The sequence below is a fragment of the Heteronotia binoei genome, chromosome 3, assembly GCF_032191835.1.
Source record: "Heteronotia binoei isolate CCM8104 ecotype False Entrance Well chromosome 3, APGP_CSIRO_Hbin_v1, whole genome shotgun sequence".
Taxonomy (NCBI): domain Eukaryota; kingdom Metazoa; phylum Chordata; class Lepidosauria; order Squamata; family Gekkonidae; genus Heteronotia; species Heteronotia binoei.
The window spans coordinates 115,269,139-115,341,227 of NC_083225.1; positions in this window are offsets into that span (position 1 = coordinate 115,269,139).

The window sequence follows — 72,089 nt, forward strand, 5'->3', positions numbered from 1 at the left end:
GGTGGGCTCGTTGGCCCAGGGGGAAGGGGTGAGAGGAAGCCCAAATTGAGCAGAACAAACTCAGGGCATTCTTGCAAGTGTTGGATCGCTTCTTGATGGTCTAGATAACAGTCCCACCAAGTGATCCATCACTACAAGGCCCGAAGTGACTCTGGGACAGAACCTGTTCTGACCCAGAGAGACTCCCAGCAGTCCAGTGTTTGAGCTCTGTGACTCTTCCGGCGCTCCGTGATCCTGAAGGAACACAGGGAACGGAGAGGGGAAGAAGTTGCAGACGCTCAAAGCATCAGGAACCTGGCGCAGCCACTGTTCTGACCCATTGGGACGCCTGAGCGTGCAGCCCTTACCCACATAACTGTGGAAGGGACTCAGGCTGTGCATGGGCACCCGAACCGAGGAGCTTAGGAAAGGCCACCTCCCCCGGGCACCCTAGGTCCGCCAGCTACCTTTTAGATTAAAAAGGCAACGCGGGCGAAGAGCAATCTTGGAGCCAATACACCTAAACTATGGTCCATTCACAAGCCACTATTCCCACAAGGAGCGGACCGAACCCAGGTCCATATATTTGATAAATGTTTTATAATATCCTATTCCCAACATGCCTTAGGCTTAGTTCATCTGCATAAACACACCATGCGCATGCACTAACCCAAAGTGCAGGATTGGAGACATCTGGGACTTAGAGTTCTAACCCCCCATGGGGTAATGAATTATTGCTATTAAGATTTGTCTATCTTTTACCAGAGAAGGTTGGGCCGCCGAAGCAGCCCGAGGGTTAAAAGAGGGCAGGCACTGACACTTGCCCTCCGGAGCGCGGAGCTCCAGCTAAAAGTTCCGCCCACCTAAGGGTCTCAGGGGGCCAGAACAGACTCTGCACCAGGTGCCATACTTGCAGGGGCACCCTGAGTTTGTAAAGGCGCACACGAGACCAGGCAGAATGCTCGAACTCGGCCCCCACCGGGAACGCCAAACACACCGAAGCACCTTCAAGTCACGGTGACTCTGACTTTCCCCCACTAGAAAGGAGTGCCCAATAATAGGAATACCGCTGAAATAAAACCTCAAACCTTTTGGGGTGATCTTGAGAAAAGGGGGGTGCCCCACAATGGCCCCAGGGACCCATTTCAAGGCAAAAGAGTATTTGCATATGTGCCTCCCACTTGGTGTGCTTAATGAACTGAATATCCTCCTTGCCTGACGCCTCTGTAAACCGCCCTATCTGCCAGTAGAAGGCAGTGCTCAGCGGAAGACATGACGTGGCAGTCTACCCGTTGTCATCTCCCGGGCGGGAGAAAGGACGGAAAATGGGGATTTTGGCCGACCAGCCATGTTTATATGTATGTTTGCAAGATGTTATGAATCTATTTTTGACCACAAGAAGGGTGCCCACCCTTTTCGGGTGGGCTGGGCTCAAAAATTAGAGCAGGCTTTTGGAGAAATTGCGAGGCCGAACCAAGGAGTATGGAGTTGGAGGGAGCGAGAATCGAGTTAGCCCTTTTACGAGCTATCTCATCAAGCTTTCCCAAGAAGCATCTCCCTGGCGGAAGGCCTCTCCTGGTGGTGTAGGCTCGGAGAAGCCCACCCAAAGGAGTAACCGGCCGCGCTCAAAGCCCTCCTCACCATGGTTTCCATCGCATGGTCAGGTTAGCGTGAGGGACGGGAAGAAGAAGAAAAAACCCCCCACACTGCTTTGCTCAGGGTCATTTGCATCTCCCACACCCACCAATAGACCACTGGCACCACATTAAGGGCACGACCCCACAGGAAGTGGGAACCTCCAGGCAACGCAGAACCCTCCCCTGCCAATCCAAACTTTGATTGACAGACAGAGACCCTTAGGTTGAGTGTCAATGGGAACCTAAGTTTTCCTTATGTGTTTGTTTTTGCTTATGTTCTATCTTTTACCAAGTAAAGGGGGAGTCCCCCCCTCCCAGTCAGGGAGGGACTCCAATAGGCCCTAAAAGAGAACCACGCTTAAGCGGGTTCTCCGGAGCCCAAACGGGCTCCCGATTAAAATATGGGAAGCGATCCCTGGGTCTACTTCCCCGAACCTACACACCAGGAGAGGCCTTTCCGTGGCCACACTCCCCGGTTCGGGTTGTAGACCCATGGGTCCGCACGTCCATCGTATGCCGCTCCCCTATGCCAAACCTACAGGGCATGGGAGCGGACTCACTTTAAGATTGAAGAGAGCAGTCCGGAGCCAAACGAGAAAAGGGCTGCAAAAGTATAAGGAATTATGACTGTGTATTAGTATTTTGCCTGGAAAGTTTATTATTGTGCTAGAACTGTATAAACTTGGACAAAAGTCTGTAAAAACCTCTCCCAGAACCCTTTGTCCATGACATTTACATAAATATACAGGAAACTCCTTCTGACAGGGTCTCCCCAGACCATGTGAACAGGCCCCCGACCGGATCCGAGCAGGATCGGAGGCCCCCGTGTTGGGCATGCTCCATGGGTGACTTGACTTCACTATGGGCAGCCTGGATACAAAGGGGGTGGGGGTGGGATATCCGCCGCAGACTCCTCGGCGCCGCCAGCCTCCTCCCCTCCAGAAGGAGACTACAGACAAGCCAAATGAGAAGGGAGACCTCCCCTTTCCCCAGCGTGGAAGTTATCGAGGGGGGGGAGAAGAAGACCGAAGACCAAAAAGGTCAGACAGATGAATTATGTATTAGCATAGTGATAGGATTTGTGTTTTATTATATGTATGAAATGTAACCCAGTGATTTTAAATGACTTGCCTTGGGAATCTGCGTATAATATAAAATGCTTATTGCCTGTCTAATCAATTATGGCAGCCTAGCCGGTCTAGACTGCACACATGATTTCTGCTTTTAAGTGACCTTTGATTCGAATACCTTGTATCTGGAGATTCACCATGTGTTTTTTTTTTTTTTTTTTTATGGATTTTAATAAGGCTATATTTTGCTTCTAAGTAACCTTTTAAATTTAAATACTTTGTATTATGAGATTTTATTATGTGCCTCTATGAATTTTAATACTGTTATATGAACCCTTGGTTCAGATACTGTGTATTGTGAAATTTTACTATGTGTTTTAATAGTGCTATATGAAATATTGAATATGTACAATGTATCCCAGAAGGCCTCCCTGTAAGCACGAACGCCAAGGAAGGATCTGATGGCCCATTGGCATTTTTAAATTATGTTTTTGAGTAGTTTTAGATAGTGGCTCCAACCTTTTTGCAGGTAGCCGGTATTCCATAGTAGATTTCCCATGCTTCAAGGGTTTAACGCCCTCTTAACGAAGCCCCGTTTTTCTTTATTTTTATCCGTTGCATATGCGAGACTTCGCCACTAGGCGGTGACGTCAGTCTCGAGGGGGGGAACTGTGAGGAAAAACCCCCTACTTTTCCTAATATGTGCACATCATGATCACCAACATGGTTGCCAGGGCGCCTGGAGAAGTAAGCTTGCATCCGCCTGGCCAGTGAATGCGAGTGATGCTACCCAGGAACTACATAAGACTCCAGTGTACCTATTAACAAGTATATGAGCGCTTGAGTCAGGCACAGAGTGTCTGCAGCCGCGCTCTAACTTGTCCCCGCCATCACGTGGAACCCGCCATGGCAAGGAGGAGGCTACGCCGCCACGGAGCTGTCCAGGCGAACGGTGTGAAGCGTTAAGCATGGAAACCACTGTGTTTTGCTTACACCACATGTAGCCATCTTCCTGCCTGGTTGGGCTTCATTCCTTCTATGTGGGAACCTCACGTACACACCTTGAGTCATTCCTAGCCCGCAAGCAACCCACTTAGTTTATGAATGGATTAATGGCTCCACTATTAATCCTGATTGCCCAGTGGTTTCCTAAACAACTGTCTTCACCCCGGAGAGTTGAGAAAGAGGAAGAATCTCTCCTGATACCATCAAGCCTTTTTGTCTACACCGGAATACCTAGGTGCATATCTGATTCTCTATTGTCCCTTTCCCAGTTAATCCCATCTCCTCCCAATCACCCAGTCATTCCCACATTGATACCTACGGAGCCGCCCCAGGCCCTGTCGCAACCTGGAAGTTTCCAGGATGCCCAGGATGAAGGTGATGTTCATTGGTTGAAGTACACACCCAATCAGGTGTCGCCATTGACCCACCATTGGTCCAGCCGAAGTCCAGCCTTCTTGGTCATCAGCAGAACCTCCCATTACCACTCCCAGTCACCTCCCATCCCCTCAGGACTAAGGTGACTCTATATAACCTGTGGACTAGCTACCCACAGGTGTGCCTTCTACTCAGTAAACCCCCATTCCCGCTGGGTAGTAACACCCCCGATTCCTGATCAGTTTCGGGACCTTTCCCCCATTTCCTCATTCGTCGCCATCGGAGCCTTCCATTGGAGTCTGCGAGAGGTAGTATTGCCCTGTATGTCCATTCCTTTATGTTCCCCTATCGATCTCTCTATTTTTCCTAGACCTGTATGAATGTGTGATTGATTTTGTACCTTGTGTGAACGAACTATTGTTTCAAATAAACCACAATTGATTTTATTAAATTAGAGTTCTTTATTGAGCATTGACTCTCTGATCGGTTGAGCCTCGTATACATAGATAAAAGATTCCGTTTAGGGGCTAGCTGTCTCTCACTCTAATTCCCCAACTTTATTTTGAGAGCAGTTTCCCTTACAAATTCAAGGCAGGGATAAAATACAGGGGCTTCATTTTCAAATAGCTTCTGCCCTGGTCATATACTTGTGTCTTCAATTATGTGTCTTTCTTTCTTGGTGCAAAGAAACTACATTTCCTTGGACATGTAATTTGGAGCCAATTGCAAGTGAGAGTGTGGCATGAATCACAAGCAAACTGGGAAGGTATTTAAATGCATGAGTTACACCACCACAGCAGCATTGGCAGTGTGACTTACAAAAACCATTTAAAGCATGGATATCAAATATGGGACCCACAGGACACATCTGGTCCCTACAAGGCTCCTCTCAGGCCCATGAGCAACTGGTTGTCATCTGCTTCCTTCTCTCACTCTTGCTTCTTTCTGAGTCTCAGCTTGCTTTGCCAAGCTCTCCCAATCACACAGGGCCCACAGAGCAAGAGATCTTGCTTTCCCAGGCTCCCTCAACTGCACAGCAGAGCTACTGAGCCAATCCTCTCTTCCTTCCATTGGCTGAGGCTCCTCCCCCTCCTCATCCCCTTACTTTGCCCAGTTCTCCCAATCACACAAGAGAGATACAAAGCACCTTTAAGACCAACGAAGTTTTATTAAAGGTATGAGTTTTTTGCCTTGCTACGCGCAGAGAGAGTTTGTGTGTGTGTGTGTTTTGTTGGGCTTGTTATGCCAGGACTCACCTGGATGCAACTGGTTTTGCCTCCCCTTTATCATCATACTCATGTCTTCATGATCCAGTCTTTCTCAGTAGGAAAGCATGTGAACTATTTGGATGAAGAACAACAAGCCAGTGAGGTGGATTAGGCTGAAAGTGTGTGTCCAGACCAAGTCCTTGAATTTTTCTTTCACATTTTTCTTTGATTAATTCGGGATTTTGAACTTCTTGTTGTTGTTCAGTCGCACAGTCAAGTCTGACTCTTTGCAACCCTATGGACAAAGTCACGCCAGGCCCTCCTGTCTTCCACTATCCTCCAAAGTCTGCTCAAATTCATGCTAGTCACAGCAGTAATGCTGTCCAGCCATCTCATTTTTTGCTGTTCCCTTCTTCTTTTGCCTTCTGTCTTTCCCGGAATCAGGATCTTCTCCAGTGAGTTCTCTCTTCTGATTTGGTGGCCAAAGTATTTGAGCTTCAGCTTCAGCATCTGACCTTCCAGGGAACAGCCAGGGTTGATTTCCTTTAGGACTGACTGATTTGATCTTCTTGTAGTTCAGGACTCTCGACATTCTTCTCCAGCACTACAGCTCAAAAGTAGGCAGATACTACTATACATGGCTGTCTCTCTGATTTGATCAAACTTGGCATGGAGAACAACACCTGCAATGCACCTGTTCATTTAGCAATCTTTATAAAAACTGAAGGAGAGGTTGACCTATTGTCTCATTGACTGAATTTCTCCAAACAGAAGTGCCCAAAAGAAGGATCAGAATAAATTTTAGTTTAAAAACTTGAATAAAAAGCATCTTACAACAAAGCATACAAATACAATTTTAACAAATAAAGGATAACACACAAAACAAAAAACAACACAAACTCCTGGGTTGATCCTAGATTCACTGTTAGGGATAGGCACAAACTGGCTCCCAAACTAAAGTTTGTGATTAATTTTAGCCAGTTCATGAACTGAAGTTTGTGGCAGGTCAACTGGCATGAACCTTCCATGAACCTCTTAGCCATTCCTGTCCATTTGTGAATGGATACCTTTTCAGGCAGTCTCTGTTCAAATAAAATGTTTACCAGACTTAAAAGCAACAAAGTAACTTCAGAGTAACAGAGAGTGTGTAGAATTCTCCTATTGGAAACACCAATAGGTTCCCTATGTGCTTGATGTGTGTCATTTGCATTTTTGAACCTTCACCTGATAAAAGCACTTTCCTGGGGCCATCTTCTTTGGGGAACCATAACTTGGTCTCTCTAAGTCCAATATTCACCAAATGTAATGGGCATGTATAGGAACACCGGGGGGGGGGGGGAGGGGGAGCTGTGAATAAGATGTTTCTAGCTTATATAGGATCCATTCTATACATTCTTGAATCTCCTGAACCTGCACCTGTCACTTCCCCAGAAAGCACTTTCCTGGGGCACTTTCTTTGGGGGGTTGTAACTTGGACATAAATGCAATCCTTACCAGACACAGAGGGCAGGTAGAGGGAAGTCAATCAGAGACCCCTGTGTTTGGTGTCCCTAGCACACCAGGGGGGTGTTCTACTACCTCTCAAACATCACAAACCACTTCATCTGGCAGCTAAAAGTTCATGACAGTTCATGGTTCACAAACCGGGCATGCCACAAACTGAGCTGCATTTCCACGGTTTATGCCTATCCACTAGGCAACTGACTTACAGCCCTGGGTTAAGAGGCAAACATCTTTGGCTCCTACCAAAAGGCTTGCATCATTGGTCACACCCACAATTTAGTACCAGCAAACAAGAATGAAAATAGCAGCTCAACTTGGATAACATGCAGCTGGAAAAGATGGTCTCAAACTTTCCCTCCCTGATTTCCCATTTTAAATGAACCCTTATGTAACTTTGTACATATAGAATGTATATAGGAACCACCAGCTCCACACATACCACAGATATTACTATCAGGTTCTTTTCTGTGATGAGTCACAGTGTTAATGTTTTCTGCTTCCTTCTGTTTAGATTTTTGAAGCATATTTCACTATCATTAGTATATCCTAAATATTACTAAAGAGTGTTTAAAATAATCAGTTGGTGAAATTCAAGTTTTTCTGCTGTTTGACTTTCAACTCCTTGCTCCTGAATTTTCATACTAGCTCTTCATAAATATGCCACATGATTGGGTTTCACCATAATTTCTGCTAATTAACTGATTGCATGTTTTGAATTTCCCTTGTTCCAGTCATTGTGATGCAGAATGGCATATACATTGTTTTTTTATGAAGCATTTTATGAATAAAATGTTTAAAAGCACATTACAATTTATTGTTCAGACAAAAGGCCATGAACCCAATGTACTAGGTGGATTGTTTTTGCAAAATAATCCCATGGTTTCAATTTTTGAGAGAAAAAAATGTTATTATTACAAACAGTTTTCTGCCATTAAAAATAAAACAAAAGCAGATTTGCAGTGGCACAACACAACACAAACTCCTGGGTTTATTGGAAAAATGTGAGAACAACAGTTTTTACAACATACTTGGTTTGTGGGCTAGCACATTCTTAAGAGTTATTTCAGACCAGAAAAGCATACATTCTCATTCTGTTTCCATAGGGCAGTGTTAATTTAGTAATAGCAGGGAGAGCACAATATTTCTGTTCCTCTTGCATTCCTTCAGCATTGTGTACTCTGGGTTACCACTTTCCCCTTTTATTGCAGGTCTTCACCTCCCAGCTATTCCATGCTTCAGTGAATGCCAAAGTAGCTGCAGAAGATTAAGATCAAGAGACACACACAACTTCAACAGCTTTTCTTGTAGATGTGCCAAATGCAGAATCATCAAGCTGAGCTGAACCATCAACAGCATTGCTCTTGAAACAAGGCATTGTAGCAGCCCATTTCTAGCTTGTTTGGTGCAAGGGGATATTTTTCTTTCATTAGACAGAACTTCTTGTGTGCCTAATTTAATCTTTCAAAAGGTGGGAGTTTTCAACATAAAATTCAATAGGAAGTTAAAAAATTTAAACTAAGATGTTGCTTGCTTTCACAAGAGACATTTGACAGCCCATTTCTTATTTTGATATGGCCATTTCATCACATCAGTTTCATAGGGATCAGCAAACAGCACACAAGAGTTTATTATATATTACAGATGTTTCTTCAGGGGCATAAACTAATGTGGGAGAACCAAACAGCAGCCGGTCTCTGCCTCACCCTCTAAAAAGTATATTACCACAGATGACTTACATATGAACAGCTCTGGCAGCTAGAAGAGGTTAAATAATTATGCACTTAGTATCCATCTAGGAATATGCAAACACAAACCCTCTCATTTTTGTGAGTGTCCTGAACCCTTGGGGAAAAGGAAATAGTATTATATAAAAGAGTTGTATTGAAATAAATACACTTATTAATTCATGACTAGATTGGTGCAATATGCTGTGGACTTTTTGCGATTCTACTTGAACTCTTTATGCTTATGATGTGGTGACTTGAGACCAGGTATTTGCCCATTAGTAGGAGAAGTCACAATATTTGCAATCACTCTCATTTGGTAAACATGAGAGCTTAGTGAACAAGGGTAACCGTAAAAGAATTATTCACAATAAGAAGCTGGTGACATTATCATCTGGTGACTTTACCATGTGAAATCATATCAGAAGATTGGCTTTAAAAAGGACATTGTGTTACAGTGGATTGAAACAAGGAAGATGGCTCTTCAGAGCTGAATAATTCTCCCTAGTAATAAAACACTTTAATTTTAATACTCTGGTGGACACATATTTTACTTTTTCTGTGAGAAAAACATATCCTGGGTACAAAGATTCACATACAGGAAGACAGATGGTGTCCCTGTATGTGTATCTTTGTACCCAGGACATGTCTATTAGCCCCTGCTTTGTTTATTTTTTATATCACTAAGAACATAAGAAAAGCCATGTTGGATCAGGCCAATGGCCCATCCAGTCCAACACTCTGTGTCACACAGTGGCCAATATATGTGTGTGTATACACACACACACACACATATACATACACACACACACACATATACACATACTGTGGCTAATCGCCACTGATGGACCTCTGCTCCATATTTTTATCCAATCCCCTCTTAAAGCTTGCTATGCTTGTAGCCACCACCACCACCTGCTGTGGCAGTGAATTCCACATGTTAATCACCCTTTGGGGGAAGAAGTACTTCCTTTTATCCGTTTTAACCTGACTGCTCAGCAATCTCATTGAATGCTTACTTCTATTGTGAGAAAGAGAGAAAAGGACTTCTTTCTCTACTTTCTCCATCCCGTGCATAATCTTGTAAACCTCTATCATGTCACCCCACAGTCGATGTTTCTCCAAGCTAAAAAGCCCCAAGCGTTTTAACCTTTCTTCAAAGGGAAAGTGTTCCAAACCTTTAATCATTCTAGTTGCCCTTTTCTGGATTTTCTCCAATGTTATAATATCCTTTTTGAGGTGTGGTGACCAGAATTGCACACAGTACTCCAAATGAGACCGCACCATAGATTTAAACAGGGGCATTATGATACTGGCTGATTTGTTTTCAATTCCCTACCTAATAATTCCCAGCATGGCGTTGACCTTTTTAATTGCAATCGCACACTGCCTTGACATTTTCAGTGAGTTATCTACCAGAGCCCAAGATCTCTCTCTTGGTCAGTCTCTGCCAGTTCACTCTCCATCAACTTGTATTTGCAGCTGGGATTCTTGGCCCCAATGTACATTACTTTGCACTTGGCCACATTGAACCTCATCTGCCATGTTGACGTCCACTCACCCAGCCTCAACAGATCCCTTTGCAGCACCTCACAATCCTCTCTGGTTCTCACCACCCTGAACAATTTAATGTCATCTTCAAACTTGGCCACTTCACTGCTTACTCCCTACTCCAGATCATTAATGAACAAGTTAAAGAGCATGATGAGCCCTGCGGCACCCCACTGCTTACCATCTTCCATTGCGAAGACTGCCCATTTATACTCAATCTCTGCTTCCTATTCATTAGCCAGTTTTTGATCCACAAGAGGACCTGTCCTTTTACTCCATGACTCTCGAGCTTACTAAGGAGCCTTTGATGAGGAACTTTATCAAAAGCTTTCTGGAAGTCAAGGTAAACAACATCTATTGGGTCCCCTTTGTCCACATGTTTGTTCACCCCCTCAAAGAACTGTAACAGCTTAGTGAGGCAAGATCTTCCCTTACAGAACCCATGCTGAGTCTTCCTTAATAACTTGTGTTCATCAATGTGCCTACTCATTCTGTCCTTGATAATGCTTTCTACCAACTTTCCCGGTATTGAAGTCAAACTGACTGGCCTGTAATTTCCTGGATCTCCTGTGGAACCCTTTTTAAAGATGGGGATGACATTTGCTACCTTCCAGTCCTCAGGGAACGGATGCAGATTTCAGTGAAAGATTAAATATTTTTGTCAGGAGATCCACAAGTTCAACTTTGAGTTCTTTCAGAACTCTTGGATGTATGCCATCCGGACCTGGCGACTTATTAGTTTTTAATTCGTTAATCAGTTGTAGGACCTCCTCTCTTGTTACCTCAATCTGACTCAGGTCTTTCAACACCCCTTCCAAAATTAGTGGTTCTGGAGTGGGAAAACACTTCTCATCTTCCACAGTGAAGACGGAGGCAAAAAATGCATTCAGCTTCTCAGCCATTTCCCTATCCTCCTTCAGTAATCCTTTTACCCCTTGGTCATCCAAGGGCCCCACTGCCTCCCTGGCTGGTTTCTTGCTTCTAATATATTTGAGGAATTTTTTTTTTGTTTGTCTTTATGTGTTTTGCAATATGCTCCTCATAGTCCCTTTTTGCCTGCCTGATCACAGTCTTGCATTTGATTTGCCACAGCCTGTGTTCCCGTTTATTAATCTCACTTGGACTAGCTTTCCACCGCTTAAAGGAGTCCTTCTTACCTTTTATAGCTTCCATTACTTTGTTTGTTAACCATGCAGGCCTTTTCTTATGCCTGTTTGTGCCTTTCTTAACTTGTGTGTATTTTATCTGAGCTTCCAGGATTATAGTTTTAAATAGTCTCCAAGCTTCCCCAAGGGTTTTGACCATATTTACCTTTCCTTTCAGTTTCCTCCTCACATGCTTCCTCATCTCATAGAATTTACCCCTTTTCAAGTTAAATGTGGTTGTGGCGGCCTTTTTGGGCAACTCCCTATTTATACAAATGGTGAAATCAATAACATTATGGTCACTGCTCCCAAGCGGTGCGATCACTTTTACATCTCTCACCAAGACTTGGGCATTACTTAGGACCAAATCCAGGATCGCCCCACCTCTGGTAGGTTCTGTGACCATCTGCTCCATAGCACAGTCATTGAGAGCATCTAGAAACTCAGTCTCTTTCTCTTGACCTGAACACATATTTACTCAATCAATCTGTGGGTAGTTAAAATCACCTATTACGACACAGTTTTTACGTTTAGCCGCTATCTTTAATCCTTCCATCATATTATAATCCTCCTCTATCTTTTGATTTGGTGGGTGATAATGAACTCCCATAGTTAAATTTCCTTTTGGGCCCTCTATTTTGACCCAAAGCATTTCTAGAAGGGAATCTAATTCTTTGACCTCAGTCTTACTGGACTGTATACCCTCTCTGATATACAGAGCCACCCCACCTCCAACCCTTTCCTCCCTATCCTTCCAATATAACTTATATCTAGGAATCACTGTGTCCCACTGATTCTCCTCATTCCGCCAAGTTTCTGAAATTCCCACAATGTCTATGTTTTCCCCCAAAACTAAACATTCCAACTCACCAATTTTACTTCGAATACTTCTAGCATTAGTATACAAACATCTATAATTTTCCAGGCAATTTAGGCCCACCAGCTTCCTCCTGCTGCATCGAGACTTTGGCAGACACTCCGTACTGTTTGTTATCATCTCAGTGGACAACTCTGATCCATTACCCAGTAGGAAAGTAACAGCTAACCCTTCATCTCTTGAGATGAGTCCTCCCGAACCAGAGACATTTCATCTCCTGTTGGCTTTCCCCCAAGATTTAGTTTAAAAACTGCTCTGCCACCTTTTTGATTTGAAGCGCCAGCAGCTTGGTTCCATCTGGGGACAAGTGGAGACCATCTCTTTTGTACGGTTCCCACTTGTTTCAGAAAGCATCCCAGTGTCTAACAAACTTAAATCCTTCCTCCCTACACCATCGTCTCATCCACACATTGAGACTTCTAATTTGTGCCTGTCTCTCCTGCCCTGCACATGGAACAGGTAGCACTTCTGAGAAGGCTACCTTGGAGGTCCTGGCCTTAAGTCTCCTGCCTAGCAGCCTAATTTTTTTCTCCATGACCTCACGACTGCATTTCCCCACATCGTTGGTGCCAGTATGCACCATGACCAAAGGCTCCTCCCCTGCACTGTCTATCAGCCTATCTACAACACGCGTAATGTCTGCTACCTTCGCACTAGGCAGGCAAGTCACCATACGGTCAGTACGTGGTTTTGCCACCCAGCTGTCTACTTGCCTAAGGATTGAATCACCAGCTACCAAGACCCCCCCCCCTCTCTCTGCCCAGGGATGGTTCCTTGGTGCGAAAGGATACCCGCTCACCAACCGAAGAAGAGGTTTCTTCTGAGGGTGCATTCCCCTTATCCTCAGAATGGTGCTCTGTTCCCTCTCGACCCTCATGCTCCCTGGCAGCAATGGGGCTGCCACGTTCAGAGTGGGGCTCATCTAATACATCCCCGAGAGTCTTCTACGAGTGCCTAACTGACTGTCTCCACTTCTCCAGGTCTTTCACTTCGACCTCAAGGGTACGAACTCGTTCCCTGAGTACCAGGAGCTCCTTGCATCGAACACACACTCAAGACTTCTGTCCTGATAGTCATACATGTGACCCTTAGTGCAAAACACTGGAAAGCCCCCACCCCCCTGCTGGCATTCTACCTTCATGATAGCTTTATTAAAATACACTGTCCCCTTTTAAATCCTGTTTGTTTGTGTGGCTCTCCTTCTTTTTTTTTTTTTTAATTTCGATTTATATCCCGCCCTACCCCACCGAGGTGGGCTCAGGGCGGCTTACAACATAAAAACCAACAGAATCCATTTAAATACATTCATGATAGATTAATAATTATAATTATACAATACAATATATAAAATACATAAAAACACATAAAACTTACTACAATATGTACTATGCTAACCTTCCTTAAATCAATTCTTCAATATTCCAGTATGAAATAATCTGGTGTTATAGATTGGAGTGTTCAGGCATTCTGATAGCAATTAATTATATGCCAGCCGGAAGAGGACTGTTTTGCAGGCCCTGCGGAACTGTTCAAGGCTCCGCAGGGCCCTCACCTCTTCCGGGAGCTGATTCCACCAACAGGGAGCTGCAATCGAGAAGGCCCTGTCTCTGGTCACTTTCAGACGGGCCTCCTTTGGCCCAGGGATTGTAAGGAGATTTTGGGACCCTGATCTCAGCACTCTCTGGGGAACATGTGGGGAGAGACGGTCCCTAAGGTAGGCAGGTCCCAGGCCATAAAGGGCTTTAAAGGTCATAACCAGCACCTTGTACCGAACTCGATATGTTATCGGCAGCCAGTGCAGTCCCCGGAGCCCCGGCTGAATGTGCTCCCATCTAGGGAGCCCTAATAACAGCCGGGCAGCGGCATTTTGCACTAGCTGCAACTTCCGGGTTCGGCACAGGGGCAGCCCCATGTAGAGGGCATTGCAGTAGTCTAACCTCGAGGTGACCGTTGCATGGATCACTGTTGCCAGGTCGTCGTCCTCCAGGAAAGGAGCCAACTGCCTTGCCCGCCTAAGATGAAAAAATGCGGACTTGGCAGTGGCCGCTATCTGGGCCTCCATAGTTAAGGTAGGCTCCAATAGCACCCCCAGGCTCCTAACCCTGTGCGCCGCTGACAGAGGCACACCATCAAGGGCCGGTAAGGGAATCTCCCTCCCCGGACCACGGCGACCCAGGCAGAGGACCTCTGTCTTCAATGGATTTAGCTTCAGCCCTCCTTCTGGAGGGTCTACTTACCTTATTGGGAACAGAAGGAAAATCGGGATGTGGGTTCCTGGTCCTTACACAGCCCCCAGGCCAGGAGCCCTTTAGCTCTTGCCCTTCAGCCTCTGTGAAGGCGCAGCTTAATAATGCAAAGAGAGTGGGGCCTCAGTCTGCCCCAGGAACACAGCCACTCCTAATCAATCAGCAACAATCACCTTCAGCCCACTCAAACCAAACAAACAGCAGTTCGCCAGCAACCACAAACTCAGAATTTTCAGCAATCACATAGTCACACAAACTCAGAAATTCGCAGCAACTCCCCCAGCTGCTTAGAAAGCCAATCCTCACCCCTATAGCACTTCTTATCTGCTCTCTCTCAGAGCTCTCTGAAATGTGCTCAGCCTCTGGCAAGGCACAGCTTAGTGATATAGTAAGTTGGCTCAACACATCTAATCTTCATCCCCCAAAACTTGCAACCTGGGCATATATCTGTCTTTCTGTAGGCTGATGATGCTGTGATATTATCCCGAACCCCAATTGGTCTTAGGCGATCCCTTTGGAAGTTCAGCATGTTCTGTGAAGGTGAGTGTCTCACAAAAACCCAAAATTATAGCCTTTGAGAGTAGATCAAAACCCAGGAACTGGGCAATAAATGGACAGTGGATAGAACAAGTTGACAGTTTTAAATACTTGGGTGTAGTTTTACAGGCCTCTGGTTCTAGGGTTAAGCACAGCAAATGTATCGCTGATCTAGGGGAAAGATCAACAAATGCCATACTGAAAATTTTTTGAAGTCATGGCAGATACTTTGTTCTTGCAGCCCTGAAGTTATATTAGGCACAGTCATTAACACAACTGTTCTATGGAACGTTTCTAGGACCACCCTCCTCATGCTGTGCCCCACAAGAAAAAGTTCAGTCCAAATTTCTAAGAGCTGTTCTGCAACTTCCAAATTGTGTATCCAATACTTGGATATGTTTGGAGTCTGGTAATCTCAGGTTTGAAGCTAGGGTTTGTATTTTATTCATCTATATGTGGCTGAAAGGTCATTTTAACCCCAAGGCCTGTTTCCTCTTATTTTCCAGGATGATTTCCAATCCAGTTGGCTCAAGGCAGTGTACAGCCATATTCATAGAATTGGCTTTTCACCTCAGCTACTTTTATCTTATGGACTTGAACAAGCTAAAGGGCTAATTAAACATAGAACAGAGGATATAGAGAGACAGTCTGACATCTCCAGTGCATCAAAACGTGGGGTGTTAAACTTCAAAAACACTATTGAGTCGGCATCATATCTGACCTCAGTGGAAAGAAGAAACTTTAGAAGGGCATTTGCCTTAGCTAGATGTTCTGCCCTTCCATCTACATTTATGCAAGGCAGGTACAATAAAATCACCTACTCTGAAAAGCTATGTTCTTGCCCTTTAAATGAGGTTGAATCTGTAGAACATATGTTCTTCAGTTGCCCATACTATAGGGAGGCTCGTTTTAGAATTATTACTCCATTGGTTGATAAGTTATCTGGTTATATTAATACAAAAAAGCAAGACTTCATTGGCTTTATCAGATAAGAATTCAGAGATTACACATTCAGTTGCTGGGTTTTGTGCATTAATTCTTAGACTGCGGGATTTGTATTTTAAAAGTTCTTAAATTTAGATTGTTATTTCTGTATACTATGTTTTACCTTTTAATATTATGCTTACATTGTATCCTGGTCTTGAGACTGTAATAAACTATGATGATGAGGGAGACAGATGGTCTTACCCGAACACAAACTTAAAAAACAACAATAAGAAAGCAAAAACTCTGTCCTCTGTGAATTTACTTTGCCCCTCAGCACAGTGAAAAATCTCACCAGTTGTACAAGGCAAAGAACACTTAGCCCAAATAAATAGTATAAAGCAGTCACCCTGATAATCAAGTAATGTTGCTATACTTTTAAAAAATTAATTGTCCTCCCCCAGGACATGATATTTAGTGATAAGGTGTTTGCTTCTCAATAAGCGTTTGAAAACTTTTTTTAAAATGGCAGCATTTTAAGATGGCTCCCAGTCATCATTTGTTGTTTGTGAATTTCTTAGGGTGGCTAGTCCCACAGAGAAAAAGAATTACAGGGAGGGCTGTTCATGAGAGAACCAGCAGTACCAGAAGGACACTGAAGTTCCTGAGCAAGGGAAGTGCCAGTGCTAACCAACATTCCCATAGTCTCTTTATACCTTAAAATTCATTCCAGTTGTGTATTCCAAATATTCTGGGCACTGACTGTGGAGGGAATTCAGAAAATCCTATTCAATAAACTAGCTTAAATTTTGCTAAAAGGAGTTCAGTGATTCAAGCTTGAACATTACTAACAAACCCAGAAGAGAAAACAGTTGAGCATTAACTACAAAAGCACATACTAACAACTTAGAAAAGCCAGTTTAGTGTAATGGTTAATAGCGGTAGACTCTAACCTCAAGAACTGGGTTTGATTAACCACTCCTCCACATGCAGCCAACTGGGTGACCTTGGGTCAGTCATAGTTCTCTCAGAGCTCTCTCAATCCCACCTACCTCATGGGGTATCTGTTGTGGGGAGAGAAAGGGAAGGAGATTGTAAGCTGCTCTGAGACTCTCAGTGAAGAATGGAGTATAAATCCTCCTCCTCCTCCTCCTCCTCCTCCTCCTTCTTCTTCTTCTTCTTCTTCTTCTTCTTCTTCTTCTTCTTCTTCTTCAATATTTAAATAACCTTCTCTGCACCACTTTTAAAACCAAGTAACTCATAGATGGTAACAAGATTTTGAAGAAATTATTTAAGACTTATGTCAACCATCTACGCATACATCCCATGCTTCAGGTAAATTTGTACTGCATAATGCACAATTTTTGACATACAATAATCCTATTCACACTGAGAAGAGCAAGTCCTACAGAACTCACTAGAATAGAAATTCTAAGATACATGTGTAGGATTGTGTGTTTAGTTGGCCAGGAGAGTGACAAGTGAGTTGATATCAGAACATATAGACAGATTTCCCACTAAACTTACGCTGCTGTCACTCTCCTCTTTTCCGCAGGGCTGCTGCTGAATTTCGCACAAACTGCCCTGGACCAGCAAGTTGCTCCACCTCTCCAAGTTCCCTCCGCAGCAGGCAGGATCCTCTGAAAACTGGTTTCTGTCTGCCATGGAGGGAACTTGAAAAGCAGCGGGGCAACTTGCCGGCTCGGGGCAGCTTGTGCAAAATCCAGCAGCAGCCCCACAGTGAAAAGGAGCAATGAGACCAAAACAAGGTGAGTGGGAAATCAGTCCTAGATGTCCGTAAGGGAACCTCCAGATTCAGCAAAATTAACATACAGCTCCAGTTCAATTCCACTCAACCTGTGACAACAAGGAAGCAGCCTACAAGTCTAAAGTTCCTTTCAGTCTGAAGGTACTTCCAAGCATGACAATAGGGAAGTTTTCTTTCTATCTCCTTTTTTGTTCATGGACACAATGGCTTGAACAACCCAAAACCACTGAGTAATTATACACTTCTTCTAAAGAATTTTGATTTAATTTTCTGTACACCTAGAAGACGAAGAAACTGCCAAAAACTTTGCAATGGCTGCTGTAAAATCATAGTTTACATCCAAAAGTAGGCTTTGGGAAACTGAATCTGGTAAGATACTCTTGGTCCACTGATCTGTCTCATTTTTTAGCAAGGGACAGTCAATATGAAGTGTGAGATGGTATTGGTAATGCCAGAACCACATTGACAAAATCTGTTTGAAAAGGGGGTACCAAAAAACTTGCTATAAAAACTCATAGAAGGGAGGGCATTTAAATGCGCTAACATAAATGCTTGATGCATACAGCAGAGAGAATTCCCCCTCCAGTCGGAAGAACGAGACAACACGATATATTGGATAATAAACAGGGCAACTTTATTGAACAAGAACAGCCTGGGGCAACCAAAAACTGCCAGACAGGCCAAGAGAAACACCAGACCCTTCCCTGTCCGGATGGGCGAGCCACCCAGCCCCCAGCAGCAGCCTGTTCAAACCGGCTGCTGCCAGGTCAGCAAAGGCCGGGTATTCCCCCAAGTGGCAGCCGCCCACCCAGGAAAGGCCTGCCAGAGGAGGGAACCCTATAGCGGGCAAGACGGCAGAGAGCCGTACAGCCCTGCTGCCGTCCGATCCCGATACTTCCCTTAAAACCGGGAAAACCGTGGGTGCACACCCAATCCCTGGATACCTACTTAAACTCCCGCCGACTAAAGTTACCAAACCTAACCCAACCTCAAGGCAAACAGTACAAGGTAGGCGAAAAACATCCTAATCATGGCCAATCAGCTAGGATGAAAAAATTCCTACCTGGCCTCGTAAAACTTGGCAACCAGAGAAGCCTGTACTATTACAGGGTGGGAGGGTGGGCCAAAACCACCGGCAAAGTGCGTGGTGCCAGGCGTGGCCGGGCTTATAAAGCCCCCAGACCACGCCCAGCAACATCCCTGGATGGACGGAGGTTCGTTTGCCTCGGCTCCATCTGGGGAGGCAAACGCGCCCCCCGCCCTATGCAGCCGAACAGTGGCGCGGGCGGGAAGGGGCCGGATTGCCCCCCCCCAGTGAGAAGAACAAGACAACATGGTATATTGGCTAATAAACAGGGTAAATTTATTGAACAAGAACAGCCCGGGGCAACCTAAAACTGCTGAACAGGCCAAGGGAAACACCAGACCCTTCCCTGTCCGGATGGGCGAGCCACCCAGCCCCCAGCAGCAGCCTGTTTAAACTGGCTGCTGCCAGGCCGGTAAAGGCCGGATATACCCCCAAGTGGCAGCCGCCCACTCAGGAATAGCCTGCCAGAGGAGGGAACCCTATAGCGGGCAAGACAGCAGAGAGCCGTACAGCCCCGCTGCCATCTGATCCCGCTACTTCCCTTAAAACCGGGAAAACCGTGGGTGCACACCAAATCCCTGGATACCTACTTAAACTCCCGCCACCACAATGCCAAGCCTCAGTTTAGGCATTTGGGCCCACCGGTTGGCCTAAAGCCAGCTGAAGCCCCAGCTGTAGTTCACCTAAAAATGCCCTGTTGCCCGTCACAGATAGGTGGACACCATCCTGCCGATACAGGTCTGCCCTAACAGACCTTATAGCCGGGTGGGGCAGGTACACACCAAGGCCACCACAAAGCGCCTTCTTAATCGCCTTGTTGGCCTTATGCCTAGCTCTCCTGACCCCAGCGGGGTCCCAAGCAGCTCTCCACACCCGGTGAGGAAGGATGGCGGACCACAATATGAGCACCTCGGGCCACCTGCTCTGTATCACCTTGAAGTCTTCAATCGCCTGCAGTGACAGGGCCCTCCCCTTCACCAGGCCGAGATCATTACCACCAAGGTGAATAACCAGAATCTGAGGCGGAGGACCATTCCACCCCTGAAAAAGAAGCAGCAGGAGTCCATCCCAGTGGAGGCCCCAACGCCCCTGCCACTCAACGACTGCCCACTCGCTGAGGCCCAACTGCGATCTGATGGGTGAACACCAGGCCTGGTGGGCAGCCCAAAAAACCATGCTGTGGCCAGCGATCAGTATCCTCCGTCTCTCGCCCCGCGCCACAGCACCTAAAATAAAGGAACAGAGTAACCAACATGTAAAACTAACTCCAGACTAACACCCGCTGGGCAAAATAGGGCGGACATAACCCTTGTACGCCATGGACCTCCACCGCCCCAAGTGCTGAATGGCCGGTCCAGGGTACCCCATGGCAGCTGCAGTAGATGCCGCCCCAATACAGAACAGTCCCAAACCGAACCCCAGCGAGGCCAAGCTTCTCCAAGGCCCGGCTGGTGAGGGACCAAAATTGAAACTTGGTCAACGGAGACCCATCCTCATGCCGAAAAAAAGGGCTGACATCATTGCCCCGCACAGCAATATAGTTCTTCAGTGCCAGTACTGGACAAATTTCCCGATCGAGACACTAACCAAAGGTGATCAACGTACCTCTCTGTCTCTGGTCGGTCTTGGACTTGCGTACCTTAATGGATACGCGGTCCCCAACAATTTTTACATCACCCGACTGTAGTGCCCGCCCGGCATGATCCTTCCACGAGCTGACCACAGGCTTCCTAACCCTGAGCACCCCCCAAAAGGCAGTCATAGCAGCCGCCTGGAACAATAAGGCTTTGAACTCTGAAAAACAGACTATAGGCCATACCATCTTAAAACCCTTCAGAACAGCAGGGGAAAAGGGTTTCCGAGTGTCAGGCCGCGGCCCCTGCTCACGGGCCCATCCCTCCAACATCTTACGTAGCCTGAAATCGTCCGAAGCATCAGGTAAACCCCCTTTTTTACTAGTGAACGCTAGGACTGCCAACTTAGCCCTGATGGTCTTAACCACAAGCCCCTTACCTTTCAAATATATGCAGAACTGCATAAGTTGGGGCACTGGTACGGGCCAACGATTGGCCAACCCTACCTGATCCCTAAAAGCCTGGAACTGCTCGACAGAGCGATCATAGGCCTTCCGGGTAGAAGGGGCCAGAGCTAATATCATTGCCCGGTCAGCCTCAACTCTCCAAGCCGCCACATCTCTGGGGGCATCCGAGCCGGCAGGAGGTCGGCTTCCGGTTCAAGCAGTCGAAATCGCTCTATCTGCCGGTGAGACAGAGCGTCCGCAACTCTGTTGCACACACCAGGCATGTGCTTAGCAAGGAATAAGATATTCAAATGTAAACAACGTAACGTAAAGGCCCTAACCAGGCACATAACAGGAACCGATTTGGAGGTCAAGGTATTAATCACATGAACTACAGCCATATTGTCGCACCAAAAGTGCACGACGTGGTTGGCTAAGTCCTTGCCCCATAACTGAACTGCCACAACTATTGGAAAAAATTCCAAAAATGTCAAATTACGACACAGGTCGCTGTTCAGCCATTCAGCGGGCCAACCCTCCGTGCACCAGTGGCTGCGGAAATAGACCCCGAAACCAATCGAGCTGGCGGCATCCAACATGATCTGAAGATCAGCCTTGATCCTCATATCCTCACGCCAAAAGGACACCCTGTTAAAGTCGGACAAAAACTGCTCCCAGACCTCAAAATCTTGCCTCATTTCCCGGCTGACCCTAACCCGGTGATGGGGCGAACGCAACGTTCCCATAGCGTCACACAGGCGCCGTAAGAACGCCCTACCCAGGGCCACCACTTTGCAGGCAAAGTTAAGGTGGCCCACGATCTGCTGTAGCTCCAGTAGCAAAATCTTATGCTTACCTTTCGCCACTACCAGCTTCTGCCGTAAACTGTCATTTTTTTCAGCCGGCAACCTGGAAGCCTGCCGCACTGTGTCCAACTCTATGCCCCAAAAGGTCAAAACCAGGGCCGGGTCCTCCGTCTTTTCGTGGGTGAGTGGGACACCCAGGTCCTCCGCCAACCGGAAAAAGGAGTGGAGCAGCCGGGCACATTGTCCCGATCCCCGTGGGCCCACAAACAAAAAATCGTCCAAATAATGAACGGTACTGGCGGAACCTGCCCGCTCGCGCAGGGCCCATTCCAGAAAAGTGCTAAAATGTTCAAAAGCTGAACAAGAATACCACACCCCATCGGCAAAGCCCGGTCCATATAGAACCTCCCCTCAAACATAAAACCAAGGAGTTCAAAATCATCTGGGTGCACCGGCAACAGACGAAACGCAGACTTCATATCGCATTTTGCCATTTCAGCCTCAATTCCGCAACTCCAGACGAGTTTGAACGCCTGATCGAAGGAGGTATACCGGACTGTGCACAGGAAGTCTGGAATAGCATCGTTCACAGACCCTCCTTTTGGATAGGACAGGTGGTGGATAAACCAGAACTCCCCAGGTGCCTTTTTAGGCACTACCCCTAAAGGAGATACCCGCAAGTAGGGGGCTGGGGGTGAGTCAAAAGGGCCTAAAACCCAGCCCTTCTTGCACTCCTTACCGATCTTATTCCTAACCACCTGCTCCACCCCCCTAACAAACTGTACATTCTTAGCCATACAAGGTCCTCTAGCACCCTGAAATGGAATGCAAAAACCATAATGAAAACCCTCCAACAAATATTCCCTATCCCCTGCTCTGGGATAGTCAGTCAAAAGGTTCCTAAGAACCTTCACCTTGATGGGGCTGGGACCCTTTGTTAACAGCTTGGGTGTTCCCGCCACCGCCTGACCGCTTACCACCCCCCTCGGGGTTTAGACCTGTTGCATGATGACAATGCATGCGAACCTTTGCACAATGGACACTCGTGCTTGTATTTGCATGTTTTCCAGTTACATACCCCCTGGGACATGTACTCCCAACACAAAAGCCGTGGTTGAACTGACTGCCCCGCTACAGTGCGGGGACCCGACATGCTTCCCTGTTTACTCACAAGGTGATCACTGTCGGACTTGTCCTCTGCATTGGGTTTCGCAGGGAACATAAGCTGCAGCCAAAGCTGGTGAATGATCTGATCCCAGGGGATGGTGGGGTTCAGCGCTGCCCTCATTCGGAACTCCTCGTCGTACTGCAGCCAAGCTGCACCCGAGAAGTCCGTATAAGCCTTGTACACAATATCGCAATACTGGAATAGCGGTGCCACCCGTAAAGGCTGTGCTCGTGCTATCACCCCAGCATAAATCAGGAACCCTGGTAGCCAATTGGCCCAATTCCTTTCAACCTTTCTGTGCTTAATTTTTTCCTTGTCCTTTTCATCCAATTTATCCTTATCCTTCTTCTCAAGTTCCCTATAGAGAAGGCTAAAAACATCGACATATTCCCTGCGCAGAATCTTTTCTCTAGTAGCCGCCTTCAAGCGATCCCCTAATGACATGGCCGTGTCACCAAAAGGGTGGCACTGGAAAGGAACTGACCCAAAGGAGGTCGGGGGCCATCCCCAGCCCCCCCACTGGGTGACAGGCCATCCAGAGGGCCATTGACTACCCCATTGATGCTCCCATGGCAAAGATCCACCGGGTGACTGTTGACTCGCAACCCCTTGGGGTGTGGAAGGGGTGCCGGCCGTTGCCGAGACCTGTGCAGGGCCCCAAGGCAGGATCTGTCCCTGCCCACCAGGGCCCCAGCCCCAAGCCACCCCAGACGAGCCCAAAGACCCCCCTATTGCTCCCGGGCCTAACATAGATGAAGAAACAGATGGTCCCGGCGAATAGAGGGGGCCCCAACCACCCCACGGCCAAACCCCAGAGTTGCCAGGACTCCCTTGCTTACCATCAGAGTCATCCACGCCAACCGCCACTACAATAGGCACTGAGCCACGACCTCTATCCGAACTAACATGCCCTACCGAAGGGTTCCCTTCTTCCTCCGAGTCCGTATTGGCATCAGGGGGCTCCTGGCTGGGCCCGCCAGAAGGGCCAGGCTGGGCCGACATGTCCTGCAAGGTAGAAAGACATGCCAGGACCTCCTGCTCGAAGGCCCTGGTGGACAACCGCGCAGCTTTGCATCCCTGCGACAGACCAGTTGCCCTGGGGACCAACCCCTGTTGCCGCTCCAAGGCCGCAAGCCTATCCACTATGGCCTGCCTAGTGCGGGCCTCCTCATCTTCACCAGGGCAACTTGCAGGGATGGGCCTTTTGGGTGCAGTCTTAGCAGGCTGCTTACCCTTTACATTTCCCTGGTCTTTCTTGGGAGCTATGTCCAGGGACCCACTGTATGAAACAAGCGGGTGAACCCCCCCCTCCCAGGCCACAAAAGATAAGGGCCCAACCCCCCGGGGGCTGCTTCTACTCCGCGGCCGCTCCTGCTGGCTGACCGAAGGCGCGCTAGGCTAATGCAGCGATGGGGGGGGGAATATGCCCTTGTGAAGGGTGGCCATGTAAAGGCCCGCTGCCTCCCTTTGCGCATGCCACCCTCGCTCCTATTGGGGATGCCCGCCCTAACAAACGCACTCCCATGCGATCAGTCACCAGCCCTGTGACAGAACGGGTCTGGGCCTCCGACGCCCCGCAGCTCTCACGCCGCCAACGCACCCAACGTCGAGCAGGCCTCGCCATAAGCTGTTCTGAGGAACCGCGCACACCCGCTCCCTCCAAAACCACAGGCGAAGTGCGTGGCGCTGGGCGTGGCCGTGCTTATAAAGCCCCCAGACCATGCCCAGCAACATCCCCGGATGGACAGAGGTCCGTTTGCCTCGGCTCCATCCGGGGAGGCAAACGTGGCCCCCGCCCTATGCAGCCGAACAGCAGCGCAGGCGGGAAGGGGCCGGATTAAATGTGCTAACATAAATGCTTGATGCATACAGCAGAGAGAATGGTCTTGCCAACACAAACTTAACAAAACAAAACAAAATCCCTATCCTTTGTGAGTTCACTGTGCCACTCACTATAGCGAAAAATCTCACCAGTTCTACAGGACCAGTTCTTAACATTATTATTATTATTTCAACAATATTTTGAAGGAAACAAATTATCATTTGTATTCCTATGTCATGAAAAGCTTCGCCTGATTTTTTTTTTCAGATCAGCCTGTTATAAAAAAGTTTTGTTTTCTTCAAAATATACAAATGAGTGTAACTAGTTGGCAACTCTGAATGACCATAAGCATTGGTTAAGGGCAGTATTGGGTGCCTTGCTAATAGACTACAGCTAGTTTTGGCTTCCCCCTCCTTCCTTTCTTTTTTCAAAAATTATACATTTCTGCTTTAGGCATAGCTGATATAAGTGGTGACTATAGAAAAAAATCTTGCAGGCTGTTGCCTTAGATGCTTTTGAGGCCGTTTCCAAATTAGTGCAGAGTTTTCTATCAGAATGGTTATATTATCACATTTTCATCAGAAACATCTGTGGAAGTCAAATTAAATGTAATGTTGTAATACTACCTGTATTACAGCTACAAAAGATCTATTCAGTCACTTTCATCCACGGTTTGTACACAATGGGCTTGTTATTCTGTATTGTACCAAGTCATTTATGGCTTGGTGAAGTTCATCCAAGGGTGACTTTTTCCCAGTAATGTGAGGATATGATTTTTTAAAAAAAAATTACTCAGGAGGAGTCAGATTATGTTAAATTTTCTACTGCCAGTAAACAAAGTCATATTTGAAATCTTAACTTTATTATAAATAGTGCAAATTTAAAATGAAATTGCATTCGATTGAATTCCTGAAAAACCTGAAATCTTTGCTACCTAATTCTTAAATGGCTTGTCATTAATATAATTCAGCTAATCAAATAACATATGTGGTTTAACTCTGAAATAGAAATTCAAGTTAGAACAAGATACTGATATGGTAGAATGAACTGAACAGGGCAAATGGAGTCTCCCAGTTTTGAGAGGGAGGAGGGAGAGCATTTTTTATAGTCTGCAATGGCAAAAAGATCTTTCCCCCCTTAATTTCAGATGACATTCTCCCATGCAATAGCAAAACTGAATTCAGAAAAATATGTGCAAGCAAAAATAACCTTAATAAAATGTAGTACTCTCCATTAGGAACCCGTCAACTGAACAATAGGTGGTCAATTCATACATTACAGAATTGGGTCTAAGGACATTTCTGATTTTGTGTCACAGTCAGATTTGAGTTACAACCTACTGGAACACAAGGAAGAGACTCAACCAGTATAGTCTATAATGTGACAACATTGATATAAATCCATGGGAAAGCTTTTTTTAAAAAAAAAAAATCTGCAGTTTCTGGATGTTGAATCTTCTTACCTAGGAGGCTGCCCTTTCAAACCTTCCAAAAGGGAGTAGAAACGTTCTTTTAGGAAGGCATTTGATTTGGATTAAAGATGTTGCAGACTTTTTCAGAGACTAATGGTAGATTTGAAATTCCATCTTCATTTGCATGTGCCGCCATTCTCTTTAATTATAGTAAGTGTGGACTCCCTTAAAAAGTCTATCACTGAAGCTGCAGACATTTTAAAAAATTCCCGTCTGTAAATTCCGTATGAAAGCTAGAGGTTGGTAATGTATGAAAAGTATGAATATCCATCCACACAAAGATTAAGTTTTACTGAGAAGAACCTACTGGTGTTTCCAGGGCTTTTTTATTATGGTACTCAGTGGTACCTTTTTAGGGACTCTCCCCGCCCCCCCCATCCTGATCCTTAAGTACCATTCTTGCTTTACTAAGCCACAGAGAGACAGTGTGACCCTTAGAAACAGCATAGTATATATCTGCAGATGGAGGGGGGATTGGTGGAAATTGGTACAAATTTATGAATACTGGCACTTTTTTCTTTTTCTTTATACAAAAAACCACTGGGTGTTCCCATAAAAAGCATAAGCCCCAGTTAGCTTTCACACCTTTGAATTGTTTATATTCCACAATCATACATTCATCCCATCATGTTTCCTTGGAACTACAGTATAGCACTTCCACATGCAATTGTCTGAAGTGGCGGTTTCTGCAACATGCAAGCTGAAAAATAAAAGCAATTGTTGATAATGTTAAAAAAGGAAGTGCTCCTGGCTTCAGAAATTGAACATATTTGCATATGTTGTCCTAGACACAGTTTATTATCTCCAGGCAGATTCTGAGCCGTTAACTCATGAAGGCTGCAGTGAAGCAGAAGTAAGCAGAAACATTTGGACTGCTACGTAAAACCTTACACATAAAGAATGTTATGTAAAATCTTAAGGATAATGAATACCATTCATATTATTTTTTCCCAACTTTGTTTCCCACTCTTTCTATTTGGTTTTCCATTGCCTCCCCAGTTGGAATAATGAGACAGACACAAATATGGATTAAAGGGCCACTTTATTCAACTTAACACAATGGCAAGGGCAAACAGTGGGGACAGGTCAAGTCAGGGGTTATTACCAGACCACCTCCTTAACCTGGATCTGGGCGAGCCCCGAAGCCCCAGGTGTGAGCCAACCTAATAGCTCAGACCCAGCCGGCCAGGCCATTTGATCGCCGTTCACCTGAGCTCCACCCTCCCCCAAGCCGTGCAGCCTGGGATGTGGACAACTCCCCATGTGATGGGATCCCAAGGCTCCCTGGAACAGACCTTGGGCCGTACAGCTTAATGGTCGCCCCAGGGAGACCATTCACCACAACGGTGCAGTGCCACAGGAGCTCACCAATACCCCACAGAACAGGTTCCCAGCAGTAAACAGCCACAGACAGAGCCAAGCCTCAGCTTAGGCCACTGTGCCCACACTACCCTCTAGAGCCTGCACCAGCCCTTGCCGTAAGTCAGCCAAAAAAGCCTCGTTGCCCTTTACAGAAAGATGGACCCCATCCTGCCTGTACAGATCCTTAAAACTAGCCCAAATGGATGGATGCAGCACATAATCTCCTAGCCCCTTCTCGAGGGCTATTTGCAAGGCCCTGATGGCCTTCTTGCGAGCTTGCTCCAAACCTGATGGGTCTTAGGCTGCCCGCCATTCCCAGTGTGGCAGCATGGCCGACCACAGGATGAGGATGCCCGGCCACCTTTCCCCAATCAAAGTGATGTCAGCCTGGGCCTGAAGTGAAAGGGCCTTCCCCTTCATCAGGCCAAAATCATTCTTCCCCAGGTGAATCATCAAAATATGTGGTGGAGGGCCCCTCCTCCCCCTGAAAGGAAGAGGAAGGAGCCCCAACCACCGCATGCCCCAGCGTCCCTGCCACTCTATGACGGCCTTCTCGCTCAGGCCCTGATGAGTCTCATCACCGGTGGGGAATTAGAAGTCAAGTTGTTAACCACATGGACCACCACCATGCTGTCACACCAGAAATGTATCGTGTGATTGGCTAGGGAGGTTCCTCAGAGGAAAATAGCAACCACAATGGGGAAGAACTCTAAGAAGGTCAGGTTACGGCATAATGCGGAAAACAACCATTCTTGTGGCCATTGCTCGGCACACCAATGCACTCGGAAATACACCCCAAAGCCAGTGGTGCCAGCGGCATCAGAAACAATCTGTAGCTCCTCTTACATAAGAACTTAAGAGAAGCCATGATAGATCAGGCCAATGGCCCATCCAGTCCAACACTCTGTGTCACACAGTGGCCAAAATTTTTTATACACACACACACACACTGTGGCTAATAGCCACTGATGGACCTCTGCTCCATATTTTTATCTAAACCCCTTTTGAAGATGGCTATGCTTGTGGCTACCACCACCTCCTGTGGCAGTGAATTCCACATGTTAATCACCCTTTGTGAAGAAGTACTTCCTTTTATCCGTTTTAACCTGTCTGCTCAGCAATTTCATCGAATGCCCACGAGTTCTTGTATTGTGAGAAAGGGAGAAAAGTACTTCTTTCTCTACTTTCTCCATCCCATGCATTATCTTGTAAACATCTATCATGTCACCCCGCAGTCGACGTTTCTCCAAGCAAAAGAGTCCCAAGCGTTTCAACCTTTCTTCATAGGGAAAGTGTTCCAGCCCTTTAATCATTCTAGTTGCCCTTTTCTGGATTTTCTCCAATGCTATAATATCCTTTTTGAGGTGCGGCGACCAGAACTGCACACAGTACTCCAAATGAGACCGCACCATCGATTTATACAGGGGCATTATGATACTGGCTGATTTGTTTTCAATTCCCTTCCTAATAATTCCCAGCATGGCGTTGGCCTTTTTTATTGCAAACGCAAACTGTCTTGACGTTTTCAGTGAGTTATCTGCCATGACCCCCAGATCTCTCTCTTGGTCAGTCTCTGCCAGTTCACACCCCATCAACTTGTATTTGTAGCTGGGATTCTTGGCCCCAATGTGCATTACTTTGCACTTGGCCACATTGAACCGCATCTGCCACGTTGACGCCCACTCACCCAGCCTCAACAGCTCCCTTTGGAGTTCCTCACAATCCTCTCTGGTTTTCATCACTCTGAAAAATTTAGTGTCATCTGCAAACTTGGCCACTTCACAGCTCAGTCCCAACTCTAAATCATTTATGAACAAGTTAAAGAACATGGGACCCAGTACCAAGCCCTGCAGCACCCCACTGCTTACCGTCCTCCACTGCAAAGATTGCCCATTTATACTCACTCTCTGCTTCCTATTACTCAGCCAGTTTTTGATCCACAAGAGAACCTGTCCTTTTACTCCATGACTCTCAAGCTTTCTAAGGAGCCTTTGATGAGGAACTTTATCAAAAGCTTTCTGGAAGTCAAGGTAAACAACATCTATTGGGTCTTCTTTGTCCACATGTTTGTTCACCCCCTCAAAGAAATGTAACAGGTTAGTGAGGCAAGAGCTTCTCTTACAGAACCCATGCTGAGTCTTCATCAATAACCCATGTTCATCAATGTGCCTACTCATTCTGTCCTTGATAATGCTTTCTACCAACTTTCCTGGTATTGAAGTCAGACTGACTGGCCTGTAATTTCCCGGATCTCCTCTGGAACCCTTTTTAAAGATGGGGGTGACATTTGCTACCTTCCAGTCCTCAGGAACGGAGGCAGATTTCAATAAAAGATTACAGATTTTTGTTAGAAGATCCACAAGTTCAACTTTGAGTTCTTTCAGAACTCTCGGATGTATGCCATCCGGACTTGGTGACTTATTAGTTTTTAATTTGTCTATTAGTTGTAGGACCTTTTCTTTTGTCACCTCAATCTGAGTCAGGTCTTTCAACACCCCTTCCAAAATTAGTGGTTCTGGGGCAGGCAAAAAGTTCTCATCTTCCACAGTGGAGGCAAAAAATGCATTCAGCTTCTCAGCCATTGCTTCCAGTTGCATTGTTCCTTGCCAGAAAGAGATGCCGTTAAAATCCCTCAAAAATGTTTCCCATACGCCAAGATCACTGAGCACCCCCTGGTGACACGGGTGTAATGATGTGGCAAATGCAGGGCAGCCATGCCATCACAAAATTGTTTTAGAAAAGCCCAGCCGGGGGCCACCACTTTGCACGCAAAGTTAAGGTGGCCACCAACTGTTGTAACTCAAGAAGGGTGACCTTGCACTTCCCCTGCATGGCTCTCTCTCTAGTCAAAAGATTTTCCAACTTATCCCCCAGCAGCCTGGATAACTGTTGCACAGTATCAAGCTCAATACCCAAAAAAGACAAGACCGTCATTGACCCCTCCGTCTTTTCCCATGCAAGAGGTACCCCCAGGTCCTCGGCCAGCCGCTAACGAAAGTGAGCATTACCCCAAACTGGCAGAGACCACAAAGTGAATGTCATCCAGGTAATGCGCAGTACCCCCGTCCTGACCCGGAGTGCCCTTTCCAAAAATGTGCTAAATCACTGAAAAGCAGCACATGATATGGAACACCCTATCGGCAGTGCTCTGTCTACATAAAAACAGCCTTCAAGCACAAAACCTAACAATTAAAAATTATCCGGATGTACGGGGAGTAGGCGAAATGCCAACTTGATGTCACATTTCACCAGCTCCATGCCTACACCGCACTGGCGCACTATCCACACATCACAGTCAAAGGATGTGTATTTAACCGAGCACAATTCTGCGGGGATGGCATCATTCACTGACTGCCCCCTCGGGTAGGAAAGGTGATGGATCAAGCAAAACTCACCTACAGCCTTCTTAGGTACAACCCCCAAGAGGGACACCCGCAAGTTGGGCACCAGCGGGGCCATAAAAGGGCCTAACATTCTACCCTTCGCACACTCCTTAATTTGGCCCTAACCCCGTGTTCCAAACCTTTAACTGAACGCAAATTTGAACAAGAGAACGGGATCCGGGGACCTTAATAAGGGATTCTGAACCCCTGGGAGTAACCTCCCAAAGATAATGTCCCTCATCCAAGCGAGGATAGTCCTGCAACAACTCCCTAAGAACCCTCAGATGAATGTGTCTGGGCCTCTTTTCCCGCATGCTGAACTGGCTCCCCGCCAGGCCACTTGCTGGCCCCTCTTGGTTTGGACCTATTATAAGCCATGAATGCATGAGGCCCGCCGCACAGCGGGCATTCGTGCTTGTACTTGCACGCCTTTCTGGCATTATATATTTTGTCTCTTTCCTAGTAACTCCCAGAATGGAATTTGTTGAATAAGTAAGGAATAGTACACAGGTAACTTTTTGCAATAGTATGAAAATTTATACCTCATTTTAAACTTTTTGTTTTTTTGAGTTTCTTGGAATTTCCCCTTTGCAGTTAAACACTCCCAGAGCAACTTAGAATTTGTAGTAGGCTACATCATGATTACCACAGTAAAATCTGGGGTGTGTGTGTGTGTTATGATAACACATCAAAAAAGTAATTGTCCCGCCCAGCCCGGGCGAGGACTTTGCAAGGGGGACCACCCGGTGCCTGCCAGCCACTCCCGGCCCCTGCCGCCGCCCCGAGAGCCTCCCACGCCTTCCCAAGCCCCCGCGGCAGCCCCACCCATCACCTGGGCTGACGGAGTGCCAACAGCCGCCCGAACGGCGCCTCTCAGCCACCGCGCCCGTCTCCGGGTCCGAGGAGCCTGGCCAGAGCGAGACGTCGGGGAGCAGGAGGGAGAAGCTGAGCCCAGCGCTGGGCAGAGAGGAGGAGAGCTGCCTGACCCGTGGTCGCGAGAGACGCCACACCCCAGCACGCTGCAGAAGTCCGAGACACCCAAGGCACACCCAGGCAGCCCAGCCCCGGCCCGCCTCTCCCAGGCGTCTGGGGCTTTGAAGGGGGGAGGAGCCAGAGAGGGGCAGGACCCAGGAGGGGGAGGACTGAGACGGGGGGATAAAGGGAGGGAAGGAGGAGGTCGGGGAGGAAGCTGGCCAGTGCTTATGGAGGCTGCCTCCTGAGAGAGAGCGACAGGAGCCGCAGCACAGCCAGAAGGGGAACGGGGGCTGGCGGTGAAGTAACCTGGCTCCCACCCCTGTTTCTGAGACCTCCGGGGAACGCCCCAGAGTGCCCGGGAGGGGCGACGGCGGCGCCAGGAGACCGGGGGAGGTACCCAGAGCGCGACAACATGGTGGAGGAGGCGGGCACTCTCCCGAGCCTAAGACGGCCACGCCCCCATATTCCAGCCCCGCCCGGGTGGCACTCAAGTCGAGTGGCGACCCCACACATCGAGCCGGAGTCCAGCGACTCGTCAATGGACAAAATGAGTGAGGACTCCGTGATAAACTTAGAACTGACGTCCGCTATGGACACTAACCCCGCCCCCTGGATTTGGCCCAATTTGGGCAGTGGCTGGCAGACCACCAGGCGCAGCTCCTACATGAGGTCACCCAGCAGCAGACGGCGGCTCAGGCCACCCTGGTGCGGGACCTCCACCAGGCGCTCCTGGCCCGCCCGGAGCCGGCAGGGCCACCACCATTTGGCGCCGGAAGGAGCCCTTGGCCCCCTCTGACGAAGCTGGGGGCGGAGGACGATGTTGAGGCCTACCTGGAGGCGTTTGAGCGAGTGGCTGAGGCTGCTCGTTGGCCCAGAGAGCAGTGGGTTTTTATCTTGGGACCCTACCTGACAGGGGAGGCCCAGGCTGCCATGAAAGCCCTGGAGCGGGCCCAGGCGGCGGACTATACAGCACTCAAGGCAGCCATCCTAGACCGCCTGGAGATCACGCCCAAGGCCCACCGCCAGAAGCTGCGCTCCTGGCTTCCGACGGGGGAGACTCGACCACGCTCGGCGATAGCAACACTCAAGGATGCTGCCACCCATTGGCTCAAGCCCACCACCAGCGACGGGCGGTGCATCGTGGAGCTGGTGGTAGTGGAGCAGCTGCTGCAGGTGTTGCCGCCGCGTACCAGCCATTGGGTGGCCTGCTGGAAGCCAACCCGCCTCAGTGAAGTCCAGGAGCTGTGGGAGAACTTTCAGGCTGCTGACCACTGCAGCCTGCCCCCCCGCGCAGAGGGCGGCAAGCCAGGGAAGGGCTCTCCCCAGCCCGGCGGCCGGGCCGCCCCAGGAGCAACACCAGGAAAGGCGCCCGGGACCGGAGACCGCGGAGGCCGGGCGCGGCTGCTGCCGGCCCGCGCCACGCCTGGATGGTGGGGGCCCGGAGGACGTCCGACGTTACCCGGACCGAGTCTACGTCCCGGGGGCCGCGAGGGGGAGAAGGAGGGACACCCGCCGCCGGAGGCCCGCCGCACGGGGGGAGACATAGGTCCCTGCTTCACCTGTGGCCAGAGGGGCCATCTCAAGTGGGAGTGCCCCCTGATGGAGTGCGACGTGAGGTGGGAAGAGTCCTGGCAGGCGGCCGAGACGGGGACTCGCCCCCCCGGACGATCCCGGTATCCTTGGGAGGGCGGCAACTGCAGGCCATGGTCGACAGCAGCAGCTCACTGTCCATGATACGGGCCCACCTGGTGACCGCCCCGCTGCCCGTCATCCGCACCGCTGCCATCAAGTGTGTCCATGGACACATTGAAAGGAGCCCAGTGGTGTCCATCCCGCTGAAGTACTTGGGCCGCTACTGGAGTGTGCCAGTCGCCAAAGTAACCAGCCTGCCCTACCCAGTACTGCTTGGGCGGGATGCTCCGTGTTTTGGAGACGTGGTGGAGGCAGCAAACCCTGGCCAGCAGGGCCAGCCTGCCGGGGCCGGCTATGACGCCGCCGCCCCCGCGGGGGAGACAGAGGATGCCGACCCTGGGGAGAGCCCGTCCACTGCAGAGCGTCCCACGACGGGTGGCCGAGAGACGTGGCCGGCAGACCCGCAGTTCGTGGAGGCTCAGGCCGAGGACGAGGATTTGGAGGCGTTGCGACGGCACGAAGCGGTCCGGGACGGGGTGGTCGTGGATGAGCGCCGGAGCCGGCACCTGCCTCGGATCATCTGGGAAGAAGGCGTGTGGTTCAGAGAGGTAAAAGGGTGGCTGGGCCCCGGGAAACAGCTGTTGGTCCCCCACCGGTACAGGCCTGAAGTCCTGAAGGGCGCCCACGACCACCAATGGGCGGGCCACCAGGGGGTGAAGAGTACTCTGACTCGGGTGTTAGCCAACTTCTTCTGGCCTTCCGTAGCGCGGGAGGTCCAGGCCTACTGTCGCTCCTGCGACATCTGCCAGCGCCTAGCCCCCCTAGCCCCCTTGCCGGTAGTGGGGGTTCCGTTCGAGCGGGTGGCCATGGACTTTGTGGGGCCCCTACCCCACACCCCTCGGGGGCCCCGCTACATCCTGGTCATCATGGACTACGCCACCCGTTATCCTGAGGCTATTCACCTGCCCACCATGAAGAGTGCTGGCATGGCCAGGGCCTTGATGCATTACTTCGCACATGTAGGGCTGCCTCGGGAGATACTCACAGACCGGGGCACACCCTTCACAGTGAGCCTCATGCGACAGGTGTGCCAGGCGCTGCACATCAAGCAGCTCTTCACCTCCGTCCACCACCCCCAAACTGACGGGCTGGTGGAGCGGATGAACCAGACCTTGAAGGCCATGCTGAGGAAGACAGCATACGACCACCCCACCGCCTGGGATCTCTATGTGGATCCACTGATCTTTGCCATCCGAGACACGCCCCAAGCGTCCCTGAGGTATTCCCCGTTCAAGCTGCTGTATGGGAGGCAGCCTCGGGGGATCCTGATCCTGCTTGGGGAACAGTGGGTACAAGGCAGGGGAGGGCCAGAGGAGACCCCAGAGGAATACGTCAGGCAGCTGCAGGAGCGCCAGGAAGATGTGCGGCGGGAGGCCCGGGAGAACCTCACACAGGCCCAGGAAGCCCAGAAAAGGCGGTACGACAGGGGCACTAGGACCCGGGGGTTCCAGGTGGGAGACAACGTCCTGGTCCACAGGGGAGTGATGGGTCAGACCCAAGGGGACCCGTGGCGGGGGCCCTTTCAAGTCACCCGAGTCCTAGGCCCCCTCACGTACGAGGTCCAATGTGGGCCCCGAGCCCGCCAAAAGAAGACCCTCCACATGAACAGCCTAAAGGCCTGGGTGCAGCGGGAGGCGGGGACTGAGCAGGGCCTCTTGGCCGAAGATCCAGGCGAGCTCCAGGACGGAACCCTGCCCTGGACGACTGCGGAGGGCGCCGGGGGAGGCCCGGTGTTGGATGCCGCCCTCACCCCCAGCCAGCAGCGGGATCTGCAGAAGGTCCTGGCCGAGTGCCCGGCGGTGTTCTCCGACCAGCCGGGCTTGACCACCCTGGTCAAGCGCCGAGTAGTAACCCCCGCCGGCCAGGTGGCTCGCGCCCGTTGGAGGCCTGTGCCACAGAATCGCTGGGACGTCATCGCCCGGGAGGTGGAGGAGATGTTGCGCCTCGACGTCATCAAACCATCACAGAGCGAGTGGCGCAGTCCGGTGGTCCTGGTGCCCAAGCCCGATTGCAGCGTGCGCTTCTGTGTGGACTATCGGGAGGTGAACAAACTGGCCAAATTCGATGCCTACCCGATGCCACGGGCGGACATCCTGATCGACCAGCTGGGGGAGGCCCGGTACCTCTCCGCCTTGGATCTCACCAAGGGCTATTGGCAGGTGCCCATGCACCCGGCTGACAGGGAAAAGACCGCCTTCGCCACCCCACAAGGTCTGTTCCAATTCAAGCGCATGCCCTTTGTTTGAATGGGGCTGCGGCCACGTTCCAGCGGCTGGTGGACAAGGCCCTGGCCCAGTGCGAGGGTTTCGCTCGGGCCTATATCGACGACATCGTGGTGTGTAGCCCCACCTGGGAGGCCCACCTGCTCCACCTCCGCCAGGTGCTCCAAGCCCTGCGAGCCGCCGGGCTCCACGCCAACCCGCGGAAAAGCCGCCTTGGGTTCCAGGAGCTAAAATACCTAGGATTCCTAGTGGGGAAGGGCCAGCTCCGACCCCTGCCAGAGAAGGTCATCACCCTGGAACAACAGCCCCGCCCGCGCACCAAGAAGCAGTTACGGCGCTTCTTGGGATTCGTGGGCTACTACAGCAAGTTTATCCCCAACTTTGCGGCTGTGGCCACCCCGTTGACGGACAGCCTGCGGAAGACGTGTCCGAACATCCTGCAGTGGGGGCCAGCCCAGGATGCAGCGTTCGAGACGCTGCGCACTAGCCTCTCCCGTGACCCCATGCTGCGCAACTCGGACTTCTCCCAGCCCTTTGTGTTGCACACCGACGCTTCAGGGACCGGTATCGGGGCGGCCCTGCTCCAGGGGAGCCCTGGGGACGAGCGCCCAGTGCTATTCATCAGCCGCAAGCCCATGCCCGCTGAGCGGGCGTACTCCACCGTAGAGATGGAGGCCCTGGCGGTCAAGTGGGCCGTTGGGGCGTTGAAGTTCTACCTCACCAACAACCCCTTCCGGTTGGTGGTGGACCATGCCCCCCTGCTGTGGATATCGAGAATGAAGGACTCCAACGACCGGGTCCTTCGTTGGTACATGTCTCTTCTCCCCTTTTCCTTCACAGTGCACCATCAAGCTGGGGCGGACCACCGCGTGGCCGACTACCTCTCCCGGATCTTCAAGGAGGAGGCTGAGAAGCAAGGGACACGGGGGGGGGGGGGTGTCCCGCCCAGCCTGGGCGAGGACTTCGCAAGGGGGACCCCCTGGCGCCTGCCAGCCACTCCCGGCCCCCGCCGCCGCTCCGAGAGCCTCCCACGCCTTCCCAAGCCCCCGCGGCGGCCCCACCCCTCACCTGGGCTGACGGAGTGCCAACAGCCGCCCAAACGGCGCCTCTCAGCCACCGCACCCGTCTCCGGGTCCGAGGAGCCTGGCCAGAGCGAGACGTTGGGGAGCAGGAGGGAGAAGCTGAGCCCAGCGCTGGGCAGAGAGGAGGAGAGCCGCCTGACCCGTGGTCGCGAGAGACGCCACACCCCAGCACACTGCAGAAGTCCGAGACGCCCCAAGGCACGCCCAGGCAGCCCAGCCCCGGCCCGCCTCTCCCGGGCGTCTGGGGCTTTGAAGGGGGGGGGGGAGCCAGAGAGGGGCAGGACCCAGGAGGGGGGAGGACTGAGACGGGGGGATAAAGGGAGGGAAGGAGGAGGTCGGGGAGGAAGCTGGCCAGTGTTTATGGAGGCTGCCTCCCGAGAGAGAGCGACAGGAGCCGCAGCACAGCCAGAAGGGGAACGGGGGCCGGCGGTGAAGTAACCTGGCTCCCACCCCTGTTTCTGAGACCTCCGGGGAATGCCCCAGAGTGCTCGGGAGGGGCGACGGCGGCGATGGGAGACCGGGGGAGGTACCCAGAGCGCGACAGTAATATAATACAGATGATCAGCTTATCAAGCTCAACACAACCAACAAATAAACATCAATTATTAATAAAAATGTCTTCAAAATATATTTTGAGCCAATTTTCTGGACAGCAAAGGAGATGAAACAATCAGACTTCACATAGAACATAATTCCATGTACCTTCCATCACCCAAAATGTCCTATTTCACTCACCAGGTGTATGGAAATGTAAGATAGGGTCTCATTAGTGGAATACATAAGTATCCAGGTATGTTAAGGTTGCCAGGTTTTTGCTGTGACTGTAATGTGAGGCTTCCAGTCAGCAGCCTCCCAACCTCTGCTGCTGGCTGTGGGAAAAATACGTCGAAATATACATCAACGGTGCAACATCTTTTCTGGGGAGAACATGGAAGTGATAGCACACTGCTCTACCATTCAGTGGAAACTCAATTATATGTGACACTGCAGTATGCTAAAAGCACCTTTCCTTAATCAGGCAACCACATTCTCATCTAGATGAAGCTTTCAAGCATTTTTTTGAAGACAGATACATGTACAGTTTGCTTTGGTAGATGAGTCAATCAGAGCATGCTTCCTCTGGACTATCAGGATATGTCCTTCTGAGGTAATATGTCACTATGTTTATATTTAACATAGTTTCCAGTCTGCTGTTGTTGTCAAGATATGCCCTTTGGAGGTAATGTTGTCACAAATTTTACTTAATACAATAGATGTAATCCAGGCATGTGTGCAGTCCGGAAAAAAACCCACCAACTAATTTATATGGATATACCATATGGTGTTTTTGAAATGGCTAAATATAAAATAGAGGGCAGTCAAGGTCTTAAGTTATCAGTGAAATTAATGGTTGCATCTGAACTAATATATCATGGTTAAGATGCAAGGAGAACACAATACCACTCAGTATGAAAACAAAGTAGAGGGCCTTATTGTTAGCTGTCTACACTGCTAATACAAAGTAAACAGAACTTATTCACTGATAAATTAAAAGCTGCATCATTTCATTGTTCTTTCTTTAAAGATACAACAGGATCTTGCTAGCAGAGCCCCTTGAAAGATACAGGAATTGCTATTTAATATTCACTCCAAGAATGAAAATGACTCTGTTTGTGTTAGGAGGGAAAAGTCACTGAAGAAGGGTCATTATGTTGTGTCTGCATCTTTCACTGCTAATATGTGAGGCACATTTCTCAGCAAAGAGAAAATCAATATTCTGTTGGAGTTGCCTTGGATTTCAAGCTGAGAAGCCTTTTTACTCACTGCATAGGGGTGACTTAGAATGATCATGAGAAATTATGCAGTGGTGTTTTTACAAAGCATATGTTCACTTCAGTAGTTTCTGATTGCATGGTGCAGGCTTGTCATGGTTGGTGATGAAGAAAACATTTCAAAAAACACTGAGTTTAAAAACTGTTTAACTCTTTCCTTTATCACCTGTCTCAGGACCAAACTAAACAAAATTCAAGAAATATACAAACAGTCCCTATGATTTTTTTTAAAAAAATGAAATGCAACTAAACCCTTTCCTTTGGAGCCATTTTTCTCTAGTCAACTCCAACCCCTATCTGTTGCTCTTCCTCCACTGGAGATAGATCAATATGGGTAGCCATGTTAATCTGTCTGTTGCAGTAGAAAAGAAGAGTCCAGTAGTACCTTAAAATAGGGTTGCCAAGTCTAATTCAAGAAATATCTGGGAACTTTGGGGGTGGAGCCAGGAGACTTTGGGGGTGGAGCCAGGAGACATTAGGGGTGGAGCCAAGATCAAGGCTGTGACAAGCATAATTGTACTCCAAAGGGAGTTCTGGCCATCACATTTAAAGGGACGGCACACCTTTTCAATGCCTCCCATAGGAAATAAAAAAGGATAGGGACACCTTCTTTTGGGGCTCATAGAATTGGACCCCCTGGTCCAATCTTTTTGAAACTTGGGGGGTATTTTGGGGAGAGGCACTAGATGCTATACTGAAAATTTGGTGCCTCTACCCCAAAAAACATGAGGAGTTTAATTTTGTTGTCAGACAGCTGTTAAAAGCAGGACCACTAAAATGGTGCCAAGTTCATAGTACCATCTCTTCCAGTGCTGTTGAGATATACTGCAGTAATCTCCAATAATCTCTTTCTGCCCCACACCTCTTACTCTCACTCACTCACACAGAAATCTCATAGAAGGCCACCTGGCTACAACTGGGGGTGCCAACTTTTCATTGGCAGAGCTCCTATGTCTGCAACAACAGTATGATGAACAGAAAAGTTTCAACCAGTAAAAATGGAAGGAAAGAAAGAAAAGGGGAAAGAAAGAAAGGGAAAGAATTAAATGGAAGGAAAGGAAAAGAAAGACATGGAAAGAAAGAACATAAACATAAGAGGAGCCATGTTGGATCAGACCAGTGGACTATCCAGTCCAAAATTCCCTCATACAAGGCCCAAAAAGCACCAGAATGTCCAACAGTGGGGCCAGGGCATCAGAAGCCCTCCCACTGTTGCTTCCTCCCTCCCAGCACCCAGAATACAGATAGAGCATCACTTGCAGAGAAAGAAAGAAAGAAAGAAAGAAAGAAAGAAAGAAAGAAAGAAAGAAAGAAAGAAAGAAAGAAAGAAAGAAAGAAAGAAAGAAAGAAAGAAAGAAAGAAAGAAAGAAAGGGAAAGGAAAGGAAAGGAAAGGAAAGGAAAGGAAAGGAAAGGAAGAAAGGGGGGGCAAAGAAAAAAAAAAGCCTTGCTCCCCACAGATGACCCCAGCCAGCAAAAATTCTGCCCAGGGGTCGTTTGGTAATAAAAAATAGCTACTGGAATGCCCACTCCCCACCCCTCCTGGCTGAAAACAACACACACACCCTTCTTTTCCACCCAGGCCTCCCGGGCAAATCTCCCCAGAAGAACATACTGCAAGGCACATGAAAGCTCATACCTTGAAGAACACTTCGTGGGTCTAAAGTGCCAGTGGATGCTAGCTTTTCTCTCAAAGACTGGGAGCGGGGGAGAAGGAAGGAGAGGCAGCCCAGCTCCTCTCTGCACAACACGACCCTGAAAATGGGAAACACTGAGCTAGAATCATCAACAAATATTAGCATTCTTGCCTTCTTGAACAAATTACATCAAGAGACATTAGCAGTTCCTATTTATACCCAGAAACCCATCCTCTCACACAGATGCAATTATGGCAGCTTCTTTGTTGTTTTCTGGGAGCCCCATTCAGCTTTCACCATCATATTGTTTTACTCCCAGTTAGAAAATAAGAACATAAGAGAAGCCATGTTGGATCAGGCCAACGGCCCATCAAGTCCAACACTCTGTGTCACACAGTGGCAAAAAATTTTATATACACACATACACTGTGGCTAATAGCCACTGATGGACCTGTGCTCCATATTTTTATCTAAACCCCTCTTGAAGGTGGCTATACTTGTGGCCGCCACCACCTCCTGTGGCAGTGAATTCCACATGTTAATCACCCTTTGGGTGAAGAAGTACTTCCTTTTATCTGTTTTAACCTTTCTGCTCAGCAATTTCATCGAATGCCCACGAGTTCTTGTATTGTGAGAAAGGGAGAAAAGTACTTCTTTCTCTGCTTTCTCCATCCCATGCATTATCTTGTAAACCTCTATCATGTCACCCCACAGTCGACGTTTCTCCAAGCTAAAGAGTCCCAAGCGTTTCAACCTTTCTTCAAAGGGAAAGTGCTCCAGCCCTTTAATCATTCTAGTTGCCCTTCTCTGGACTTTCTCCAATGCTATAATATCCTTTTTGAGTTAATCTGATGAGTTAATCTCATCAGTACATTGTTATAATGGACAGATACATTAGCATGCCCCCAGGAAACGTTTTAGCCTATATCTAAACTAGCACTTCCCATTGTGGGTGTGTCTTGTCTTATCTTGCTAGAGACTTGCACCCCAAACTCTGTTTGGGACCCTTCCATATTGACATCCTGTTTCATGGACTCCTGGGTCTCATCTGGAAAGATAGTATAACCCCCATAACTCTTCCTAAAAGTCTCTATTTTTCACCTCTTAATTTCCTATGTCTGAATTGTGTATATTTTTATTGTTTGTGTGTGATTGTAATCCATTATATTTTCTAGTAAAATTGTTTTAAATCTGGAGTCTTCTTACTGAACTGGACCTTGGTAGACAAAGGTGTGCAATAACTGTACTCTCTTTGTCTCCCTCAGTCTCTTAGCTAATTCTCCAACATTGAGATGGGACCATTTCAGGTAACAGAAGTCATGGGGCAAAGGAGAGATGGCCCCAAGCCTAGCACCAGTCTTGATTAAGTGGGAGCTGGCCACCCCAGGTTTGGCACCACCACTGCTGGGAACCTATTTAATACACAGAGCTCAGCACTACAATAGTCTGGTGGAAAACAGCCAAAATCAATGAGTTGAGCCAAAGTTGTAAGCTGCCTGCAAATAAAGAAAATTGGCTGAGGCAGCAAGTGAGGAGAGCCTTCTCCTGACCTAAATAGATAATGTCATCAGCCAGAACCAGGAAACAGGCAGCCTAGAAAATCCCTGGGAGCTGGCCAACATCTGATTAATGAGGGCCACCTGGCCCAAGGAAACAAGCACAGCCAGACTAGATGCAAGTGGAAGGCAATTGGGTTAATGGTGAGAGGTGGTTGATTTCCTCCTCCAGTGTGGAGAAAGTGGGACAAAGCCAGAAGAGAGAAATAAAGGGAGAGCTCTACGGGCAGATTAAGGAAGAAAGAGGCAATACAATGTTAGGTATAGCACAGTTTCATGGGGAAAGAAGGAGGACCTGCTGCACATTGGTGGCATCCTACCAATTTTCAGTTTTGAGGCCTGAGAGGAACCAGTGATGACAACATGATGGCAGAGAGAGAGAAGGATGAACATTCAAAAGAAGGTACTCACACAGAGATACATCTGCTGAATGAGCTTTTCCCTCGGTAAAATGAGTACCCAGCTTGCTGGGGGGAAAGCGTAGATGACTGGGGAAGGCAATGGCAAACCACCCTGTAAAAAGTCTGCCATGAAAACGTTGTGAAAGCAACATCACCTCAGAGTCGGAAACGACTGGTGCTCGCACAGGGGACCTTTCCTTTCTAACTAGCCTTTGCTATATCCCTTTGTACCCCAGGGGAAGACAATATGTGAAAATAAAAACTGCAGTGCTGCCAGAAAAAAAAGCCCGGATACAATTTGGCTCTGAAAGTTGGATGTATTTTATTTTACATTAATTACCATTCTGAGATTAATAAACAGAGTGTCCTGGGCTGAGATTGTTATCTGTTACTTTCCAAATGCAGGGTATAAGGCAGCCCGCTTTTGGAATTCCTAGTCATACTGGAGCCAAGCGGGCCCATTAAAAATTGTATACTCCTTAAAAATAATATCCACATAACTGGATCAGTGAAGCACTCTCCAAGGCTGAGAGCATGCTATCAAACCAGCATATATGAAAAACCCAGGAAGCCAATTGGCCCAGGTACTGTCCACTGTCTGCTTTTCCAACTTCTCTTTCTCCTTATCGTCTAAATCCTCCTTGTCTTTCTTCTCCAGGTCACGGTGCAGGAGGGAGAAGATATCCACATATTCACCCTTTAAATTCTTATCTTTTGTTGTAGGCAACAAATGATCACCTAAGGGTAAAGCTAAGTCCCCAAAAGGCAATGCAGTAAAAGGGGGGGCAGACCCATAAGAAACACTCAAAGGAGAAGAAAAGCCTCATCCCCCCAACCTGGGACCTGGCATACCTTGCTGCCTACCAGCTGGCCAAGCCCCAGAGAGGCTAAACTGTTTGGCTGGCCAAGCCCCAGCTTGCCATGTACCCATGCCAGGAGAGGGGAAGGTATCAAAAGCCCCTGTGGCAACACTGGGTGCCGCCGCAGCGGTAGGGCCCCATGGGCCCCACGGCCAAGCCAGCCCAAGGTATGAATGCATAGTGTTTACAGCCTTACCCTCCGATCCAACCAATACCAGTGCTGACCCTGTTCCAGCATCCATACAAAGAGGACCAGCACCTCAGTCTGAGCCATCGGACCCCCAGGCTCCTCCAGTGACATTTCCAGCAGACCTGCCCTCAAGGATAGACAACCTGGTTAAAATATCAGCTTGAAACATAGCCTTAGGATTTTCCCCAACATCTGATCCCTGTGGGAGAGAAATGCCAGATGCCTGCTCCAATGCCCAAAGCTGTTGCAAAATAGTTGCATTAACCCTGTCATCACCCTCATCATCTGTAAAAGCCCTGCTTATACTGAATCAGACCCTTGGCCATCAAAGTCAGTATTGTCTACTCAGACTGGCAGCAGCTTCCCATGGTCCCAAGTTGGGGGTTTTCACACTTACTTGCCTGGACTCTTTTAGTTGGAGATGCTGAGGATTGAACCTGGGACCTTCTGCGTACGAAGCAGACGGTCTACCACTAAGCCACCATCTCTCCACAATAAGATAAAGGTGGGGCCGGCCTTTTAGGCAGGGCCTTAGGGGCCTTTTCACAGGCTAATTACCCTTGGATCCTTCTAAAATGGCCCCTGCTAGACAGCACCTAAATGGCCACCTGAATAATAAAGGCCACAAGAAACCTGATACAGGCTAGAGCCAAAATGGCCCCTGCTCTACAGTGCCTAAAATGGCTGCCCTCCTCACAAAGAAAGTCACAAGGGGAGCAAATATGGCTGCCCCAGCCCAGCTTAGTATGACAAAGTATGACTCTCCAAAAAAGAAACCTAAGATCCCTTAATACTAAGGGAAGGGATGTTCACCACCTAACTGCCCATCCTTTACAAACTGCAAAGATAAAGCAAAAATTGGGGGGAGGGGAGAGAGCAAGGAAAACACCAGGCTATGAAACAGCCTAACAGACCCCCAAATACCTCCTTTAACCACCCTAAGATAGGTGATTCAACTCAAATTGGGTGGGGGGGGGGAAGGAGAGTCACAATAGGCTGTGCAAAGGAGATCCTCTTCCTCCCTCTCTGATCATGGCGCGTTCAGCACGGCCCAAATGCCAGGTTCAATGTCCAAGCCTGCACTGCCAGCATTGCCGCGACCAAAGCCGGCCAGGGACAGACAACGTAAAGAGCTCCAGGCCAGCCTTATCAGGGCCTCCATCTCCCAGCAAAGCAACGCAGCCGAAATTGACACGGCTGAAAAAGAGCAAGCTAAGGCGCTCCTCCCTGCCTTATCAGGGCCCAGATCTTCTGCAACTGACGCGGCGGAGAAGAAGTGAGGCAAGATGCTTTCCCCGGTCTTATCAGGGCCCCAATCAAAAATCCTGGCCTGAAACTGACACACTCGGCCACAAATAACGTGGCTGAGAAAAAGCGAGGAAGGCGCTCCCTCCCAGTCTTATCAGGGCCTGCTCGAAACTCCCGGTCAAAACTGACACGATCAGCAAGGAGCCACCAGAAAACGCTCCTGCTCTGCCGATCGTCTGTCGATAGGCTTCCCAGTCCCCAGGTCCCAGAGGGGGATCCCCCGGGTTTACAGGCTTCCCCCCCCCCAGCCAGCTGGCTGGCGGGGGAAGCCCCACCCCCACAACCATAATGCACATCCATGAACGATTCCCATAGGGAATGATGGGGAATTGTTCCACAGTTATCGGGGGCTATGGGGGCTGGTTTTTTGAGATAAAGACACTAAATTTTCAGTATAGCATCTAGTGCCTCTCCCCAAAATACTTCCCAAGTTTCAAAAAGATTGGACCAGGGGGTCCAATTTTATGAGCCCCAAAAGAAGGTGCCCCTATCCTTCATTATTTCCTATGGAAGGAAGGCATTTAAAAAGTCCCTTTAAATGAGATGGCCAGAACTCCCTTGAAGTTCAATTATGCTTTTCACATCCTTGCTCTTGGCTCCACCCCCAATGTCTCCTGGCTCCACCCCCAATGTCTCCTGGCTCCACCCCCAAAGTCTCCTGGCTCCATCCCCAAAGTCCCCAGATATTTCTTGAATGGGACTTGGCCACCCTATCTGTCGAAGACTGAGGTAGGGGGCGGATGATGCTGCCGTTACAGCAGCACACTATGCCCTCTCAGAATTGCACCCAAACTGGCAGCAGAAGTCCTCCCTTTTCCTTCCAGGGAGGCAAAGGCATGCCTGCAGCCAAGCAGCGGTGCTGCTGGCTGCTAGAGATGAATTATTTTACATTAATTACCATTCTGAGATTAATAAACAAAGTGTCCTTGGCTGAGATTGTTATCTGTTACTTTCCAAATGCATGTCCTTATTGCTTTCACAAAGGGCCGAAAAAGGCTGCTTAAGCAGAAAAAAAAAATACTTTTTAATGCTGCATGTTGAATGCATGGAAAAGCTTTCTAATAAATATCACGCAGCAATGACTGCATAAAATTTTATAAAGTACTTCGTACCATATGGTTAATTGTACAATGGATTTTTGATGCTTGATGTTAAATTCTATTCTGTTTTGTATGCTCATTAACATTTGTCCACCAAACTTGTCCAATTGATTAGTTAAAATGCAGCATCAATCTCTGGCTGGAAGGAAATGTTGGAAGATTAAAGCTTTGTGTGTGTGTGTGTGTGTTCACTTATTTCCTCATCAAGCAATTCCATACCACCAGACAGCTTGTTTTTCTTGCTCTTGAACGAGTGGACTAACTTTGAGACATAACTGAACAATCATTTAGGTGGTATCTCAGGCACCAAATTTGAACACTAGATTTTGTGTCCTATAAACAAAGAAGATTCATGTTAAAACATAGCTAGCATTTTTTTTACCTGCTTCTGAAATCCACTTCATTTTTTAAAAAATAAAAAGCCTCAGGTTGTATAATCTACAACCTATTGTAACATTTGCAGAGATGCCAAATAATTACTTGTTTTATAAACCCAAGTGTGTTAAGAGTTTATTTTCATTCTATATAGCTATAAGGAAGGAACAATAGATCAGGTAATATTTTAACAAATAGTAGAAAAGTAATCTCTTCATAATTACACTGTGAGCACTCATCTCCTGTGGCAGGGAGAGGGAAAGGCCTCAAAATATACGTTGCATCTCTTGGCCTTTGAGTAGGTTGTGGCAAGATTGCTTTTATGGCCCTACATGTTAAGCCTCGCTAAGATAAGCAGTTAGTCCCATTTATGACAATCAAGCTACCTAATTGCCCTTGATGGGCCAGTTGAAAGGTCAAACAGTCCCCCCCCCCCGCCTTAAAAGCAGAAAAAGAGGAAGGGGACACAAATCCAGCAACTCATTAAACAAGTATATAGAAAATAAACTAAAATATAACAGTGGTGGCAGATCTACCCATAAGTTTTTATAAAAGATTTCCAAATATATGAAAATAAGTCCATATGCAATTGTTGTCTATATGCCATCTATCAAGTATTGATAAAGTTGTAAGGTCATCAGTCCACTGATTTATAGGAGGTGTGCATTTATCTCTCCAGTGTTGTATTATAACTTTTTTAGCTGCTGTAAGGGTGTAGATATGCCATTGACAAGAGATGGATAGATAATTTAAAAGAACATCAGAAATCAATGAACACTGTAATACAGAATTGATATGAGTAATAAGTTCCTCCCAGAAAAAAACAAATGACTAGAGATGCCAAAAACATATGTTTAAAGGACATGTCCTGTAAGTTACAGTGCTAACAATGAGATAATTTATTCAGTCTTTTACTAAAGAGATGCTGCAGTGTCCAATATATCCTAAACATTTTTTGCAGAATGTCACAACTTAAGACCCATATAGAGTGTAAACAAATGGAGCAAACATAAACCGCTAAACCCAGTTTACGTTTGCTATGCAGAAGCTGCGGCACTTCCTGTAATTCCAGTGCAGATGGTGGGAAATCTGACCGGATGCTGCAGAGGAAACAGGATTATGACTGCGAGGTAAGCTGTGTGTGAAAATGTAATAGTCTATCATTTTGTCCAAAATAAAAATCCCCGCATAGGTTCAAGCCTTTCATTTAAAAAAAATATCCCCTCCTTTAGGTTTGGATTGGTCCATAATGTTAATATAGCACGTGAAAATGGATTAAACTCATATTGTCATTAGGGCTGTCAATTTGGATAAAGGTTTATCGAATTTTTACCGAATAGAACCATTTCGGTAAATATTCAGAAATAGGTATTCCGGATAGGCACCTGAGCCTATTTTTGAATTCCGAATACCTGATTTCTGAATATTTACTGTACTATTCGGAAATATTCGGTAAAGTTATTCCTTCCATTGTTTTCAATAGAGAAAGGCAAAAGGCAATCTGTGATTGCCTTTCCCTGGCCTTTCCCCATCTCTGGCTGGGGTGAGGGGGAGGGGGGGGAAGGAGGCCTCTGATCAATCAGAGGCATGCATTTCCGCAAAGTGCAACTTTGTGGCTTTACAGGACCCTGCATGGCTGTTTCTTAAGGGGGAAGGTGTCAGGCAATTAGATCCCAAAGCAACCAGTCCTTGAAATGATACAAAGTTAGGCTTTATTTGATAATCCATATGCATTGAACGAACAGAAATTGGGACTGATACCAAATAATGTTGCAAAGCATACTTAAGGATAATACATCAAAGGTTCCCAAAACAAAAGCTGCTATTCTAAACAATGTGGAGGCCAAGTGTGAAGATTCACACGGTACCCTTCTCTTATCTTTTTCCTGTGGTCTTTCTTCCTGAGACTCATTGGCATCTGGTCACTGGAGGCATGTTATTTTCAAATGAATACATTCCTACATTTGTTAGCAATTGAAAAGCGAGTTCAAGTGGTACACTGGCAACATTACACTTTGATGTGCATAGCTTTCTATAGGGTTAGTAACATTGGCTTAACATGGCTACTAGGTTTTAATAAGCATCTTAAATTCAGATGAATTAACAATTGCCTAACATACTGCCCCCCTAAGCTCTTGTCTGGGTGCAGTAGGTAAAACCTTTTGAGTAGGAGGGGGGCTCGCAGGTCTGAAGACTTGACCCACTCATCACAGCTGGGTGGGAAGTACTTCCAGCACACTAGGTAGTACAAGACCCCCCTTTTCAATTTTGCGTCCAGCACCTCCTGCACCTCATGGTGACTTTGACCCCTCAATTGAATAGGTTTGGGCTCTGGAGGGCGGGGGTGCCATGATGTAATTCCAACATCTTTCCGAAGAAGGCTGCAATGGAAGATAGGGTGTATTTTACTAAACAATTTAGGCAGTTCCAGCTCCACCGTTACTTTATTTATCACCCGTTTTATTCTAAATGGCCCCAAGTACTTGTAGGCTAACTTTCGAGAAGTCTGTGGTAGCGGTAGATTTTTAGTGGATAAAAACACTGTTTCCCCCACTTTAAAGTCCCACTCGGGTGAGTGCTTTTTGTCAAACTGGGCTTTGTAATCCCTCTTTGCTGCCTCCAGGTTTTCTTGGATGACAGCCCACCCTTTCCTCAGTGTCCCACACCACTGCTGACAGGAAGTGGGGGGAGAGTTCTCATTGGTACTGGGCAGCAGAGGGAAAGGCTTTCCTTCATAACCATTCACAATTTGAAACGGCGTGGATTTGGTGGAGCTATGCAAGCTGTTATTATACCCATACTCTGCAAAGGAGAGCAGCTCCACCCAGTTCAATTGCTGATAGTTCACGTAACATCTTAGGTACTGTTCTAGCAGGGCGTTCACATGTTCCGTCTGTCCGTCCATCTGCGGGTGGTAGGCGGAACTAAGGCCCTGTTCAATGCCCACCAGTTTGCAAAACTCCCACCAGAAGTTGGCAACGAACTGCAGCCCACGGTCGCTAATGACCTTGTCCGGAAATGAGTGTATTTTAACAATGTGCTGGAAAAATAAGTACGCCAGCTTCTTTGCAGTAGGGAGTTTTTTGCAAGGAATGAAATGTGCTTGCTTTGAGAATGTGTCTACCACCACTAAAATTACTGTCTGTCCCTGGGACACTGGCAGCTCTACAATAAAGTCCATGGACACCACTGACCAGGGGTGGCCACCCGCGGGAATTGGTTGAAGGAGGCCCGGTGGCTTCCCCCCTCTTTTCTTGGCCATTATGCAGACTGGGCAGGTGGCTACAAACTCGAAAATGTCCTTTTTCATATGGGGCCACCAGAACTGCCTATTCACCAAGTGCAACTTCTTCATGTAGCCAAAGTGACCGGCCAGTTTACCGCAGTGGCAGTGCTGTAAAACCTCTTGGCGGAGGGTTTTCGGGATGTACAGCTTTCCCTCATAATACCAAAATCCTCCCTCCCCTTTCGTCAGTCTGTCTGGCCTTCCTTCCCCCTCTCCCTCTGTCTCTTTAATCAGCTTATTAACCCCCCCCCCACAGTTTGGGTGTTCTGGTCTTCTTTCCGGATGAGGTCGTCACCCCCCCCCCCGCTATGGCTGAAGGAGGAATGATTGATTCCACTACTTCTTCCCTCTGACTCTTGTGTTGGGGCAGCCAGGAGAGGGCATCAGCTAAAACATTTTTCAACCCCGGGATGTGCTTTAGTGTAAAGTCAAATTTGGCAAAGAATCCAGCCCACCGGATTTGTTTTGCCGTCAGTTTCCTGCAACCGGTGAGCGCTTCTAGGTTTTTATGATCGGTCCAAATCTCAAAAGGGACCCTCGCCCCCTCCAACCAAGAGCGCCAGGTTTTTAGTGCAAATGTTACTGCAAATGCCTACTTGTCCCACACCGACCAGTTGCACTGCTCATGGGAAAACTTTTTAGAAATATAGGTGCATGGTTTTAGCCTCCCTTTGGCATCCTTTGCATTAATATGTGGCCTACGGCCACATTGGAGGCATCACATTGGACCACAAAGGGTTTTAATTTGTCAGGGTGGGCTAGGACAGGTTCACTTGTGAATAATTGTTTGAGCTTCTTGAAAGCTTTCTGACAGTCCGGTGACCATCTCAGTTTAGCCCCTGTTTTTTTCGCATCTGGCCCCTTTCCCTTTGTTTTCAGTAGGTCGGTTAGGGGTAGCATCACCTGCGTGAACCCCTGAATGAACCCCCTATAAAAATTTGCGAACCCGAGAAACAATTGTAACTGTCTACGTGTCCTCGGGGGTTCCCAGTCTAGTACGGCCTGTATTTTAGCTGGGTCCATGGCTAGCCCTTTCCTCGAGACCCAAAACCCCAGGTAGTTGAGTTCCGTTTGGTGGAATTCGCACTTAGACAATTTCGCATACAGTTTATGTTCATGCAGGGTGGTGAGCACCTTCCACACCAGTTGGACATGGGAGGGTAGATTTTTTGAATAGATAATGATGTCATCCGGTACACCACCACCCCCTTGTATAGATATTCCCTTAGCACTTCATTGATAAAGTTCATGAATACTCCCGGAGCTCCCTGCTGCCCAAACAGCATCACAAGATATTTGAACTGCCCCATAGGCATGTTAAACGCTGTCTTCCATTCGTTCCCCTTCTTGATCCTCAATCTGAAGTAGGCGTCCCTTAGGTCCATTTAAGTGAATATGGACCCCTCTGACACCGTACTTAACAAGTCTTTGATCAAGCGGATGGGGTATGCGTTAGACATAGAAATCGCGTTTATCCTGCGAAGGTCTGTGCAAAGCCTAAGGCTTCCGTCCTTCTTCTTCCGGAAGAGGACGGGGGCGGCGTGAGGTGCAGTGGCCGGTCTAATGAAGCCCCTTTTTAAGTTCTTATCGATAAATTTCTGCAGCTCTGCTTTTTTGGCCGAACGCACTGAATACAGTTTAGCTTTGGGTAGCTCTTGGCCCGGGATGAGCTCGATGGCACAATCGGTGCTTCAGTGGGGGGGGGGGGCAGCTCATTGGCTTCCTCCTCACTAAACACCCTACGCAAGTCCTGGTATTCTTTGGGGATTGTTGGCACCTCTTCCACGGACACACACATCTTCTCATTTTTAGGGGGTGGGTGGGGTCCCCACTTTTCTAGCCAATGGTGGTGCTTACACCATTTATCGGTAAAGTCTATGGTTTGAGCCCCCCACTGTATGTCCGGTTGGTGCCTGGCTAGCCAGCCGACTCCTAACACCACATCGAAGGAGGAAGAGGGGGCAATGACAAAGACCTCTATCTCCCAATGTTCATCTATCCCCACTGGCAAGCCCTGAGTCTCTTCTATGCAGGGCTCCCCTCGTATTACGGACCTGTCCATCTGTTCAAATTGGATCGGGTGGGGCAGGGGGGGGACCAAGACAGTCCAAGGGTGTCCACTAGCCTGGGGGTGATGATCTCTCGAGTGCACCCGGAGTCAATCAGGGCTCGGGCGTGCATGAAGCGTTTGAGCTTCGGGTTTAACAAAGTCAATGGAACAAAAAATAAGGCTCCAGTTATTCTCACCCGCAATGGTGCCAATAGATCCACGACCTCACTCTCGTTTTCTGTCGGTTCGGTTTCCCACGACTCCTCGCTCAGGTTGTCCAGTATTATAGTATCCTCATCAAGCGCCATCGAAGTGGTGGAGCTGCCCCAACTGGGCTCTTTGAACTTTCCCGGGGTCCTCTTTGGTCCCGCTGTCGTCGGCTTCGGGTTAAGGGGGGGGGGTGCTCGAGGTTTCTCAGGGTAATTCCAATGGAATTGCATGTTTTCCCCCTCAAGCCAATCAGAGAACAGAACAATTTATTTTCAAACTGTTCTGTTCTATCCATGGGCAGGGAGAGGGCATTTATTTACAATCTCTTGCCCCCTGAACTCCGTTGCTGTTCCTGTTGCCATAGAGAGACTGTGAGCTGGTGTTGAGCCTCTGCTGCTTTGGCAAAGTGCTCCGCTGCTCTGCTCTCTGTGTCCTGGCATGGTGATCCTGATCCTGAATCCTGGACCTGGACTTCAGCATCTGACTGGGTGAGATCCTTCCTTTTTTTCTTTATTGTGGGGAAGGGGATTGGGGAATTTTTAAAAGTAGGTTTTTGTTTATATCTTTTAGAAAACCTTCTGTTTTCCCTTGGTAGGTGTCTGGGTGGTTTTGTGTTGGGGGGAGGTTGCTTGGGGGGGGGGAAGGGGGTGGCTCTGGCCTGGCCTGGCTGGGGTTGTTTGCTTTAATCACTTTTGCCTAGTTTGTTAAAATAATTTCTGCTTTGCTCTGCTGCTGTTTTGGGCCTCTGCTTGTTTGCTTTGTAACAGTGTCTATCTGGGCTCTGGTTGTTGTGCTTATGGTGGGCCTTTGGTAGCCTGGTTTTTTGGTGATCCCTTGGCTTATTCTCAGTCCTTATTTCTCCCATGGCCTCAGTGCCAACTTGGCCTACCTGGTCTGGGTGATGTGCTAGTTTGGGCTTGTGTGTGGGTTGGGAGGGGGAGGGCTGGTGATCCTTCTTGGTCTCTGCTGTGCTCAGTTGCTTGCTAGCCAGTAAACTGGTCTGGTCAGCCCCTTGGCTTATTCTCAGTCTTTATTTCTCCTGTGACCTCAGTGCCTGGCCTACCTGGTCTGGGTGGCATGCTAGTTTGGGCTTGTGGGTGGGTTGGGGAAGAGGGCTGGTGACTTTTCCTGGTCTCTGCTGTGCTCTGTTGCTTGCTAGCCAGTAGCCTGGTCTAGTGGTCCTTTGGCAAAGTCTACTTGTCTATGGCCTGAGGGTTTTTTTTTGGGGGGGGGGGCTGGTTTGCCTGCTGTTTTTTGGTCTTCTGGTCTGGTGCTCTTGGAGTTTTGGGGGTTTTTGGGAGGTCTTTTAAATAGGATCCATATCTGTTAGGCTAGTGTTAGGAGGGACTGTCTGGTATGTTTTTTTTCTTTTCACTTAACTTATTATAGGGCTGCAGTATGGTGATTTAATAGGAAGTGTCAGAAATCTAAAAAGAGCAAAGGTTTTTACCATAAAGGCAGCTAACCTAGGCAAGGGGGGGGGGTGTAGAAAAACTGTGCTCTTTGCCTTCAGTGACTGAAGGTCAGTGCCAGCCTATTTTATTTAGTCAGGGTTACACCAGATTTATCTTCATTTAGGGGACACCTGAATTTCTTATTTAAACAGAAATCAGGTTTGTCCCAGTAGATTCAGTTAGGGGAAGCTTTAATGTCCCACTAAAAAGGTTTACTTGTCCATCTCGAGAAAGCCTTTTAAAACATTCAGCCAGGTACTGTCAGGTTTCCCTAGTTTAAACCACCACTACCTGCTCAAACACAAAAAAGGAAAATTTTTAGCAGGATAGGGACCTCTTTAAAAAAAGAAAATTTGGTGGGAGGAGGTTAATTAAAAAGGAGTCAGGTTCTAATTGTTAAGGTTGCATAGCGTAGCAGGTTAGGTGATCTAAACACCCCAGACACTATCAGTCTAGACAGAGCTTGGCCAAGGGGAGAGATGTGTGACAGGAAGGGAACTAAGAGGGGCCCTGGGGGCAAAGCGAAAGAGAAGACCAGAGGGGTGGAGGGGAGGGGAAGTGGGAGGACCCCCACACTTGTGCGTGGGACTGCTCCAGAGGGGCCTTTCACCACTCCACCCTCGGGGTTTGGTGGTGCGAGGAAGAGGCCCTGCCTCTTCCCCATGGCTGCCTCTGGGGTTGCCCCAGCAGAGGTGCCTGTAGGTGCTGGGGCTGGGTAGGGGTACTGGGCAGCTGTTGTTGCTCAGCCTCAGCAACAGGAGGGGGAGCAAGAGAAGTTGCCTTTGGGGCTGTGTGACAGTTTTCTGTCTCGCAGCATCACCCCAAGGACTCAGAGGGTTATGGCGGAGCTGGAGGAGATGGTGGCCACCGACCAACCCACTTCTCCGGTTCCTCAGGACTACAGCAGGTCTTCTGAGGATGGACAAGAGGAGATGCCACCAAAGGAGGTGGAGGAGGAAGAGATGGAGAGGCACCCCCAGGTGCTGCCATCTCCACCCCTCCTCCATGACAGCCATCTCCTCCTACCACCCCAAGGCACAACGTACCTTCCCTGAACCCCTCACAGGCGGCGGCTCTGGTGACCCCACCTTCCCGTAAGTGTGGGCACCCATTCTCCTCCGATGTCTGGAAGCACTTCCAGATCATGGAGGATCCTCAGTTTGTGCAGTGCCAGCTTTGTAGGGACCGCATCAGTCATGGGAGGGATCTTGCCCATCTCTCAACTGTAAGGATGAGGAACCACTTGATGAAGCACCATGCGGTGGTGCTTCTTTGAGGGAAGAGACAGGCTGCCAGTGGGGTGCTCAAGCGGGCCTTGCCACCCAGCATGGAGGTGGATCCTCCTGCTGCATCCACCTCCAGAGCTCTCCCAGAGAGTTCCGTGGTAAGGAGGGAGTGCCAGGCACTGTGACCGAGATACTTGGTGGGAGTGGCTTTAGCATGCCAACAAGGGTGGTGAGGAAGTGCCTTTGTGTGGAGATCACTTGGCACATTGCCGAGATGATCATTGAGGGATGTCCCTTCTCCTTAGTGGATAGCAATGACTTGTGGGGGATGCTCCATAAACTTGCCCCCTGGTACAAGGTTCCCTGCTGCACAACAATGTGCGGGAGCATTGTGCCCAAATTTTTCAGGGCAATGAAGTCTGTGGTGAGAGAGCATTTGTCCCATGCTGCCAGAGCAACTGTTCACTTCACTTCAGATTTGTGGACTCCCCACAATTCACATGAAGGGTATCTGTCCCTGACAGCACACTGGTAGCAAGTCAAGGAGGTGGCCTTGCTGCGTGCCGAACCAATCGACAGGCCGCACACTGTGGACAACATCAGTGCCATCATCACTAGGTCAACAGAGGAATGGGTAGGGAGTGGGGTCACCGTGGGCTTCATGGTGACAGATTACATGTATTCCCTCCGCAGTCCACCTGATCCACAACATGGTGATGGACGCCTTGGGTCAGTCATTCCGAAGGGATGATGATTACATCACGGCAACTCACGAGTGTTGGCTTCTGCTCCAGAAATGCCGACATATGGTGAGTCACTTCTCCCACAGCAATACAGACGCTCGTTTGCTGGAGGAGAAATGGATGCTGATTGGCTTGCCAGATCACCACCTGATGGGTGAATTCCACCTGTGCCATGCTGGAGCACCTGGTGGAGCTGAGCGCAGCCCTGGATGCCCTGATTGATGAGAGCAGGGTCATTTCAGAGGAGAACCGGCTCAACAAGGACTGGTTGACCGCCTCTCAGGCTGTGGAGGTTCTTCAGCTCTTCAAGACCTTCACGGAGATGGTCTCATCTGACACGGCAAACATCGCACTGGTCGTTCCCATGGTCTAGACGTGAACTCTGAGGATATATGAAGTGAACAACTGGTTGTGCCTGCATCCACTCTCAGTCTGGTCTGAGAAGTCAGGGAAACACTCCTCCCTAAAATAAAAGTAGAGAGAGCCCAGAAGAAGCCCCAGCCCAGAGCCCAGCAATTGGTCAAGTGATTGGTGGGAAAATGGCCCAGCCCCAACATTTCTCCCATCATGCTGCCTGTTTGACTCAGAAAGAATGCTGCATGAAGTCAGTGCAGAGCAGTAAAAGAAAATTTTCCCAATCCCCAAGTCATCATAGCCAATAGAATTTTTGAAAGGACTAAGAAAAACCAGCAGTTCCAATCAGTGCCATAATGGTTAAGTGTATCTTTTTAAACTGGTGTGATACCCCTCTCCTCTGCTGGCAGAGCAGCTGCTGGAGTGCCCTTGTGTCAGCCATGGCTCTCTCAGAATTTTTTTTTAAAGGTTGCCTTCTGTGAGAGCTCTCTCAGGCCAACCCAGGGCATTTGCTGTGGGGGGAGGGGAGAAGATGTAAGGGAGACTATGTGACTTGTTGTGTAAGCCGCTCTGAAACTCAGAGTGAAGGACAGGAGGGAAATCCAATGTCTTTGTTCTTGTCCTCTATTTCTTCTTTTCCTTCTGTTTCTTCTTCATTGGAGGTGGATTCAGGGGGCCTGTGATGAGGAGGGCAGCCACACCTTGGCTAAAGTTCCCCTAGTGGGACAGTGATGGCTTGTGTGTGTTGCTGCTGAGAGAGAGGGAATGGTTCCCTTCCTCTCACTCTCTGAGGCCCTCTCATACATCTCCCTCATTTGAGGTGCAACTCTGGCTCGCCTCCTTGTGGTATACCCTGGGTAATGCCAAAGAGCCTAGACCAGCCAACTGTTCATCGCTCAAAGTAAGTCTGAATGCTTCATCTCGCTTTGTGTCAAATACAGATCTGGACCTAGGTGTGGTACACTGCTCCTGTTGTTTGAGAGTTGTGTTGTTTGGGGCAGGGCTGGAGAGCTGGCATCTGCAGATTGTGTGTTCTATGGCAGGGAAGCTGTCATCTGGGTGAGAGACCCAGAATCAGCATGGTTGGTGTGCTTGGCCAGCTCTCCCTGCGTTGTTTGGGGCAGGGCTGGAGAGCTGGCATCTGTAGATTGTGTGTTCTGTGGCAGGGAAGTTGTCATCTGGGTGAGAGACCCAGAACCAGCATGGTTGGTGTGCTTGGCCAGCTCTCCTCACGTTGTTTGGGGCAGGGCTGGAGAGCTGGCATCTGGGTTTGCTGCAGCCCTTGACCAGATTGTGTTTTGTGTGGCACTGAGGTTGGCAACTGGGTTCATGTTGGTGCCAGGGTGCATACAAAGTAGATAGATGAATGTAGTGCATTGGGGTCCTATAGAGATTCTCTGATTTGAAATTAGGTTTGGCTTTGGGTGCCCCAGGAATTGGACCCCCTGGTCCAATTTTTTTTGGCCTTGTGGGTTTTGTGTGAGGCAGTGCCCTGAAGCTGTACAGCAGTTTTGGGGGCTCTCCCCAAAACCCCCTGCTCCCAGAGCCACTTTTCCCACGATAATTACAGTGGGGGAAGTGGCTAATTGGTTTTTTCTCACTATTGGGAGGAGAGTACCTTTTGGGGTGCCCACAGATAGCTGCAGTCTTTTTGGGCCATGAGGGGTGAATGTGGGAGAGTCCCCTGCAGGTTCCCTGCAGTTTTGGGGGCTCTCCCTCAAACCCTCTTCTGGCCAGAGCCACTTTTTCCACAACAATTATAGTGGAGGAAGTAGCTAATAGGGCTTTCCCCAGCAAAATGGGCCTTTTGGGGAGCCCACAGACAGGGACCCCCTGGCTCAATCTTTTTGGAACTTGGGGGTTTTGTGGGGGAAAGTCCCCTGCAGGTTCCCTGCAGTTTTGGGGGCTATCCCTCAACTCCCCCTGCCCCCCAGCAGCCTTTGATTATGCCCTATGTTGCCACTGTATTCAATGGCCCATAGGGTATAATGGTGGGATAGGGGCACCCTCTTTGGGTGCTCCTGGAATGAGACCCCCTAGCCCAATCTTTTTGGGACTTGGGGGTTTTGTAGGGGAGAGCTGCCTGCAGGTCTCCTGCAAATTTGGGGGCTCTCCCTCCAACCCCCTCCCCTCCAGGTGACTTCCAATATACCTTATTTTGCCTTTGACTTAAATGGCCCCTAGGGTATAATGGGAGCAGAATACTGTATCTATCCGAATACAGCGGATATATTCAGAATACCAAAAATTTTATTTCTAAATATTTCCGAATCTGGATATTACCAAATTTTTTTTTGGTTGACAGCCCTAATTGTCATCATGGCATTATCACCATAGTTCTTTAGCTGTAGAAATTGCAAGAATGGAATCCACTCTAGCATAAGTAGATCCTAATGCATTCCACTTACAGATGGCTACCAGAGAAGAAGCCTCCAAAAGAGAACAAGATGGCTAATCCAGCTGTGTGGAATGGTGTCCCTAGTGAGGTCAAGCAGGCTTAGTCTCCTTGAGGCAGTGTTATACTTCATACAGGAATTCTGTCATGCAGACAGGATAGCTCCAACAAGATAATTTCCTTAACTTCATGAAGGCTGTTTGCTCAAGAAGCATCTTTCATTCTAGGGATGCAGGATTTAGATTTTCTGAAGGCATTCCTAAAGCTTTACCTGGCTGATACATATTGCATCAGGAATATTTTTCTCTGTCTGTAGAAATTTTAATCATCATTGCTGGACACCAGTCTTTTAAATCCAAGCTGGTAACCAGACATACAGTAGGGTACAATTATAATGCCATTAATTCCTATATGAGTTTTTTTTTTTAAAAAAAGCTTTTAATGACAATCAGTTTAAGATTTTAAAATCCTTTTACCCTTAAGAAACAGATTTTAATCTTTTGCCTTCAGAAGCTAATTATAATTTACAAAGTGTTTTTAAAATTAGAACAGCCTTTAATTTTCAGTGATAAGATATATAACAAGAACTCTTCCCTTCTTCCAAATGTTCCTTCCTTCCTTCCTTCCTTCCTTCCTTCCTTCCTTCCTTCCTTCCTTCCTTCCTTCCTTCCTTCCTTCCTTCCTTCCTTCCTTCCTTCCTTCCTTCCTTCCTTCTTCTCATGGAGGCTCTGGTGATGTCTACTGGGCATGGAGGACATTCAGAGAGGTGGCTTGTATTGCCTGCCTCTGCCTTCAAACTCCTAGTATTATCTGGAGGTCTCCCTTCCAAATACTTGCCAAGATCTTAACTTCCAAGATCTGGTGAGATTGGGCTTGCCTGGGCTATCCAGGTCAGGGTCAAATATGCTGCTTCTTAAATGCCACTGCTTGTGAGCAACTTATGTGGCATTATCAAACAACCTTTTCCTGCTTGCTGACTTCATATATCAGGATCTTTGGAAAGGGTTTAATTAATGGCTATATAGCATTCCTTCTTTGTTACATTTTTCTTTCTATTTTTTCTTAGCAATACTTCATCTCCTTTGAAACTACATAGTTTCTGGTTCTTTTCACTTGTAGTGAACTTACCATTTTCTCTTTCAAAGTGCTGTTTAATGTTAAACATCATGGTAGACATTTTAGGAAAAAGAAATTCCAAAATAAACTGCAGCTAGGAGGGGGAAAATGGAACTAACAAATTGCCTGTTTGTGTGTTGCATTTTTGCTGCAATGCTCTAGTCATGAATCTCTGTTAAGTAGATCCATCTCCAAGGACTAATTAAAGGCTTCTCCTTAGGGAAAATGAGGAAAGATTAAGGGAAGACAAATAGTCCCAGAAGCAAACAGTATAGTTTACTGGATACTACAACAACACTTTTGTTACTACACCAACACTTTTATAGATTTGTGTTTAACAAAGATAAAAGGTAAACTAAAAACTTCAAAGTGCAAGAAGCACTACTAGAAGAATTAGATGAACACATGATGAAAATTGAAAGGATTTTTTTACTGCTTTTGCAATGAAATTGAACTCCAATGTAAGCAGGTACAGGAGCAGGGGATTGCAACAGTTACCTGTGGTCAGGGTCTGCCTAGGACGCATGGTACCTTAGACAGCCTCACTGCCCACTGCCTCCCTGCACCGCGCCCCACTCTGCCATTCCCCCGCCCCCCTCTACAGCACCTCCTCCCTCTCCCCCCCTCCCTCCCAATTTTAATGCCTGGGAATGGGTGGTGAAGCACCGCGCTCCCGGGGCACTTTAAAGGCCACCACCTCCCCCTCACCAATCAGTTGATTGGTGGGTAAAGTGGTACAGAGACCAGCAGCTCATATGCCGACCTTCTGACGAACTCAGGAAAATCAGCGCTGGAGTAGCAGCGGTGGGAAGGATGAACGAGCCACTAAAAAAGCGGCTGCACCACTGCCCTCTCCCCACTTCCTTCCTGGTGGTCATCTTGGGAACAATGTGGCTATCTACTGTCTGCCGCAGTACTGACAAAGGATCCCTGTCCTGTTAACATCATAACGTTGGAGTTCTGGTTGTGCAGTTATCCCAGGTTACAGGATAGGACATACTTGTTAAATGGGCTTAAGTTTCAGATTCTGTATACAGGTATAACTCACCCTTATGGGACACTCAAATTACCTTCTGTTCAAGGACTGAAGCATGTGGTTAAGGAGAAAATTGAAGGAATATAGGAGAGGGCTATTTCTGAGGACACTGGTGTGGAGAGGACTTGCGAGAAGATCGGGTCTGGGCAAGATGGGTCATTAACCTGACTTTCCTGAAGTTTTTTCTGATACTGGTTTCACTTTGGATTTGGGTGGATAACCTTGTGAATCAGACAGTGCACTTCTGGAGTGACAATTTGGCAATGGTGCATGTTATTAATTTGCTCACATCCAAGTTGCCCAGAGTTAAGGCTCTGGTTAGGGCCTTCACTCTCCAGTGCCAACAGTCTAACATACCATTTAACATACTGGACATGGGCCAGGGGTCAGTAATGGGCTCACTGTTGCTCTACCTCAAAAACAGATGGAGAGATTCTGTCAAATGGCTCTGGAAACTAATCATTTCCTGGTAAGAATACCTTCACAATGGTGGCAGATAGGAGGGCTGAGCCCAAGAAAGCAGTGGGCTTAGCCCTTGCCCCCAGTACCCGGAAAGTATACAAGAGAGCTGGCCAACAGTTTGTGGCCTTTAGGCAGCAAGCAGGGCTTTGGCAGGTTTGGCCCATCCCAGTCCCTTACCCAATACAATTCTGTGTGAATCTAAAAAAGTAAAGCTCTGTCTGTACATTCTGTTAGGAGCAAACTGTCAGTGCTTGCTTCTGCAAGCAATGCTGGTGGTTTACAGGATGACACAGGCAATTTCTGGATTAGGAAAATGTTTGAAGGCTGGGCCCAAGAGGACAGTATGTCACAGGATGGAAGGGGACCTTACTCCCCATGCAGTCCTGAAGGATCTGAAAGCCCAATTTACAAGGAATTTACAAGCCTTTGTTCAGATGGCTGTGAGGAATGTAATTAACACACACACACACACACACATATACTTAAATAAGATAAGAAAAGCATAAAGGTAAAGGTAAAGCAAGCACCAGTCATTTCTGACTCTGGGGTGATGTTGCATTACAACGTTTTCACGGCAGCCTTTTTACAGGGTGGTTTGCCATTGCCTTCCCCAGTCATCTACACTTTCCTCCCAGCAAGCTGGGTACTCATTTTACCCACCTCAAAAGGATGGAAGGCTGAGTCGACCTTGAGCCAGCTACCTGAACCCAGCTTCTGCCGGAATCAAACTCAGGTTATGAGCAGAGAGCTTGGACTGCAGTATGGCAGCTTTACCACTCTGCACCATGGGGCTCCTATAATAAAAGCATAAATATATACATATAGTAAAATATAATAAAACATAAGACATATAAAACTGTAAAGATGTACAGAGTTTAAGCAGCATGTAAAAAGCAGATGGGTCAAACACACTGTCTAAGTATGGGCTGCAAGGAATGGATTGATAGATGGGAAGGGGGGGGGAGAGGAAAAATCAGACATACAAAGGAAATATGAATATGAATTGTGCAAAGTTCACAAGCATATTATTCTTCCCTAAACTCATTTCTGTTGTGTCTAATATTATTTATCATTCTATACCTGCCATAAGTCTCATCACAGGAGTTCATTGATGTTTTTACTGTTTGCACTTGAAGGAAATTTTCAAATGTCCCATAGTTGTGAGAGCTGACTTTGATTAATGCTGTACTTGATATCCCTTTGTGTATAGTATTTTCCTTGGCACTCACATATTTTAGCTTTGAAAATTTGGAGGGCTTGGAAAGGGCAGGAAACAGCAGAGAAGTTTAAAAACCATGAGCCATTTTGAATATATACACATATATATACAGTACGCCAGAAGAAAAAAAGATAAGAACACGGCAAAATAAGAACATTGCACTCATAGGCACTAGCACTTTAAAACCATTGCTCATTACTCAACTGTTTACATCCCCTTGTCCCTATCCCCCGTCCCATCAGATCTGAACTGCCAATTGAGAGATATTATTTATTATTGGTTGTAGTTTATAGGCTATTTAAATTGGAGATTATTTATTGGCTAAAGTGAGAGTTTGAATTATAGCGAATTAATTAGGGAAGAATTCATTGGGAGGGTTTTTATGATTAAGGAGCTTCTGAAATTAAAAACTGATCTGTGGCAAATTGATTAAGGAAGGATAATTACTGGGGAGGGTTTTATAATTAATAAGCCTTTAGATTAAATTAATTTAAATTTTAGCTAATAATCGTTGGGAAGTTTAGAGGGGATTTAGTTAAATAGCTAATTAGTAAATGGCAGATTAGTTAAAATAGATAGATCAGCTGGGAGGAGGGGGTGGAAGAGAGGGTAGTTGGACGGTTCCATCAATTTAGGGGGACATTAACAGGAGATGATTGGCCTGGGGATTCCAGTGCTCCTGGGGAGGGGAAGATATGACGGTGGGACGAGGCAGAATTATAAAGGAAGGAGATCGAGACATAACAGTGCTCGACCCCCTTCCAGCCTTCGTCCCATCCCGACGGTGACAGGTAGTAGGGCCAGGTTGAATTACTTGCCTCCGTCACTGGTGTTATGCAACGCCAGGTCCATTAATAATAAGACCTCTGTCCTGCAGGAGTTTCTGACCAAACAGGACATGGACCTGGCTTGCGTGACCGAGACCTGGGTGCGCGAGGGGGAGACGGTGGCTCTCTCCCAGACCGTTCCCCCGGGATACTCGGTCTTTCACCAGTCACGGACTAGCGGGCGGGGGGGGGGCGGGGGGGCACTTTTCATACGAGAGGCTTACTCCTTTAGGGCTCTTCCGGGGAGGGGTTGGCGATCTGGCTGGTGTACCGACCGCCTAATGCACCGGCCGGCGCCTTACCATCCCTGGTGGAGGCCGTGGCGGGCTGGGCGTTGGAGCACCCAAGGCTTTTGGTCTTGGGTGACTTCAATGTCCATGCCGACGACGCGGCTTCCAGTCAGGCGATGGACATCCATGGCGACACTAGGACTCTCCCAGGTTGTTACAACACCCACTCATCAGGCGGGACACATGTTAGACCTGGTCTTTGCGGCCGGAATATCAGTGACTGATATTGCAATGGAAGCAGTGCCATGGTCAGATCACTTTGCCCTTAAGGCCCGTATGGAGGTGTCACCCAAAACCCATTTAGGCGGAGAGCGTATTTTAGCTCACCCGCGGAGCCTGATGGACCCGGAACGGTTCCTAACGGCTCTACGGGATACCTGGCCCGCTGGCAATTCCCTGGATGATCTGGTAGAGTCCTGGAACGATGGACTCTCCAGGGCCATCGAGGAGATCGCACCTAGGCGCCCTCTGCGCCCCCGCTCGAAACCGTCGCCTTGGTTTAACCGGGAGCTGCGGCAACAAAAGCGGGGGCTCAGACGACTAGAGAGGCAATGGCGGCGTACTCGAGACGAAGTGACCCGAACATCTTATAGAGAGAGTTTGAAGGCCTATGAGATGGCAATCAAATCCGCAAAGAGAGTATTCTTTGCGGCTAAGATTGCGTCCGCAACTTCGCGCCCGGCACAATTATTTGATGTAATTAGAGGACTTACAACGCTGCCGCAAGGCAGGTTAAATTCTACTGAATTGGAAATTGGCTGTGAGGCTTTTGCAAAATTCTTTGCGGATAAAGTCGCGTCACTCCGCCCCGACCCCCCTGCCAGTTTGGAGACAGTTAGCGAACCTGAGGCCCCGAGCCTGTCTTCGGATTATATTCTGGATGGCTTTGGCCCCCTCAGTCTGGAGGAAGTTGACAGGATTCTCGTATCTGCTCGCCCAACAACTTGTAAATTAGACCCATGCCCTTCCTGGCTTATTAAATCTTGCCAGGGGGATCTTAGATATCCCGTGCGGGATATCATAAATAGATCCCTAATGGAAGGGCATTTTCCAATGCCACTCAAAGAGGCTGTGGTCCGACCCCTCCTAAAAAAGCCATCTTTAGATCCGGCCCAATTGACACACTATCAGCCGGTTTCAAATTTGCCCTTTTTGGGCAAACTTATTGAGAGGGCAGTGGCGATGCAGTTACAGACTTTCCTGGAGGACACTTCCGTCCTTGACCCATTTCAGTCCGGCTTTCGCCCGGGACACGGGACGGAGACAGTGTTGGTTGCCCTGGTGGATGACCTTCAACGGCATCTGGATCGGGGTGGCTCGGCGGTGCTGATGTTGTTGGACCTGTCGGCTGCGTTCGACATGGTCGACCATCGGCTACTGACGTGCCGCCTCGCCGATGCGGGGATTCAGGGGTTGGCCTTACAGTGGCTTTCCTCTTTCCTGGAAGGTCAGGGACAAAGGGTCGCAATTGGGGGGGAGCTATCCCGGAGGCGCACACTCGATTGTGGTGTGCCCCAGGGGGCGGTTCTCTCCCCGATGTTATTTAACATCTATATGCGGCCTCTTTCCCAGATTGCCCGAAGTTATGGGCTGGGATGTCACCAGTATGCTGATGACACCCAGCTCTATCTACTGATGGATGGCCAGCCTGTCTGCGCCCCGGAAAATCTTGACCAGGCATTACGGGCCGTGGCTGAGTGGCTCAGACTGAGTGGGCTGAAGCTAAATCCTATGAAGACAGAGGTCCTTTGCTTGGGTCGCCGCGGCCCGGGGAGGGGGATCTCCCTACCGGCTTTTGACAGTGCGCCGCTGATGGTGGCGGACAGGGTCAAGAGCTTGGGGGTGCTGTTGGAGCCTTCCTTAAAGATGGAGGCTCAGATAGCAGCCGCTGCCAAGTCCGCATTTTTTCATCTTAGGCGGGCAAGGCAGCTGGCCCCCTTTCTGGAACGCGACGACCTAGCAACAGTGATCCATGCTACGGTCACCTCAAGGTTGGACTACTGCAATGCCCTCTACATGGGGCTGCCCTTGTCTCGGACCCGGAAACTGCAGCTGGTGCAGAATGCCGCGGCCCGGCTGCTATTGGGTCTTCCAAAGTGGGGACACATCCGGCCGGGTCTCCAGACTCTGCACTGGCTTCCAGTGATATACCGAGTCCGGTACAAGGTGCTGGTTATTACCTTTAAAGCCCTATATGGCCTGGGACCTGCCTACCTGAAGGACCGTCTTTCCCCACATGTTCCCCGGAGAGCACTGAGGTCAGGAACACAAAATCTCTTCACTATCCCCGGGCCAAAAGAAGCCCGTCTGAAAGCCACCAGAGAAAGGGCTTTCTCCGTTATGGCCCCCGTATGGTGGAATCAGCTGCCGGAAGAGGTGAGGGCCCTGCGGGACTTGGCGCAGTTCCGCAGGGCCTGTAAGACGACCCTCTTCCGGCTAGCCTATACCTAGCTATGATGACAACTGATGTAACTGGCCAGCCATCTGTTTACAGGAAATTGAAATATTCTGTTTTAAAATTTTAACTGTTTAAATATTTAATTGTTTTATACTTAATATTGTTTAAATTTTATGTTTGATTAAATTGTTGGAAGCCGCCCTGAGCCATTCGTGGGAAGGGTGGGATATAAATCTCAAATAAATAAATAAATAAAATAAACATACACACACACACACACACACACACACACACACACACATATATATATATATATATATATACACATATACATATATATATTCAAATGTCATTTTCATATATTGGTTCTTATTGGTTCTTCAAATGGTTCTTATGCCCAGTTCTTCCTTGCCCCCCCCAGCGAGGTCCCCCACTAGGGGTCCTCCCTCTTCCAACCAGGAAAAGAAGGTGTACAGCGGTTTCCCCCTTCCACCCGCTTCCAGGCTGGACTTGTTCTCAGTTGACTAGATGTGGGTGGGAAAGGCCCAGCCAGCGAGGCAGGCTCGCCAACCTCCCCCCGCTCTGCTTCTGCTAGTGTTGTGCCTTCCCTGGGAATGCCTCCCGCTGGGTGTTTGGCCTAGCAGCGCCCCCCCCTCCACACGTGTGTGCCAGATTTTGCTTCATCATAATTGGGTGCATCTAGAAATGCAAGGAAGCACCCCCCCTTTGCCCCTATCCTGAGGCATTCTGCCTGACCTTACCCCAATGTCCTCCCCCCCATGGCCCAGTGTGTCACTCAGGTGAAGCTGCCCCCCCCCACCCCCCACACAGGCAGACCAAAGTATCGACTGGGGGGAGGGGGGCTTTCTGGGTGGCCTGGACGCCTTTTCCTGGCCTCCAGAAGCTCTTTGCCAATGGAAGGAGGGGCCTGCGGCTTGGCCCGCCCTCTCTGCAAAGCCAGGCTGTGAAGCAAATCCATTCCCTCAGACTGGGGTTGCCAGTCTCCAGATGGGACAGGTATACAGCCAAAGGCATCCACGTCGAGAGAAACCTCAATGATTTAAATGATTTATATAATGAAGAATTATTTGTAGTCAAAAAACACGGCCGTTTCTTGACTGCAGAATGGTTGGAGCGTTGGTCTCCATTATGAGTTGTTAAGTGTTATTTGAAGCTCGTAGAAGCCTCGTGTGAAACACAGCATACAGCATACCCCTGTTGCGCACCTTTGCCTCGTTGCTTTCATCCTTTCCACTGGCTAAAAGAGGACTTGGAGCGTTGGACTCCGTTCTACTCTATGGCTCTTTATACCACATCCCGGATTTTGAAATTGAAAGAATGAACTATCAGCTATGAGCATTTGAATTGTATATGGGAGTGGTCTCTACTTGCACTTCATTGATGCTTTTTGTGTATGTGTTTTGACTACAAGTAATTTTTCATTATATAAATCATTTAAATTATTGAGGTTTCTCTTGACGTGGATGCCTTTGTCTGTATACCTGTGCTTCGTTTCACGTTACTCTTTTTGGGTTGCAGCAATCTCCAGGGGGAGGCAGGAGATCCCCCGGTTTGGAAACCCTCCCCCTGCTTCAGGGTCATCAGAAAGAAGGGGGGTGTCTTTTCAGCACTCCTTTATTTCCTATGGAAACTGATTCCCATAGGGCACAATGGAGAACTGACCTGCAGGTATGGGGCTCTTCGGGGCTGTTTTTTGAGATAGAGGCATCATATTTACATAGTTACAGTTATATCCAATCCCTCTCCTCAAAATATCTTCCAAGTTTCAAAAGGATTGGACCAGGGGGTCCAATTCCTTGAGCCCCCGAAGAAGGTGCCCCTATCCATTCTTTCCAATGGAGGGAAGGCATTGAAAAGGTGTGCGGTCCCTTCCAATGTGATGGCCAGAACTTCCTTTGGAGTTCAATTATGCTTGTCACAACCTTGCTCCTGCCTCCACCCCCAAAGCCTACCTCAGGCCTTAGCACCTGGTTGGGGGGCAGGGAGAATAGGAATCCTTCTCGGGGTATTATTATTATTAACATGTGAAATTCACTGCTACGGGAGGTGGTGGCAGCTGCAAGCACAGCCAGCTTCAAGAGGGGATTGGATAAAAATATGGAGCAGAGGTCCATTAATGGCTATTAGCCACAGCATATTATTGAAACTGTCTGGGGCAGTGATAGCCAGTGCAGTTCCTGCAATGCTGGCTGTATGTTCTCCCACTTGAGCAGCCCCAATAGCAGCCTAGCAGCTGCATTCTGCACTAGCTGGAGTTCTGCACTGGACAAAGGCAGCCCCAATATACTCTACAGTATAGCATAATATACTCTTTAGTATATTTGGGCAAAACTCTACAGTAAAACCAGCTTCCATAATAGAGTTTTGCCCAAATACCAGAGTGTAGCCTGGCCATCACTTGTGTGATGGTGCCACTTCCTGTGTAATGCCTGGGCCTTTCTCTTCTCGATCCCCCTGCTGGACAGCTGATCAGTGGCTGGGGGGAAGGGCCAGTAGCTAACCTGTCTTTCTTGTATTTCCACTTGCACAAGAACTCTAGCACAGGTGAATATTTTGCACAATTCCCCCATAGTTATTTACATAACAGGGAGCCATAAAACTGTGACTCAAGGCATTTGACATGTCTTTTTCATGCTGATGGAGAAAAGCATTGACTTCCCCTCCTTGAAATATATAAAATCTGTTCATCATGATTCAACAGTTTAGCACACTGCTAACTGTACTTCAGTCCCATTTCAAGAAGATGGAGGAATGGGCCCAGGCAAATAAAATGCAGTTTAATTTGATAAATTTAAAATGCTGCACCTGGTTAATACCACCTGTGAAAAGCATTTTGGGTTCCAGTGGACCACAAGCTTAATATGAGCTAGCACAGTGATATGGTGGTTAAATAAAGGGAGGGGATGCAATGTTAGACTGCATAAGGGAAATGTAGTGTTGAGGTCATGTGAGGTATGGATGTTGTTATACACTTGTGAGAAAATGACCCCTCTGTCACAAACATGGTTGCCAGGGCGCCTGGAGAAGTAAGCTTGCATCCGCCTGGCCAGTGAATGCGAGCCAAAGCTATCCAGGGACTGTGTAAGACTCCCGTGTACCTATTAATAAGTATACAAGTGCTTGAGACGGGCACAGAGTGTCTGCAGCCGCACACAAACATTTCCCCGCTACCGCGTGGAATCCGCCATGGCGAGGAGGAGGCTACGCCGCAACGGAGCTGTCCAGGCGAACGGTGTTGAAGCGCTAAGCATGGAAACCACTGTGTTTCGCTTACACCACATGTAGCCATCTTCCTGCCTGGTGGGGTTTCATTCCTTCTAAGTGGGAACCTCACGTACACACCTTGAGTCATTCCTAGCCCGCAAGCAACCTATCTAGTTTATAAATGGATTAATGGCTCCGCTATTAATCCTGATTGCCAAGTAATATCCTGAACAACAGGCTTCGCCCAGGAGGTGATGAGAAAGAGGAAGGATCTCTCCTGATACATCCTAGCCCTTTTGTCTACACCGGGATACCTAGGTCCATATCTGATTCTCTATTGTCACATTCCCAGTTAATCCCATCTCATCCCAATCACCCAACTATCTACATACTGATATCATTGGAGCCGCCCCAGGCCCTGTCGCAACTTGGAAGTTTCCAGGATGCCCAGGATGAAGGTGATGTTCATTGGCGGAAGCATACACCCAATCAGGTGTCGCCATGGACTCGCCATTGGTCCAGCCGATGTCCAGCCTTCTTGGTCATCAGCAGAACCTCCCATTACCACTCCCAGTCACCTCCCATCCCCTCAGGACTAAGGTGACTCTATATAACCTGTGGACTAGCTACCCACAGGTGTGCCTTCTACTCAGTAACCCCCATTCCCGCTGTGTAGTTACACCCCCGATTCCTGATCAGTTTCGGGACCTTTCCCCCATTTCCTCATTCGTCGCCATCGGAGCCTTCCCTTGGAGTCTGCGAGAGGTAGTATTACCCTGTATGTCCATCCTTTATGTTCCCCTATCGATCTCTCTATATTTCTTAGACCTGTGTGAATGTGTGATTGATTTTGTACCTTGAATGAAAGAACTATTGTTTCAAATAAACCACAATTGATTTTATTAAATTAGAGTCCTTTATTGAGCATTGACTATCTGAATGGTTGAGCCTCGTATACACAGATAACAAAGATTCCCTTTTAGGGCCAGCTGTCTCTCAATCTAATTCCCCAATCTCATTTTGAGAGCAGTTTCCCTAACACACTGCATTGGTTAGGCCTTGCCTGTGTTCAGTTTGGGACAGTTTAGGAAGGGTATTGTTAAGCTGGAACAGGACAGCAAAGCTGGTGAGGGTTTTGAAGACCATGTCATATATGGAGATGCTGAAGGAATCTCTGTGTTGGAGAAGAGATAGTGATATGATTGCCAGCTTTTGATACCTGAATTGCTGCCCTGCAGAGGATGGGGTGGATATATTCCCAGTTGTGCTGGATAACAGGACTTGGATTAATGAATATAAACTACAGCAAAAGAGGTTTCTTTTAAATCTGATGATGTATTTCCTGATGGTGAAGTTTGTTTGACATTACAACAGTCCTCCTCATGAGATGGTGGATTTTCCATTGTTCAAAGTTTTTAAGTATTGATTGTATACTTACATGTCAGCAGGACTGCCCCTAGACTGTCTGGCACCCTAGGCGAGGCTAACTTCTGGCATACACTCCATGCACTGATAACATCACTGAATCACATGGAGTGCCCAATTCAGCATCCTCAGAAGGCCAGTGCCCTAGGTGATTGCCTAGTTTGCCTAGTGGCAGAGCCGGCCCTGCATGTCAGGGATATTATAGCTGTAGTTCCATTGCTGACAGGGGATTACACTGTTGGTCCTTTCCAACTCTGAAATTATTTGACTACAACTGTCCCTTGGATCATAGCCCAGAAAATATCTATAAAGGAACAGCAGTACACAGTTCATACATAGACAAAATATATATATATGAAAACAAGGGCTAAACTCTCTAGAATCATTGATCAGAATTGTGGGGGTTTTTCCATCTTGTTATAAGCTATTTTTGCTCTTCCTGATCTATATAAATGCAAGAAATATGTGACCCTTTTCTACACTAACAGAAGGTCAAATTCAACTAGACCAAAATTATTTTTGTTGCCTGGAGTGAAATGTAGGTCTGATTGGTTTAGGATTCTCTGAAATTAATTGAACTGTGTAATCCTGTCTGATTTATTTTCAGCAGGATAACTGTTCAGATTTAAAGGACACACAATTTTAAATTATTACTTTGCACCCACTTGCAAAACTAGGGATGATGTCAATCACTTGTTATAATGCGGACTCAAGTAAGAAAAGTCACCTTAAATAATACTGAGAATCACAAGAAAGCAGCCAAAGGCATACTTTCTAAATTCCTAAGCAAGTACATATAAAACTGCATATCCAAGGCAGCAATGCTTTAAAAACACGTTTAAATTAAATATGACGTGTTTACAGATTCTTGGCACATCTGTGAAAAGAGAATATGCTGTACCTTACATCTTGTAGATCTGAACAGTTACAAGTCATGGCTTTAACAGGCAGTGTGTTTTATTAAGATTGTTAATAAAAAGATTTTGTGGCTGCCATATTCTGTTAATAATTTATGAAAGATAATCCCAGAGCTTCCTTAAAAGAAGGCAAATCTGCAATTTTACTCTTTATATTTGTGTGAATAAAGAACACATTTAGATAGGTTAAAATCAGTGACATCTAAACAAAACACTCTCTGTTACAATCACAATCTCAATAAATTATTAACTCAAGACTCCCCAACAGACACACAGACACAACCCTAACTTTGCATCCAAGATTCTTTGGCCTGCCACAATCAGTTAGTTAAGGGTATATATTGGGTGCGTTCATACACACTAAATAATGTGCTTTGCAACTGGATTTTTACCGTGTAAGAATACCAAAATCCACCTGCAAACAGTTGTGTGAAAGCAGCCATTATCTGACTAGAGATTCCCTAACAAAGCATGTATCACCTTAGGCTCCTGCAAGAGCATATAGCCTGGATGAAAACTCTGGGGCACATTAATCATAGTTATTTTGTATGATCTTTAAAGACTCCTCCTATTCTGTCAATACACAAAGACCATAATCTACCCTCATAGTATCTCCTTTACAAGGCAGACTTCATGGCAAATGAAATATATGGGAAGGACCATTTACTCAACTCCTGACCCATTGTTGCCAGGTATGGTTTGGGCATAGACTGTAATTACTATGCTGATGACACCCAGCTTTATAGATTGGGCTCATAATGAATCTTCTACTAATTCAATGCACTTTTGCCAATGGAAAACAATGTTATTGTCTCCTCTTCACACTGAAGACAACTCCCCAACATGCTATTCCTGAGGCATAGGGTACCACAAAGAAGAGCATTAGAGACAAATCAGGGGTATATAGGAAGCAAAATTCTGTGGATGGAAATCTTAGTCTATATTCAGCCTTATATTCCTTAATTCAACTTGCCTAGTGATGTTATAGAATTTCTAAATAAGTACTTTTACTTCTGTGGTTAAATGGCTAAGGATTGGTGAGTTGAAACTGAACTGTGACAAGATGGACATGATACTGGTTAGGAAAGCATAGACCTTGAAGGACATCATGCTGCCCACATTTTATGGGATCCAGCTGAAACTCATTGAATCAGAAGCGTCTTAGTGTTATACTGGACCCAGCATCAGTCCTGGAGAAACAACTTAATGCAGCTTTAAAAATGCTTTATTCCATCCTCATTTAACAGGGAAGATTTTGGGTGATAAAGTAATGTGGATCCATGCCATTGTAAATTCAAGGCTAGACTATTATAATACACTCTGCATGAGTCAACTTTAAATTCAACTGAGAAACTCTAGTTGCTACAAAATTCCACAATTCATTTGCTGTTGGAAGGTAGGTGGAGCATACATAACACTCACTCTATTGGTTACCACAATCACTCAATTCGTTACCAATTAGTTCAATTCAGGATACTGGTCATCACCTACAAAGGCCTTCATGGCCTTGGTGGGCCAGTGTAGTATACTGGTTCAGAGTGGCAGACTCTAATCTAGAAAGCCGAGTTTGATTGCCTACTC